The sequence below is a fragment of the Sus scrofa genome, chromosome 6, assembly GCF_054392235.1.
Source record: "Sus scrofa isolate SSC_HxYL_T2T_F1_AM1 chromosome 6, Sscrofa_HxYL_maternal_Yorkshire_Landrace_v2.0, whole genome shotgun sequence".
Classification (NCBI taxonomy): domain Eukaryota; kingdom Metazoa; phylum Chordata; class Mammalia; order Artiodactyla; family Suidae; genus Sus; species Sus scrofa.
In genome coordinates, this window is record NC_139388.1 from 43,354,684 (window position 1) to 43,426,772 (window position 72,089).

Below are 72,089 nucleotides of genomic sequence, written 5' to 3' on the forward strand. Positions count from 1 at the left end.
ACCAGTATCTTCATCTTGATGTAATGAAACAGTTTCTGTGGCCAAGAGATATAATAACACTCATTTCTAGGTTTGACTTGCCTGGTAATCCTTAAATCAATCACCCATGACTAGTGAGATTTAGTGGTACTCTAGCTTAATCAGAGTCACATGTTCCTCTGAACGAGTGGAACCCCACTTGAATCTTACAGACTAAAAAGGTGGGGAGGAGACAGTTTCCCATATGAAATTCTAGGTACTTATCAGAAGTGGTAAAAATGAACTCCGGGTGAAAAAAACAAAACAAAATTTTAAAAAATAGCACCTATTATACCAACCTCTCCGTGTACTTTAGTGTTACATAATGGAGACACTTTCACAGCAATTAAGAGTGGAGTCCATACTTAATTCATAAAATTGTAGATTCTGAGAGTTGGGAAGAACATCAGATGGCATGAAGCCAATTCCCAATTCGGACAAATCGTAGCCAAATCTTCACTTGTAAGAGAGTGTGTAGCATCCTTCATAGATTTTTCAACAGTCTAGGGTTCAAAAAATATTCATTGGGTAATGGGAGTTCCTAACATGGCTCAGCAGGTTATGAACCCAACAAGTATCCATGAGGATGCTGACCTCGCTCAGTGAGTTTAGGATCCCGTGTTGCTGTGGCTGTGGTGCGGGCTGACGGCTGCAGCTCCGACTTGACCCCTAGACTGGGAACTTCCATATGCCATAGGTGCGACCCCAAAAAGACATTTAAAAAAAAAAAAAGAATAAAGACTGTATTTTAGGACTAAAGACTATGCCCTAAGAATAAAGAAAAATGGGAGTTCCCATCATGGCTCAGTGGTTAGCAAATCCAACTAGGAACCACGTGGTTGCGGGTTCGATCCCTGGCCTTGCTCAAGTGGGTTAAGGATCCAGTGTTGCCGTGAGCTCTGGCGTCGGCCGGCAGCTACAGCTCTGATTAGACCCCTAGCCTGGGAAACCCCATATGCCATGGGAGTGGCCCTAGAAAAGGCAAAAAGACAAAAACAAAAATAAAAAATAAAGAATAAAGAAAAATGAAAGAGACACGCAGCTTAAAACCAAGGCTCCACAAGATCAAGCTTATTCCCCAGGAACTTAACTCTGTAACAATAAATAGAACTTAACAGTATTCAAAAGATAACAGAATCTAGAATTTATCATCTACAATGTGAAGTATAAAATAAAAAATTATGAGCCATGCAAAGAAGCAGGGCTATGTGATCTATAATCACAAGAAAAGAGTAATGAATAAAAGAAGATCCATAGATAAATCAGATGTTAAAATTAGCAAAGATTTTTAAATTGCTATAAATATATTAACATTTATATTGTGGGTTCGATCCCTGGTTTTGCTCAGTGGGTTAAGGATCTGGTGTTGTCATGAGCTGTGGTGTGGGCCATAGACATGGCTCGGATCCTGCGTTGCTGTGGCTGTGGCGTAGGCTAGCGGCTATGTCTCTGATTAGACCCCTAGCCTGGGAATCTCCATATGCTGTGGGTACAGCCCTAGAAAAGACAAAAAGAAAAAGAAAAAAAAAAGATTAAAAAATATATGTATTTACTTGTATAAAATATAGATATTAAGTGAAATATTTTAGGAGAGATGTGAAAACACTAAATTGGAAATATCAGAACTGAAGAAACACAATACCTGAAAAATGAATTATTTGAACTTAATAACCACTTGAACAATTCAAAAGAAAAAAGTTAGCAAACAAATATAAATTATTCAAACTGAAGCCAAAGAGAAAAGAAGAGTTCTTTTAAAAAAATAGTCTCAGGGAGCTGTGAAACAATGCAAGTGGTCTAACACCTTTAGGCACACTATAACCAAACTACTGAAAATGAAAGATGAAGAGAAAATCTTTAAATCAGCCAGAGTGAGGGCCATACATTATGCGCAAGGAAACATAAAAATAACAGCTAATTTCTCACTGGAAATAATGGAGACCAGAGGACATCTGGAACAATATGTTTAAAGTAAGGAAAGGGAAAAAAGCGTCAACATTAAATTCTGTATCTAGTGAAATTATCTTTCAAAAATGAAGGTGAGGAGTTCCTGTCGTGGCGCAGTGGTTAATGAATCTGACTAGGAACCATGAGGTTGCGGGTTTGATCCCTGCCCTTGCTCAGTGGGTGAAGGATCCGGCGTTGCCGTGAGCTGTGGTGTAGGTTGCAGACGTGGCTCGGATCCTGCATTGCTGTGGCTCTGGCGTGGGCTGGCAGCTACAGCTCCGATTAGACCCCTAGCCTGGGAACCTCCATATGCCGCAGAAGTGGCCCAAGAAATGGCAAAAAGACAAAAAAAAAAAAAAAATGAAGGTGAAATGAAGACATTTGCAGCTAACTGGAAGAGGGAAAATTTGTCACCAACAGATAAGAAGTGCTGAAGAGAAATGATAAAAGGTAGAAATTCAGATCTACAGACGGAATTAAAAGCCCTGAAAATGATACCCGTGCAGCTAAATAAAAAATTATATTTTCTTGGAGCTCCCTGGTGGCCTGGTAGTTAAGGAGCCAGCTATTGTCACTGCTGTGTTGCAGGTTCGATCCTAGGCACAGGAATTTCTACATGCTATGGGTATAGCCTCCCCCAGAAAAGAACAATTATATTTTATTTATTAATTTATTGAAAAAATGGACAGATATAATTGGACTCTGTCTCTCAGTGCATTCACACTCTAAGTCTTGTAAATTGTTGTGTCTGCCTGGTGTTGCTGAGGTTCATATATTGAATTGATAGGGATGCAGACACCAGAAGTCTGCTTGTAAATCTCTCTTCCTGAGGGAATAAAAGTAAAAGCCCATTTGAAGAGGCTTCAGATGCCATGGGGTACCACAGTCCTCAAGGACATCATGACGTGGGCAGGTACCAAGAGATGACACACAGAATGAGGATCTCACTCAAGACAACTGTCTGAGGACACCCATGTCTCAGCGGTGACTCCATGAGCTAAGGGCCTTGAAGTAGGACAAATCACAGAGAGGGAGCCAAGCTGGTTTTCTGTACAGGGTTATTCATTCAAGTTTCGTAATGCATTTACTGAATATCTGCTATGTGGCCCCCATTGTGTTAGCACTCTATGGGGTGGAGGCCTGAAGCAGTCATAATCCCGTCCTAGGAGATGTGACTACAGGTGAATCTCATATGAGGCAATAATAATAACATTAATAAAAATGAGAATTATAATAGTGGTGGCTAACGTGAAGAGAGCATTTATTACAAGCCAGGCAGTTTGCTAAGTGCTACATATATTAACCTATCTAACATACACAACAACCTCCTGAGAGAGGAACCACAACTATTCTAACATTCGCAAATGGGGCCCTCGAAGTCTTCTAGACAGTGCGAACCCTAGCGCTTGACTCTAAGGCCTGGTTGCTACTCACTGCAATGAGTGCCTCCAGGGAGGTGCAGATAGAGTATGGTGAGATCTAAGGATGGACAGAGCATCCTCCCAGGAGAAGCCATGGAAGCCTCCGTGGAGAAGGACTGTGAATGGTCCTTTGGGGGTAAAATGTGAACTGGTGCAGACTGAAAGTGATGAAGAAGGAATAAGATTTCATGAGGCCCAGGGCAAGGAGTAGCTCTCAGTAAGTGCTGCTTGGCCCTGAGGGTGTGCTGTGTGGCCTGGAACCTCAGGATGGCAACAGAAGGGATCCCAAGGAATATGCCAGCCTATAGTTCATACAGGCGCAGGTAGGCCCTAACTAAACCCGCAATAAATGGGAATGTAAGCCTAATTAGTCTTTGGCTTTAGCTGTAGCCATTTGTAAATGAAAACATGAAGGCATTTTCTTCCCTGCTATGAAAATAAGATTTATGGAATTTGAATAAACATGTGGAATGCAAGCAGAGTTTCGCAGGGCCTTTCTTCACCAAAAGAGATGTCTTAAACAAACATGAAGGAAGAGAGGAATACAAAGCAAAAGATGGGAATCTGGCCATCACTCTGACCTTCATAAATACCAACCAACTGGCCCAATAGTCCTAACAAAAACATAATGCTAACATCTAGCTGTCGTATTTTCATGTAAACAAATCTGTAGCCCAGGGCAGGAACGAGGAGCCATCTGAGACTCTCTTGCCATTTCCCACACCACATCAATCGCCAAATCCTATCAAAACTGGTAAATTGAAAATAAACCAATATATTCCTATTTCTTTCTGAGGATCCATAGATGCCTCCTCTCTTCCCATCCCCTCTGCCACCCTTCATCTCCTATATCTCTGGATGCTGCAGCCTCCAAAGTGATTTTCTTGCTTATCATTCATTTCCTGTTTACTCCATCCTCTGCTTCTGCCAAGTCAGCCTTCCACAAATTTAAAGCAATCTCAACTTGTCTAAAAGCCTTTCAAGCATTTTCTTACTGTGCTTCTCCACGTCAAGAACGACAAGGCCCTCCTTCTCTTTGGCCTTATTCCTAACTGCTCTCTAGGCCACTCTCCACCCACTACCCCAAGAACTATTCACCTCCCTCTTTAAGCCCATTCATTTCATACCATCCCAATGTACACATGTCATAACTTTTCCCAAGAAAGCCCACCCCCTCCATGTCTACCTGAATAACTCAGCTTTAGCATCACCCCCTCTGTGAAGGCTGCCACTGGCATCTCCAGTTCTAGAGAGACTTCACTGTCCTTCTCTTTTGAGTGTCCACTAGACCATCACAGCACATACCTTGCTCAAGTACAGCTACAATATAGCAGGTACTGATGCTTCCTAAGCAAAAGAATGCATTTGTCCTTTGCTTCTTCCATCTGTCCCTACTCTAATCCCCCCAAATCTAAATAAACCTGTAATTTGAATAAATTTGAAAAATTCCATAGTAGCCCCAATATCCTTTCCTAATCATGCATTACCTCCCATCAAAGCCTCTGAGAAAGACTTCAATCCCCTCTCTGCAGCCAAGCATGAATTCCCTGCAAGGCACACATTCCCTCCCTTTCACCTTCATTCATTCATTCAGTGTCACACATTTATTCAGTGTCACTGCCCACAGGCTAATGCTAAGGGAAACATTAGCAGGAACTACAAGTGAGAATTATTGGTGAATATCAGAAGAGAACACAGCCTTGCAAAGTAAGCCTGCTGACAACCAGGAGAACCAGAGAAAGAGCTTCTCACCGATTCTTGGAAGTGCATTGCACACCTTGTCAGTTCAAACCAATTCAACACAACAGATTATTTCTGTGCACCTGTGAGTTGCCAGGCATGAAAAAACAAGTCCCTGCTCTTCCTGAACTTCCACCCTGAGGAGAAGATGGGATGGAAATAAAGTAGTATTGCTTGGAGACTTTAGTAGAAAATGAATAGGTGAGGTATTAATAACAACTAATAAAATTTAAAAGTATAAAATAATCAAGTTAAAATTGAGTAAATTTCTTTACTCTGGAGCTTTTCAAATGTTACTGGTAGAGTCAAACATTAGAAAATGTTTGAATAGAAGTTTTCATCACTCATTCCCCCACAGAGACACTGGCTCTGACTCAGCTCATGGACTAGAGCACCTTTGTGGGAGGCACTCCAAAGTCTAGTAGAGAGGTCCCTGTACACCTTTGAAGTAAAAAAAAAAAAAAAAAAAAAAAAAAAAACCTCCACGATAGAGCCATTGAAGAGAGTAAGAAGAACTTTTTCACTTTACCCATGCCACCCTTCCTTCAGGCATCATAGCTCAGTGCCAAGAAAAACCCCCTCCCCCCAAGCCCACAATATCTCCCAAGGGGGAAAGTGAGAGCATAGAGAATGCCTTGCTTCCCCAGCTGTGCAGGATGCTACCCAAGAGGCCCACTACATTCTTACCTGACCCAGAACCCTGAGAGGATCAGCAGGACTGAATGATTCAGGGAAGATAGGAAGAGGAGAAAAGGGTTGGTTTCACCTGAACTGGGACATCAAACTCAACAAACGACTATGGTTTGTACTAACTACCTCACAGAATCCATCAAAAAGCTCACCCACAAGTCTCCTAGGGTGCATCATCTGCATATTCACCCAGATAGCCAGCATTCTGCATGCCTCTCCCCCACCCACCATGCATGTCCAACCAAGGGCATGTGTGCTAGCTCTACTCTGCTAAATTGGAAGAAGGTGCATAAATTTCAGGACTCAGCTCTAAGGAGACTCTCAGAGCCTGGCCTGGCTTTGTGGGATCTAGAGAAGGTATAAAACTCTAGGCTTTCCCCTTTACTGACTAAAAAAATACACAACCTGGAAAGTTGAGAGCCATGTTTTATTTAGGGCAAAATTAGGACTTAAGCCTGGAAGACAGCATCTCAGGTAGCCCTGAGAAACCACTCTGAGGCAGTGAGGAAGGAGCTGGGATATGTAGGAGTTTTTGCAACAAAGGGCAGGGAGCAGGAACAAAAGAGGCCTGGGCTCACTGAAATCATTCCTTTGATATGCCCCTCCACTAGCAGGGCCAATATCCTGAGTTTTCACAGCCTGCAGGATTCCAAGGCTCTCACCCTTGGAGGTAACTGCATTTAGAGATGACCACAACTTTCTTTATCCTTAACTACAGAAGGGCTGAAATACCACCCAAGGAAGAAAAGGGGGAATATCAGGATATGATAAGGTGAAGGGGAGGTGCAGGCAGCTTACACACATTTTGCAAAAGTTTGTTGCTCATCTTCTGAAGGTTACAACCAGACACAAAGAGCAGACGTCACCATGAAGGATTTTAGTGTTTTTCTAGATAAGATGAGATGCAAGAATTGGGTACATAAAATCTTCTCCTAAAAATATCTGACTATCTGAGGCTCTGCTCTTCCAGTTTTCCCAGAGAACAGAGTACCTCACTCTTGGTCTCCACCCTGAGCTCCACTCAGATCAGGGGGTGCTGCAGGTGGGTACCTGCAGGGGCTCATGTTTACTCCATGTAGAGGCCAATGGTTAGTGTCAAATTTCGGTTCACACCTTCAAGAAGAATAAAGAGGAGTGGAGCTGGTGCAGCCATAAAAAGAGTTTGAGGGACCCCCAGAATCCCTAACCAGTCAGACCAGTGGAGTTTTCTCTCTCTCTAAGCCAGTCAGAAAAGACTGAAGGAGATGATTCTTTCAAATGCAAAGACAGCAATGTAAGTCTTCAAACACACACACACAAGAAAAAAAAAAAAAAAAAGGAAAAATGATAGAATCCAAAGAACACAATAATTTTCCAATAATCTTCCCCCTCAAAATGGAAAAATGATACAAAATAATTTTTAAGAAATCTCAATGAATTACAAGAGAAAATAAATAGGCAGATCAACCAAAACCAGGCTGTTACTAAATATACAATAGGAAAAAATGTAAATTGTGACATCAATAAATAAACCTGTTTATGTTTAAACCAAAGGAGGAAGGAATAAAAGAGTAGAGTTTTTGTCTGTGGCTGAAGTTAAGTTGTTATTTGCTTAAGATAGACTTCAGAGTTCCCATCGTGGCTCAGTGGCTAAGGAATCCGACTAAAAACTATGAGGTTGCGGGTTTGATCTCTGGCCTCGCTCAGTGGGTTAAGGATCCGGCATTGCCATGAGCTGTGGTGTAGGTCACAAATGCAGCTCAGATCCCATGTTGCTGGGGCTCTGGTGTAGGCCAGTGGCCACAGCTCTGATTTGATTCCTAGCCTGGGAACCTCCACATGCTGTGGGAGTGGCCCTAGAAAAGGCAAAAAGACAAAAAAAAAAAAAAAAGACTATGTCATAGTAACCACAAGGAAAAAAACCTAGTAGATACATAAAATAGAAAGAGAAAGGAAAGAAAGAATACCACCGTAAAATTTTATTAGAAAACAAGAGAAGACAGCAAGAGAAGAAAAAAGGAACAACAAAACAGTCAGAAAAAATTAACTAAATGGAAATAGCATGTCTTTACTTATCAATAATTATTTTAAGTATAAGTGGATTAAATTCTCCAATCAAAAGACAAAAGCGGCTGAATGGATTTTTTAAAGGTGTCCAAAAATTATGCTGCCTATGAAAGGTTCGCTTTAATGACACACATAGATGAAAATGAATAGTACCTAAAAGAGACCAGTGGCTATGCTTATATCAGACAAAATAGACTTTAAGTCAAAAACTGTCACATGAGACAAAAGGGTATGATAAAAGGGTCAATTCATTGAGAAGATATAACAATTGTAAATATACATGCACCCAATATCAGAGTACCTAACTATATAAAGCTATTATTAACAGAACTGAAGGGAGAAATGACAGCAATACAATAATGATAGGGAAATCCAAATCCCACCTATATCAGTGAATAGATCATTCAGACAGAAAATCAGTAAGGAAAGAGAGGACTTGAATAATGCTATAAACATATACACCTAAGAGACATATACAATAGCATTCTATTCAACAGCAAAATACACATTCTTCCCAAGTGCTCATGGAGAATTTTCCAGCATAAATTATATATTAGGACCAATATAAATTATATATTAGGTATATATATACATATTACCACATTTAAGAAAACTAAGATGATATCAGGTATCTTCCTACCACATGGTATGAAACTAGAAATAATAACAGGAGGATTACCAAAACATTCACAACATAGGGAAGTTAAACAACAGTATTCTGAACAACCGATAAATCAAAGAATAAGTCAAAAGATACATGGTAAGATATCTTAAAAAAATAAAAATAAAAACAAAACATACCAAAATGCAGCAAAAGTAAATCTAAGAGAGAAGTTTAAAGTGATAAGTACCAACTTTAAGAAAAAGAAAAATATCAAATAAACTACCTAACTTTCCATCTCAAGGAACAAGAAAAAGAACAAACTAAGCCCAGAGTTAGCAAAAGGCAGAAAATAACAAAAGATGACAGCAGAAATAAATCAAATATATATAGACCATAAAAAGGAAAAGATCAGTTAAACTGAGAGTTGATTTTCTTTGAGAAGATAAAGAAAGTTGACAAATGTTTAGCCAGACTAACCGAGAAAAAAGAAGACTCAAATAAATAAATACGTAAAAGAGGAGATAGTCCAAACTATACCACAGAAATACAAAGGATCCTAAGAGAGTAACATAAATAATTATATGCCACAAATTGGCTAACCCAGAAAAAATGAATAAATTCCCCAAAATATAGAAAATACCAAGCCCAAGTCAGGAAGAAATAGAACATCTAAGCAGACCCATAATGAGTAAGGATATTGAAAAAGTAATAAAAACCTCTACCAATAAAGAAAAGCCCAGGGCCAGATGTCTTTTCTGATAAATTTTACCAAAATTTATCAGAATTAATATCAATCCTTTCCAGGAGTACCCTATAGCCATGAGGATACAGGTTCAATCCTTGGCCTTGCTCAGTGGGTTAAGGATCTGGAGTTGCTGTGGCTGTGGTGTAGGCCGGCAGCTGTAGCTCCAATTTGATCCCTCTTCTGGGAACCTCCATATGCCATGGGTACAGCTTTAAAAACAAACAAACAAAAAAATCCCTTTCAAATTCTTCCCAAAATTTCAAGAGAAGGGAATGAACCGAAACTCATTTTACAAGAGTAGTATTACTTTCATAGCAAAGCCAGACAGAGACACTACAAGCATAGAATTTTCAGAGTTCCCTCGTGGTAAGGATTAACCAGATCCATCAGGTTAAGGATCTAGCATTGACACTGCAGTGGCTTGGACCACTGCTATGGCACAGGTTCAGTCCCTGGCCTGGGAAATTTCATTTGCTGTGAGCATGGCCAAAAAAAGAAAAAGAAAGAAAAAAAAAAGAAAAGTACAGGACTTTCTAATATTTGTGATGAATAGTGATTTAAAAAAAAAAAATCTCCCCTCCCCAAATGTTAGCAAATCAAATTCAGTAATACATAAAATACACTATAAAATACAACATATACCATGATCAAGTGGGATCTATCCCTGGGATTCGAGGATGGTTCACCATATGCAATCATATCTCAGTCACACTGATACACCACATTAACGGAGTGAAGGATGAAAATCACATAATCATCTCAATAGATGCAGGAAAAAATTTGATGTAATTCAACATCTTTAAATGACAAAAACGCTCAACAAATTAGGTATAGATGGGCTGGGCAAATGGATTATATAAATATGAAGAAAGTAAAGCTGTGAAAGTCATATAGGTGATAAGCAAAGACACTGGGATTCTAACAGGTTTGTACAACCTACTTTGGCAACTTTTAAAACAGTTTGTAGGCATTTACTTGAGGTGATTTCCTTTGAATTTGTCTTTGCTACTATATGGGAAAAAAAGGCTGTATAAAGTGGAATACTTTTTGTAACAACAAGATGCTTCAGGAAATAGAAAGTCATTCCAAAAAAATAATAGATATAGAGGGAATGTATCTTAACATAATAAAGGTCGCATATGACAAGCCCACAACTAACATCATACTCAATAGTGAAAAAGTCATAAGTTTTTTTTTCCTCTAAGATCAGGAACAAGACAAGACGTCCATTCTTACCACTTCTACTCAACACAGTATTGGAAGTTTTAGCCAGAACAATAAGGCAAGAAAAAGAAACAAAAGGTATCTAAATCAGAAAAAAAAAAAAGAAAAGAAAGAAAAGAAAAATTGCCTCTGTGGCAGATGGCATGATCTTACCTACAGAAAACCCTAAAGATACAACAAAAAATTTCTAGAACTAATAACAAATTTAGTAAAGTTGCAGGATAGACAATCAACATATAAAAATCAATTGTATTTGTATACACTGAGAAATATTCATCTAAAAAAGAAAGAAAATCATATTTACCACAATATCATCAAAAACAATAAACTACTTAGGAATAAATTTAACCAAAGAGGTGAAAGTCTGTACACTGAAAACTATAAGATAATGATGAAAAAAATCAAAGAAAAAGCAAATCAATGGAAAGAGGTCCAGTATTTATGGATTAGAAGAACTAAAATTGTTAAGTGTTCTACTGTCCAAAGCCATCTATAGATTCAATTCCAACGGCATTTTTGCAGATATAGAAAAAACAATCCTAAATTTCAGATGGAAACACAAAAAACTTCACAAAGCAAAAACAATTTGAGGAAAAAGAATAAAGATAGAAGCATCACACTTTCAAAATATATTACTCTATAGTAATCAAAAGATTATGTCCTGGCATAAAAAAAAGACAAAGACATCAATGACATAGAACAGTAGGCTCAGGAATAAACTCATGCATATATGGTCCATTACTTTTCAGGGAAGGAGCCAGAATATACAAAGGGGGAAGGATAATGTCTTCAATACATGGTTTTGGGAAGAGCATATATTCACTTGCAGAAGAATGAAATTGGGCCCCTCACTTGTGTCATATATGAAAATCAACTTAAAATGGATTAAAGGCTTAAAATAAGACCTGAAACCGTAAATCTACTAGAAGAAAACATAGCAAAAAAGTTCTGGACATAAGTGTATGGGATGGTTTCTGGATATGACCACCAAAGCACAGGTGGAATGAAAGCAAAAATAAACAAATGGGACAACAAATTCAAAATATTCCTCATAGCAAAGTAAATAATCAACAGAATGAAGAGACAATCTAGCGAATGGGATAAAACATTTGCAAACCATATGTCTAATAAGGGGTTAATATCCAAAACAAATAATGAACAAAGCCCTGAACAGGCACTTCTCAAATGAAGACATACAAATGGCCAACAGGTATATGAAAAGATGCTCAAATCACTAGTCATCCTGGAAATGCAAACAAAACCGCAATGAGATAATATCTCACATGTGTTTGAATATCAATTATTAAAATCTTTTTGGTCAAGGATGTGGATAAAAAGGAACACTTGTGCACTGGTGGTGGGAATGTAAGTTGGTTCAACTATTACAGAAAACATTACAAGTTTCCTCAAAAATTTAAAAACAGAACTACCATATGATGCAGCGATCCTGCTTCCCGATACATATGCAAAGGAAGTAAAATCACTATCCCAGAGATATGTGCACGCTACTGTTCAGAATTGCAGCATTATTCTCAATAGGCAAGATGTGAAAACAACTAAGTATCCAGTGATGGTTGAATGGATAAATAAATGTGTTATATGTATATAACACACACATATAACACATTACATATATATATGTATATACATATATATATATATACACAATAGTGGAATATTCAGCCTTTATAAAGAAGGCTATCCTAGCATTTGTGACACAATGGGTGGACCTGGAGCACATAATGCCAAATAAAGGCAAGTATTACATGAGCTTATTAAATATAGAACCTAAAAATGTTGAACTCATATAAGCAGAGAATGGAATGGTGGTTATCAGGAATTGGGGGTGGGGAAATAGGACAATGTTGGTCAAAAAGATACAAAGTTTCAGTTATGCAGGACGAATATGTCCTGGAGAATCTAATGTACAGCATGGTAACTAGAGTTAATAGTACCTTACTGTATACTTGACATTTGCTGAACATTCTCACCGCACACATACACACACATACACACACACACACACAGAGAGAGAAAGATAACTATGCAAAGTGATGGGATGGATATGTTCATTAGCTTGACTGTGGTAATCATTTCACAGTATATACATACATCAAAATATCACATTTTATGTCCATCGACAGATGATTGGATTAGGAAGATGTGGTATATATACACAATGGACTACTACTCAGCCATAAAAAAGAACGACATAATACCATTTATAGCAACATGGATGGAACTAGAGACTCTCATACTGAGTGAAATAAGTCAGAAAGACAAATACCATATGATATCACTTATAACTGGAATCTAATATACAGCACAAATGGATTTACAAATGGATTTACAATTGGAATGGATTTACAATGAGATCCTGCTGAATAGCATTGAGAACCATGTCTAGATCCTTATATGCTGTACAGCAGAAAAATAAATAAATAAATATTTTAGAAAATATATCACATTTTAAACTTAAATATGTATGATTTTTCATTGTCAGTTATACCTCTATAAACCTGGGGAGATGAGCATGCCAGTGTTCACTATGACTCTGTATGAAAGAGGTCTAGTTCGCAGCATTTTCCTGACTCGCTGACGCAGAATGCCTTTGGGGACCAGTTCTGTGGATGGCATTTCTCCAAACACACTGTAGGAAACAGTTACAGAAATTTACAAGACAGGATCCCAGTGTACCAACTACAGAGGAGACTCAGAGAGGTAAAAGCTGACTCCAGGGTGATTTGGGTACTGGTTCTACCAAGTGGATGTGCAAACTGGGATTATCTGAGCTGAGTCAAGGAGAGAAAAGTATCCAGACACACTTAACTGCCACAAAAGCCTGGAGGTATGAACTACAGCCATGGAGATAGAGAGCAGCAAAGCATTCTATATTATTGGAGTGAAAAGTGCTAAGGGCAGAGGGAGGGAGACAAAACTAAACAGGCCAGAAGAGGACAGACCCAAAGGACCTTATAGCTGATAAGAGGTTTGAGCTTGTTGCTTTGTTGCATGGGTTTCCTTAATAGTTACTGACATCCATTCATTCATCTATTCTTTTATCCATTTACTCAACCAATATTTAGTGAGCCTCTTCAAGGTTCCTGCTCCAGAGAAGGGAGGAATCAGGGAGAATTCAGAGAAGGCTAGAGATGGGTCGTTGGCTGAAAGTCTCTGGTCTAACAAGAACACAGAACTGTGTGTGAGCTCCACGGAGCCACACAGCTCCCTTGAAGCCCAGCCTCATCTACCAATAGTAACACTAGATCTTCGCTCCTCAGTCCTTGGGTAGGAAGGAAGTGGCCAGGCATCTTCCATCATCCCTGGCCCTCGAGTGGCCAGAGGAGTCCACCATAGTCTGTCGCATCAACTAGAGCAAGATTAATAAAATGGATCATTGTCTCTGAGGGGGTGGCCTCTTGAAATCATTAATAGGAGACTTGCCTAAAAAAAAAAAAATAGGTCTCAGAAGGCAGTGAGAAAACAAAGCTTGAAGATAAATAGTACTGGCAGCAACAACCTTAAAGACCTCAGCCTAGTAATGTGGAGATGACAAGGAATTCACGGCAAAAAAGACTAGTGATTTATGAAGCACATGCCAGGAGGGTGCAGGATGACAGCGGAGATGCGAATCATAAGCCAAAGCAGATTATCTGTCAAGGCAGGTTGCTATCTTTTAAAAACAAATGTCAGCAGAGTGATTGGTAGCAGGCAAAAGAGCTTCTACAGTCTCCCCAGGTGAGTCCAGACAGACTCCAGGCATCTCCACCAGCTCCCTAATGAGCCCAGAGGTCCGACAATCTTAGGATGACAGGACCAGGCAAAGTTAAAAGCCAGTAAGAACACAGAACGCATAATGGCAGGCAGCTCCCAGCTTTGTTTCTGTCAATGCTGTAATCTCAAGAGGGAGGGAGCTTTTGCTCAGCCACCACCAAAAGCATGGAAACTCTGGTTTGCCTGTCCTGGTTCCAAGTGAGAAGCAAAGAACCTTGGGAGTGTGAGGACTACCTAAAGGCCAGAAAGGAAGGAAAGACTCAGTAAGTAAGAGTGAGGGGATTGATGATTCCCAGAGTGTGTCCTGACCTTGAGATGCCCCCCACCAGGCCGGCTTCCATGTTTGTGTGTACTTTGAGAAGCAGCACATAGCGGGCAGGAGGAGCGGCAGATCCCAAGACCCTAAGGGAGAGAGGTGGTAGGGCACATTGGAGGGTGTTCAGACCCAGTGTGGTTTCAGGAAGAGTGGCTGAAAGCACTGAAATGCTCCCCCCACTCTCCACTTGTCTAACTTCCTCCCATTCTTTCTTCACCTGCAGAGCACATTTTTGCTATGGAAGGAAAAGACTTTCAGACAATGTGGCTCACTGAGCCTTACAGGGGTTTGCCCTCCTAGAGTGCTGATCAGAACTAAACCTTGCAGTCCAAAGAGAGTTATGTTCCTACACTACCAGTTCTGCCCAGGTGACATCTCAGACTCAAGTCAACTATCTTAGTGAATTATTTTAAATGCTCTGCCAGCCGCCTCCATTTGACCTATGATCCTGCACAGACATGAAAGAACGAAGATCTGGCCCTGAACAAGAGCACCTTCCCTCTGACTGTCACCAAAAGATGGCCTTGGAAGTCACTTCGGAAGGAATCTCTTTGGACTTGGGAGCAATGACCTCTGAAAGCATTTTGGAATTTCACCCATCTGTATCAGAGGAACATTAGTATTTTCTTTTCACCATGAGCAAAGTATTTGTGACTTTGGGATTGGGTAGTGGGATTGAAATTGCAGTTTGAGGGAGTCCTCTTGTGGCACAGTGGGTTAAGGATCCAGCATTGTCACTGCAGAGACCCTGAAGAAAAGAAAAGAAAAGAAAGAAAGAAAGAAAGAAATTGGAAATTGTGGTTTGGGTACAACAACACAGCTGTATGACCTAGGTCAAGTTCATCTTTGAGCCCCAGTTTTCTGATCCACACAATGGGGCCATAGCTGGGATTACAAATCCCTGTTCTAATACTTTGCGATCAACAGAGCTCATATATCTCCTCCTCTGTCCTGCTTCTCTCTGTTGAACATTTTTGTTCCAGTGACCAATTTACAACTGGTCATCACACACAGATTCCAAAGAGAGAACATTTTGGAAAACATACTGTTGACCTTATCTGGCAAAGATTTACAACAATCTCGGCTGAAGCCAAAGGTCTTGCCCCTCTCCCTCCCTTCCCTAGAAGAGAATGTGGTCACCCACACCTAAGACATTGGGCTGTGGTTTTGGTGGGCATGATGGACCATGCCCCAGGCATTCTGTGTGGTGGTTGGCCAAAGTACTTTGGATTTGGGTAGTTTTCCTTTGCAGGACACCTGGGGAAGGCCATAGATTCCAAACCTCCCCAAATAGATCTCATCCTAAAACATTTGCTTTCCAAACAAGGCTTAACATTCGAGATAACTGCCCTCAGCTCAGAGCTGGCTCTCAGCCTGGATTTTGTGTTCTCTCACTGTAGGTTGTCTGAAATCCATCGTAATTATTCTCAAAAAACCTGCAGTTACTCATTCTTCTCTACACTCAAGTCCTGCGGTTATAAAAAAAGGGTTGAGAATTGGCGTCACAGTGATACACCAACTCCTGATAGCCAAACTAAGTTACCTGCTAGGTCTGACCACAGGAATACTGTGACCCCATCCCCAGGCCCCTGGGACCCAGCATCCATGCATCCTTTTTATGTTATGCCCCATTTTCCCTCTTGGAAATCTCCCCTCTATGAACCAGACCCAAGCCGATCGGTATGTCTTATTTCTGGCCACAAAAATTGGTTCAGCAGTGGGCGCACCACCCAATGTGCTGTGATAGCCCTGTGTGAGTAAGTACAGTGACATTCGGTTAAGAAAGAGGCAGCAGCTTCTCCTCCTCGCTCTTATAGTATCTCCTTAAAACCATATTATGTACACCAGACCTTGTAGGCAGCAGTTAGATAAACCCAGCCTCCAGAGTGAAAAGTACAAGGCCTTCTAACTCTAGGAACTGTAGGTACATAAACTCCAAAATTGACTCAAGTCTCCCATGAGGTGTACAGGATGCTATAACTAAGTACATCCAGGAGTTTCTACTGTGGCTCAGTGGAAAGGAACCCTGTTAATATCCAAGAGCATGCGGGTTCAATCCTTGGCCTCACTAGTGGGTTAAGGATCTAGTATTGCCACAAGCTGCAGTATAGGTCAAAGATGTGCCTCCGATCTACATTGCAATGGCTGTGGTATAGGCTGGCAGCTGTAGCTCCGATTCAGTCTCTAGCCTGGGAACTTCCATATGCCACAGCTGCAACACTAAAAAAATTAAAATTAAAATTAAAATTAAAAAAGGTACATCCATTTGTCTCTCAGAGAGATAGAAGATTTCATTTTTATTTCTCCTACTTTACTATATAACATGTGAAATTCTGCCCAGATTTTGTAGTCTGGCACAGGCTTCCCGAATGCAAAGAAGCAAACTCATGCATACTCAGGAATAATCATATTTGCTCCCTCCTCTGTATTAGCATTTGCAGGGTGGGGGTGCCTGTTTTTTGGGGGGGCTTTTGTTTGTTTTTTGGGGGTTTTTTAGGGCTGAACCTGCAGCATATGGAAGTTCCCAGGCTAGGGGTTGAATCTGAGCTGCAACTACTGGCCCACACCACAGCCACAGCAACTCCAGATCTGAGCCGCATCTTTGACCCACACCATAGCTCTTGGCAGTGCTGGATCCTTAACCCACTAAGTGAGGCCAGGGATTGAACCCACATCCTCATGGATACAAGTTGGGTTCATTTCCATTGACCTGCAACAGGAACTCCTGGAGGGGGTGTCTTTTGTTAGAAGGATTTTTTATTTTTGCAATGGCCCTATTGCTGGAAGTGCTGACACAAAGACTCCCTTCTCCAGACTTGAAGCTGGAAAGATGAGCTGCAGCCAGTTTTACACCCTGAGGAGGAGAAACTGCCTGAGAATAGGACTGTGCCAAAAACGGGAAGGAAAAAACAGGGTTATGATGGCTTCACCTGAGTCCTTGGGTCCAGCCATGCTTGCCATGCCTGGACCTTTGCCATTTTGTAAGCCAAAATATTCCCTTTTTGCTCAAGTAAAATTGGGTACAGTTTTCTATCTTTTGCAAGACAAAGCATCCTAGCTGATTTAATGACCAATTACTATAAGCATTTTAAGTGTTTTTCAAAATCTTGAAATATAGCTGTGGTGTAATAAAATTCAGAGTCCCTGAATCGGAAGGCTGTGAAGGTCAAGCCTTAACCTCTTGCTAGTGTAATTCCCCAGCCAGCGCATGCTCATACCGCATACGGGCTCTTGCTGCATATGGATCTTGCAGTCCATTCTACCTCCATGCAGCCCTACCTGCCCACGAGCCCTTCCTCATGTCTCCCACTCCTCTCCCCAGCAAGCCAACCACTGGACCACAGGGAACATATGTAAACCTCTTCTCCTCCAGGGCCCTCTAAATCAAAGTCAGGTCTCAGGTCTAAGTCAATATACTCTTCTCCAGGCTAAACTTCTGTTATTTATGCACCTGGTCCACAATCATTCCTTATTTAAAACCAAGTCAATAAATGAGTAGTGCCTCCTTTAATGAGAGCTGATGAACAGAAATCCATTTTTGCTTTATTGTAGTGCCAGAGGTCTCAGCGTCTTACAAGTAGCATCCCACAAGTGCATCAGACCCATGGCCTGGGCTCTTGGTAGGCAAAAACCTGGAAGATCGGGTTTAAGGATGGAGCAGAATACTGTGGAAAAGTGTGCTTTGGTTAAAAGGCTGGAAGTCACTGGTCTCCCTTACAACCCAAGGCATTGCGAGGTCCCTGTGGGCCTATAAGTGAACTAAAAATGCACCAAGGACTGTGCAGAAGGTGGGGAAGCTTGCACCCAGCTGCTCTGTGCCTCTTCCCAATAAGGAAGAAGAGAGACCAAACAGGCTTTCATTGATGAGAAATACAAATTTTGGAATCAGGTTGTCTCTGTTTGAATTTCAGTTCTGCCTCTTACCATTTGAATCTGAGTGCAATACTTAACCTCTCTGCATTCCCTTCCTTATCAGGGGAAATTACCACCTGCCGTAGGTGTGTGGTTACTTAAGCCCTTAGGCCATTATCAGGTACACTGTGTGGAAAAAACACTAGTAGCAGTTGTTAGCAATAATACCATCATTAAATATTTAATTGTAACTTCTTGTGGCTTCCGGCCCAGTGAGTGCCCTTTTCAGGGCATGATTTTAATGGCTCACCTGTGGAAGAAGTAGAACCAACAATTCCAGTAACACATCTGACTGTGCTCATGAGGTTGTCCCTTATATGTTATTCTTCCAAAGTTGCACCACAATCAGACTCTACAAGAACAGAGTTATTTCTACCAAGGAAGGCGGAAGTGTAACCATTCACAAAACAAAGCCCCCGACTTTTCATTTACTGGCTTGAAGATTCTTATACCAGGCTTCCTCACATTGGGGTGTACCCATGTGGGTGCCCAGTAAATGTTTCTACTGGGAATGGTGGCAAGTGTTGAGTACCTGGATGCTGAGGCTTTTTAACATTGGAGACGCTCTGATTCTTCCTGCCTAGTTGTCCCTCATTCTCAGGTTAAGTCTAGGTTAACCTCGACTTAGGTTAAGTAGACTGAGATCAAGGACATTAACACCAAGCCTTTCTTAACATGGGCAGTCAATCCAAAGGAGGTCAGGAATAACTAGAATTGAGCTCAGAACTCAGGGCATCAACTAGGTCAGAGAAGGGAGAGGCTCTATGGAAAGTGTTGAATGGTGTAAGCCTGTGTCCCACGCAGTGTGTTATGTGACGGTAGTCCTGTAAGTCCTTATACAAGCCCAGTGTCCTCTCTGAGATTGCCTATAGGAGGGAGGGGCTGTGGAAGGAGGATAGCGTCCCAGTCCACCTGCGAATTAACTTTGAGTCCTTGACATAGCTTTCAGGCCTCAGGACCCCACCTGTTAAATGGGAAAGCTGGGCTAGTCCAATTATCTGCATTTTGTGGTGCCCAGGTTGGTGATCATCAGCCAAGAAAGAGTTCATGAACCTGCAGCACCTCTCTCTGTACTCAAGGAGGCTCTCAGCAGCAGAAGACTCCAAAGTCAACTCTGCAGTCAACCCAGCTTCAATGTCTCTGCTCAGTCCTCAGAGCCTTCCTGCCCAGCACCTTGGACAGGTCTATGGAACGGGAAAATGACCATCTGAGGAAGACATCACCTGGTGGGCGCCTTTGCTTTGAGATTGCCAGAAATACTATAGAAATCTTTAGTAGGATTATTGCTAATATAGTGATAGTTCTGTTTGAGAAGTGTAACCAAAATTGGGACTTTTTCAGGACTGAAAAAGAGCTTTCCAACACCAATTAATAGACTGTTGGGTAATGTCATAATTAATGTTGCTAGAGTGGTCATTAAAACAGCATAATTATGCTAAGTGGTTTGTAAAAAAAGAGAGAGAGAGAGGGAGAGAGAGCACAATGGAACACACTTCTGACATGAACTGGTAGGTAATTGTGCTGATAATTTATGCCCATAACTCCTCACAAGCCTCCATCACATCGAATTACTGTCAGCTGAGGGTCTTGCCCATAACCTAATTTGACAGCTGATTTTTAAAAAGTGATAGGACAGGATAGCGCCTGGACTAAATACAAGAGGCTGGGGAATGAAGTGCAAAATGGCAGTCAGCCACATTAAATTCTCATTTCCCATTAGGAGGCCTGGCTGAAGAAAATTCTAGAACTTTCAGAAACAGACTCTATGCCTGTGGTTTTCTAGGACCAAGCTTGAGTATTTTCTGCTGGTCACTTCAAAGTCACACGACTTAGAGGCACCACAAGAACTGATCAATGGAGTTGTGCCTGCGATAGGTTGAGCAGACTGTTTTGTAGGCAGCTCTATCTCCCTTAGGATACCAAGAATATCCTTATACTAAATTACTCTGCAGTGGGGATATCATTTGTATTAGGAAAAGCACATGGATTCATTTGCAGGGAAAAAATGCTGGAATAACACAAATGCAAATATTAAGAGTGTTTGTCTTTGGGTAAGATTTTGGAGATTTTGCATGTCTTCTCTGTGCTTACGAGATTTTTTTTATTTTGTATTAGGAAAGAAAGTATTCAAATAAAATGCTGTCTTTAAACTTTTCAGGTAATATATATTTTTACACTTTATATTATAACTCTGTTTTTTCCCCACAGAGTTTAATTATCAATAGAAGAAAAATATTAGATCCTCAATGATCTCCCCTGTTCCACTCTCAAGTCAATCAAAGATCAAATCCCCAGCTCTTTCTCTTTTGAGTTCGATAAATAAAAGGGAAGCGCCCAAAGGCGTAGAATCCACAGTCTACATCTACAGTATTTACAGTTGGGATTTTTCATTTTCTTATTAATTTACCTCTTATTGCTTCCCTTTCTCCCCCAGAAACCGTTAACTCCTGGGCATAGCTCTGCATTTTTTTTCCTGACTGTTCTGCTCAGCTTCCTCATTTCACTCAGCTGCAAAAGCCAAACTGCATCTCTTACTGCTGTTGTACTTACTCAACTCAGTAGTGAACTATCTTTTCTAAGAACAATCATTTCAGCCAAGTAATGTAAGTGGTGAGGGCAAGTGACAAATACACCCTTTTCCTTAAATAATATGATTCAGCCTGACTGAGTATCACCCCTTCCTAGAATGCAGAAGCCATGTGGGAGCAGGAGAAACAGCATTTCCCCTCCGCCCCCTCATTCTCCTCCACTTGTAATCTTTCCTGTGTCCCTCAGAGGACCTATCATCTTTCTCTTTCTTTTAACTTCAGAGTGACTTCTGTGTCTCAGAAGGCCAGATCTCAAAGTCCTTCTGTTTTGCAGACTGTTGGAGAGTTCCCACTGGCCACTAGATGAAATTGTGTATTTCCAAGTGTTTTGGATCTGATATACTGTAAGTGTTTGATTTGAGGCCAAAAGGAGTTCTGGAGATTGCTCTATTTTATTTCCTTGCCCCCAATTTGCCAATTATATGGCAACTCGAGACTGAACCTAGCACATAGAAGCCAGAAATAGAGCTCTAAATTCATTTCAGGTTCTTTGATCTAATCCTTTCCTATAAACATAGGCCGCCCTTAGGCCAAAGATTCACAAATTTAGCCTCACATCAGAATTTGTTGGGGGCTTTAAATAATTCCAGTGCCTAAGTCACTTCCATATTATTATTATTTTTTTTTTAATGAATCCAAAACAGTTTTGTTTTGTTTTGTTTTAGCACATATATGTTTGTAATGTAAGCCCTGACAGTTGGGTTTTTGTTTGTTTTGTTTATTTGTTTTCCATGATACAAGTGCCTCACTTGAGCTTTGATTGCCAAGGTATCCATTTCAAAGAGGCATCCACTCCAAAGCAGGCTATCTCAACACATAACTGGATAAAGAGCCAGGCCAGCAGACTCCCCCCAAATGAGGCTCCTTAATTTCAGAGATCTTGGTTGATCTCAGTAACTAACCATTTGGGCTACTTGTTTTTTTCTCTTCCTGACCCTTAAATTCCCATTCTTAGGAGTTCCCTTTGTGGCTCAGTGAATAAACCCGAGTAGGATCCATGAGGATGTGGGTTTGATCCTTGGCCTCGCTCAGCAGGTTAAAGATCCAGCATTGCCGTGAGCTGTTGTGTAGGTTGCAGATGTGGCTCAGATCCTGCAATGCTGTGGTGTGGTGTATGCCTACAGCTATAGCTCCAATTCAACCCCTAGCCTGGGAACTTCCATATGCTACAGGTGCAGCCCTAAGAAAATAAAGCAAAAATAAATAAATAAAATCCTGTTCTTATGTGCTGAATTCACCAACAAAAAGTGAATCCATACCATCCTAGGCCCTCAGAATTGCTGGATCATATCGTAATTCTATGTGAAATTTTTTTGAGGACAGTCCATACTGTTTTCCACAGTGGCTGCACCAATTTACATTCCCACCAATTGTTCACATTCCCACCAATAGTGTACAGGCATTCCTTCTTCTCCACATTCTTGCCAACACTTGCTGTTTCTAGTCTTTTTGATACTAACCATTCTAACTCGTGTGAAATGACATCTCATTATGATTTTGATTTACATTTCTTTGATGACTGATGATGTTGAGCATCTTTTCATAGACCTGTTGGCCATCTGTATGTCTGTCTTTATTCAGATCTTCCGCCCATTTTTTGATCAGAGTGTTTCATTTCTGCTACTGAGTTGTATGAGTTCTTTATATATTTTGGATATCAGCACCTTATCAGATATATGACTTGCAAATATTTTCTCGTATTTAAGAGATTGCCTTTCCATTTTGTTGATGGTTTCCTTTGTTGTGAAGAAGCTTTTTAGTACAATGTCATCCCACTTATTTTATTTTTGCTTTTGTTGCCTTTGCTTTTGATGTCATGGTTAAAATATCATTGCCAAGACCTGTGTCAAGGAGTTTGCTCAACAGGAATCCCTGCAACCAAAGAAGTCACAATCTCTGGAAGTGAATCAGACATCAGGGGTTTTTCAAGCTCCCTGATGATTCTAACAGCAAACGAGTTTGAGAACCACTTCCCCTGGCTAATCCCTTCATGAAAAATATAGGGAAACTTCCTGGGGGTTCCCCTCACGTAGAAAAATTGACTCCTTCCCCATGGGCCACCTTCTCTGTCTCTGGGCAAATGTCCATTCGTCCCATAAAACCCATTGAACTCAATTCATCCCTAGTAATTATTTTTCTTTTTTAAAACTCTATTGAGGAGTAATTGACAAATATAGTTGTATATATTTAAAGTGTACAATGTAATGATTTGATATGCACATACACTGTCAAATGGTTATCAAGGTTGAGATAATTACCACACAGATAAGTGTGTGTGTGTGTGTGTGTGTGTGTGGTGAGAATGCTTCTTCTACTCTAAGCAACTTTCACGTTTACAATATCGCATCACTAACTGTAATCACCATACATTACATTAATCCTCAGAACTTATCTTTACAAATGAAAAGTTGTGCCCTTTGACCCACATCACCCCATTTCCCCTCCCCCAGCGCATTCTATTGTTTCTTAATGAAACTGACTTTTTAAAAAGATTACAACTAAGTCTTATTTTGACTACACGTAAAGTCAAATAAAATTTAAAATTCAATTCCAGATATCCTAGTCACATTTCAAGAGCTCTAACTATGGCTGGCTGGTGGCTACATTAGACAGCACCAATTTTAGAATTTCCTTCATTGAAGAGCGCTCTGTCAGATAGCTCTGGTCTAGATAATAATACATGATTATGTGACAAGATGCAAATGGAATTTTCTGCAATGACTCTCCAACCTTCCTGCCTTCATATCTGAATGAAGCAAAACAACCTGTGATTTAGGATTCTTGAGTGACGTAAGTAATTAAGTAGTAAGTATATTGTTTTTAATCATTCTAGAAAACAATGACTAAATGCAAAAATTGCTCTACCCAGATATCCAGAACTGTACCTTTATAGGACTTTCATACTGAATGACTGACAAAAAAATTGACCATTATCAAATAGCAGTCAGTGTTTAATATTAATTCATAGGAAGGACCAATTGGATCCCTAAAGTGAGATAATTGGATCAGGAAAAATGTCTACTCTGATAGTCAAGCAACGTAATTTCAAATTACAAAGTAAAACAGGCCTACTGTGTCAGGTAAAATAACACTAAAAATTGTGTAAGTTAAAAAACCCAACCATCTCCCTGCCATGGCCCTGCAATGTGACCAGTGGACCAGCACAGCATGTGCTTCCACGCACTCCTCTCTACTCATGCAAACCTGTCAAAGCAACAATATACATATAGATGGTGGGTTTTGTTTGTTTGTTTACCAAGAAAACCACATATGCTTTTTTTTTCCAACGTTCTTTTTCACTTAGCAGAATGTCATAGACATCCCTATATGTCTATAGATATGGACATATCTTGGGGTTAATAGATGCAAACTATTGCCTTTGGAGTGGATAAGCAATGAGCACTCAGAACTATATCTAGTCACTTATGATGCAGCAAGATAATGTGAGAAAAAAGAATGTGTATATGTATGTGTGTATAGTAGCAATTTCACAAAACACTGTAAACCAGCTATACTGGAAAAAAATAAAAATCATTTTAAAAAAAGATATGGCTACATCTCACTTTTCCCTAGTCTCTTTCTGTAGACAGATAGATTTATGCATATATATTTATGCTGGGCAGGGGCAGGAAGCAGGCATTTAGTGGCATTTTCTTGCTTTTTCCTTGTTATCTTGTTTCTACACACCCCTGCCGCCACCTCTGCCCTCCCCACATCCAAATTGCCAATTAAGGGATGTTGCTGGCCCCCTGGTTTTTCAAAAATCAAGTCAAGAGCCATTGCAGTTGCTGACCTACAATACACCTTGAAAGGCATTCAGACAAAGGTCGGGATGAGGCACTGGCAAAACTGGTAGAACAAGCACTCAGATAGTTAATTTTCAGAAATTTTTATAAACCTAGATTCTTGCATCTCTCTTCCCATACTTAGAAAAGCATTGAAATCATTAATAGAGATATCTGTTCCCTGTGACTAGAAGCAGCGTTCTACCAAAATGTACACTTGACTGCACGGAGCCCTTTCGGCACATTTGAGATAGACCAAAATCACTTATCCTGACCTCCCCCATCACCTCTTCCGAGCAGTTCCTCAGGGCTCTCTGAGAGGCTGGCTCCTGGGCTATGGTTCCTAGGAAGTTCCCAAATAAAACTGAAACTCCCAGCTCTCCTTTTGTGCATTTTTTGCAGTCTACAACCTCCATCCCAGATAATCCATGTTAACAACACCTGGTGTTCATCCACACTCGTCCCACTCAGAAAATCATATCCAGATGCCTTTATACATTTTCTTATTGCTTTTGTCATTGTCACCTTGCTTCTAGTTTGAGCCCACCATAAATTCACCGCAACAAATGTTCTGAACACACCTTCATTTTTCCATATTTGTGTTTTTATTTCTACGGGGAGTTTCTCAAAAGAGTAACTGCTACACCATGTGTATTTTTGCTTTTGGAAAGCAATCTGGAGAAATGATCTATTTCTGCCAGTAACGTGTGAGTACCCTTTTCATTCCATGAGAGTACTTATTCAACAGCAGAAGACATAATGTTTTAAAGCTTCGCCCCATCCGATGGATGTAAAATGATCTCATTACCATTGTGCTTAATCTGACAACCAGGAGATTTCACACATTCTCATCTATTAGCTACTGGTATTTACTTACACATTTCTTATTCCCTCCCTTTTTTCTGGAGTTTTGTCCTTTTTCTTGTCAATTTATAAGACATCTCTCTATAGTACAGATATTGACTAATTCTTTCATTTTCATTAGAATTTTTTGCGAATCATTTATTATTTGATTTGGCTGATATTTATTTTCAAGATTTTTCATTTGTACTCAAACAGGTCTGTTTTTTCTACTATAGGTTTTAAGTGTTCTCTCATGATAAAGTAGCTCTTTCCATCCTCAGATTATAGTTTCTGATATTCTCTTAAAATTTTTTGTCTTGCATGCATTTTAATCTCCCTAGAATTTATTTTTATGCATAGTTAAGAGCCAGGCTCCAACTGTTTGAGAGGGATAGTAGGTTTTATCAACGCCATTAAATAAAACATCCTTTCTCCCCTGAACTGAATCCTGTTTTTCCTATATTAAATTCTCATTTACCCTGAGATCTAGTTCTTGATAGTCTCTTTTCGTCTGCTGACCTGTCTGTTCCCATGTCAATGTCATAATTTAACTATAATGACTTCATAGTAGGTTCTCATAGCTGAAGCAAATCTTCATTCTTCTTTTTTATACTTTTCTTGGCTATTCCTGGATATTTCTTCTTCTATGTAAATTCTATGGCGATTTTATCCTAAATAAAACAAAGTAAACAAACAAAAAGAAAAAAAGCTGTAGTGATCCTAATTGGAAGCTCATTAACTGTTATGTTAATCTGGGGAGAATTTACTTTTTAATGAAACTAAGTTATTCCACTCAAGAACCTGTTCTTCCTTTTATTTAGATCTTGATTTAGACTTTTTGCTATAGTCCCATATGTTTCTTATGAAATTTGATCTATGCTAATTGGTACATTCAAGGTTTCTACTTGGATAAATTTTGGCATTTTATATTGTTATTAAATCACCTCATCCCCAGAGCTTTATAACGTTGTTGCCATAGAGCTGCATTTTTAAAATTATTAATCTCTTCCACCAAGTGATAATGGCCAGCTCTTTCCTCAACTTATGTGTTTTTGCTCTGTCTTATTTCTTCATCAAGTTTATGAAAGCTTTATTTCCCTCGTCTTTTCAAAGAACTAGTTTTTGGATTCAGTTTAGTAATAATCCTTCAATGTTTAACAGGGGACAATACCTATAACGTGAACCATTACTGTGGATGAGCTTAGCTTTGCCTTCTATCAGCATCATGCAAATCTGAACTTTCAGGGAAGAATGCAGGATTAATACCAATCTTCAACTGATAAAAGTCTGAAGAGGGGCACACTTCCACCTAAATTTCCTTTCTGCCTACCTAATCATATTCTAAATCTCATCTATAGCCTCACTGAATAATGCTTCCAGCATTTGTATATGCTTTATTCTTAATATGCCTTTTATTTCATTTGAAATTTATATGACAAAGAGTCTAATACATAATCCTTGACCAAGAAGAAAATAGCCCCTAACCTGTTTTCATATACTGATTTTCTTTTCTGTGGAAACGTTCATTTGTGCTGAATCAGCTGGGGCCCCTCAGAATGCTATGTCCCTCCAAAAGGGTCACAGGAGGGACTATCTTGTGGGGAGATGAGGACACATACAAGAGGCTGAGTTGGAATTTTACAAGGCACAAAGAAAAGGGTAGATTTCAGACACTCATCCTAGACTGAACAATTACATGAAATGCATTAGTAGCCTTTTTTCTCCTTTAGTCAAGGTTTTGTTTGCCCTTTATAAAAATATATGAAAAACGCACTACTTATACCTACTTCCTACCTTTGCCAGTATTTAATTCATATAAGGATTTCAAAACCCAAATGACTGCAAGCTTTTGCACTCAAATTGTCCCAAGTTAAGGGCAAGGCTGCAAAAATATCAAGTGCAGTTTACGGACTGGGATTTTCAGTTCACTGATAGACCAGTCTTGGGTTGATTGCTAAGGAGGAATTGCTACAAAGATGTTGCTGAAGCCCCTCACAAAATTAACTTTAATTCTGTGCTCCAGACTTCCCATCTATAATAATCTTTTAATAAGCATTCACACAAGGAAGCACTTGAATGGTCTTTCTTTTGTGGTATATTTAGGTCTCCTTTAAGTATCTAAAGTAGAAACCACCTTAACCTCACATTCCTGGCAGTACTATGCTTAGGAAATATTTAACCCCAATAAGCAGTGCTGGCTATTAAAAAAGAGAAAATAATCTCCAATCCTTCCTACCTCAAAGAATTGACCAATTCACCTGCTTGATAATATTTTTGCCCTCTAAGCAAAAATAAATCCCGGGATGGAAAGTGAATAAAAGGGAGATGAAATGGTAGAAGTAATGAAATGATGCCAATTGCATTTAAAATTGTTGAAAATAAAATACTAAGGGACAGTCCTTTTGACATTGAAATCTTACATGGGCTGAAGAATGTTCATTATGAAGTAAATGGAAATAAAGTAAAATTATGCCAGGTTTTCTTTAAGATCTTGAATTCACTTTTTATTCTTTTCAATGTTTTTTCTTCTGGGAATAAAATCTAAATTTAAATCCAAAATATCCTGTACTATATAGTTCATTCCTCCTCTGACCTAAAGTCCTAGAAAAATGATACACAGATGTTACATGATTTTTCTATTTTTTTAAATGTCAGAGCCCTATCAGGTACAAAGTACTCCTACTCCCTGGAAACTTTCCTTTCAAATAATGCCACTCACAAATTCACTTATTTTTTTCCCCACTTAGAATTCAAGTTCATGGCTGAACACTTGCTTGCCATGGCCCCATTCCCCTCCATTTGGTGGTGAGGAGACAAATCAGGAGAGTGAACTTTATAATAGAGGAAAATGTATCTAAATATGCCCTGGTTATTTTGGGGAAAACTTGCTGGAAAAGTCAATGTGATTTAGGTGCAGGGGACCACACTAGATTTTCAAGAGCAGCCTGCTAATAGAAGGGAAAAGAAGGGAACACGGCAAGGGGGACACTGCAGGAAAAGAGTAAGAGAAAAGGAAAATACAGGTAACAAAAAGCAAGTTGTGTTTACAGCAAAGGGTGAAGTTTCCTGGTGGGATGCAGGGAAGCAGGACCTTGTAGAGGTTCCAGGTTAAGGAGTCTGAAAGTCATCTCTTGACCTACATTAATGTATTCATTCATAAACAAACTCTGAGGGAGTATTATTTTTCAGATAAGGAAGAGAAGTATGAAATGTTTAAATGATTTATGTCAGATCACATGCCTAGGAAATAGCACAGCCAAGACTGGAACCAGGAACCAAGCCCATACTCTTAGAGCAACTATATGGAGGAATGGTTTTGAGATAGGATTGGATGGAGGAAAGACCTGTTTGAAATCTTGGTGCAGAAGGCCAGGCAAGCATTGACAAGGCACTGGTCAATTTAGATTTAACTGAGCCCTTTTTTCAATCACACACGTATCAGGAATATGGGCTCTGGACTCAAGGCTCTCTGGGCTAAGATAAAATTTTGGCTCTACTAACCTACCAGCTATAAGATTGTAGACAAGGGACTTCTTTGCCTCAGTTTCTCTATCAACTAGGAATAATAACAGATATCCTACATGACAGAATTTTTTGAGTTTTAAATGAGATCATTATATACATAAAGCACACTTACGCTAGTGGCTAGGAGTCAGTGCTCAAAAAGTCTGCCATTATTAGAATGCTACAGATTGCAGAGAGAGTAATGGCTCTATTTTATTAAGAAGATACAATTAGCAGGGTTTGGGGCCTGATTTGGGCCCAGAGGGGTTACCTAAAAAAGAAACTAGAGATTTTTAGCTTGCCAACTGCAATGAAGATGGCTCTGGAGAGAGGACTTCTTTTCCCTTTGGACATTTTGAGTTTAAGGTGTTAATGCAACATCCATGCACAGATGCCAACTAAGCAGGTGAACATGAGTATGAAATTCAAGGAAGTCATCTAGGGGAGTCATTAGCAAACAGTGATGAGAGGTGTTAGAACAGTGGGCCAAGGATATCATTCTGAAAAACATGGACATTTATTTTGGGTTAATACAGTGATAGTCAAATGACATGAAAATACAGAAAATAAAAGCATCAGCCCTGTAGGAACAATGACCTCTGACATTCAGATAAACAGTATGTTCCCATTGTCTAGAAAAATTAGGGTACTAATAGCACATTTTGGTCCCAAGCCATAGATATCAAATAAGGACAAATGCTCTCAACACATTGACTGAGTCAAAGAGATTTTCCAAAGGTATACTCAGAAAGACCACAGTAAATTTTGTGTTATCTCTAACAAATGATACAAAAATTTAAAAAAATACTATTTTCTGTAGCCACTCTTTTAAAAGTATATCAGGTACGGATCTCAAGATTATCCCTATCTTTATTCCCAGCATAAAGTACATGCTTAAGGTCTGAGGTCAGGGTACCAACTGCTCAGGTTTCTTTTTCTTAAGTCATTTATTTATTGTTTTTTTTTACGACTGCACTCATGGCATATAGAGGTCCCCACACAAGGGGTAGAGTCAGAGCTGTAGCTGCCGGCCTACTCCACAGCCACAACATAGGATCCAAATTACATCTGTGACCTACACCACATCTCATGGCAACACGGGATCCTCAAGTCACTGAGCAAGGCCAGGGATTGAACCCACGTTCTCATGGATACTAGTCAGGTTCGTTAACCACTGAGCCACGATGGGAACTCCTTTCTTTTCTTAAGTCATTTAATATCTAGGATTGTGTTTTAGCAAAATAACAAAAAAAACATAGATCTGCTCTTTCCATCCATTTAGCAAAGCAGTTAGCAAGTAATTTTACTTGTCCAGTCACTTGTGGAACAAAGCTTTCTTTTAAAAACTAAGTGGGATACTGGGATTTAAGTTTATCATCAATCAAAATATCATGAAAAACAAGCAGTCCACCAAACACAGCAAAGAATGCCTGTGATACATCTAGGGACCAGCAAACTTCCTATTTTTGCCTCCCACTGCCATGTAGCCTCCAATGCAGTAGTGTTTTGGCATTTCAAATATGAAAATGCAAACTATTTTGAGGTATCACTTCAGGATGGGAAGAAATATGGCATCTCGCTACAGGGAAGGGGTACTGTTGACATTTCTGGCACCAAATTTTTAGCGTGTGGACCTGTGTCTCCCTCAACTGAACATGCTACGTTTCTGCTCCCCACGCCCTAATATCAACAGCACCTTCCAATCACTTCTGACAACCAAATAATGGCCACAAACACCCCTAGAGTAGCAGTGTAGCCCTTGATTGAGCATTACTGTTATAAAAGGTTGGCTGTGTTGATTAAAATAATGCTACCTCAGACTGTGGATCTCTTTATCATAAATCCAAATACTGCAAAGACAACAAATGCTTATCTAAGAAAACCAATTCCCATCTTTATTGGAGTGGGACTGAGGGACTCATCAAATCTCACAGGGAAGGACTCTTAGAGAACAATTGTCCTAAGGAGATTACGTGACAGGCTCATGGAGCCATGGTTAGGAAATGGCAAAACCAGAAAACCCCAAACTCACCCAACTAGCAACTAGCAACTAACTGGTGGACAGACTGGAAACTCAGCAGCTTCAATTACGTACAAATAAACAAAATTATTTTTTGACATCAGATGACACAATAACTGTCACCCAGAGATTTGCTGGGTCCTAAGGATTCGTGTGATAAAGTTTAAAGATCTCTACCCAGGTTTAATTCACCTTCAAATTAAAAGCTGAATTTTTACTCATCCCACTAATTTCCTCCAAGTAATAATTTTATGCATAAATATACACCAGCAAAACTTTTGTATTAGTATATCCTGAAGTTATGAATAGCTTCTGGTACCACTTTAAAAAAGAAAATAGCCTCAAAATTTGTCAGCTTTTTAAAACAGATGTATTGGTATAGTTTTAAACAGTAAGCTGTGGGCAACTGGCACCATTAAAAAGTAGCATGAGTAGACAAAAAAGCGTAAGATGATTTTCCCCATAAATACTAGAAACACAGAATCTTCACCACATGATAAACAAGCAAAATAGGCAAGAAATATATACCAACTTCTCTTGGCCTCATGATATAGTCAGGGTAAAAAAAATATGGGAGATGCTCCAAAAAATAACAACAAATACCACATACATAAATTGCTCATACATGATACAATTTCACTACTTTTAAATCAAACAATACCAACTTTTCCTTGGTAATCTACATATGCTGAAATGATCAGGTCTTCCATTTAAAAGAGAGAACATATCAAAGAGTAGTAAAATAGCAATGTTTGGCATTTTTTGTCACATACCTAAATACCTGAACCTAAAATGTCATTATGTGAACTAAAACAAAATACTAGTTTTTAGTGCCCCATTTATCATACCAGCTAATTTTCTTTCTAAAATGCTAAAAATGAACCAAAGATTAATACCTCCTCATAAGCCTGGAAACTTTGACATTTTCTTCTTTGATACACTTGGCTACTGATTTTAAGGACTGGAAACCTGGAGGGCCAGTTCCCTCTGGAAGACCCAATCACTTCATCTCACTTGCTGTTTTACAAATGCACGTGTGATCACAAAGTGAATCCAGGGAACCTTACTAACCCACCTCCAAATGGCAAAGACAGACCTATCTCTCAAGACAGCTGTAATTCTTTTTGGGTTTTTTTTTTGTCTTTTTGCCTTTTCTAGGGCCACACCCACAGCATATGGAGGTTCCCAGGCTAGGGGTCTAATCAGAGCTGTAGCCACCGGCCTTCGCCATAGCCACAGCCACGCAGGATCTGAGCCGCATCCGAGACCTACACCACAGCTCACGGCAATACCAGATCCTTAACCCACTGAGCAAGGCCAGGGATTGAACTGCAACCTCATGGTTCCTAGTCGGATTCGTTAACCATTCAGCCACGACGGGAACTCCAAGACAGCTGTAATTCTCAACAAAGCGTAGAGCTCACACCCAGTTCCCAGGGAGAATATCAGACCTTGGTCTTGTTTCACCTGTGTAACTGGAGGCATGAGGCAGAAAGAGGATGTTAAAAGATTCTACCACGTCTCCCTGTGCCACTCTCACTTCACAGAGAAAAGCGGTGACTGAAAAAAAGAAACACCTCAAAATATAATCATCAAAAAAACAAAACCAGGAGTTCCCATCCCACCATGGCTCAGCAGAAATGAATCTAACTATGATCCATGAGGACACAGGTTCAATTCCTGGTCTTGCTCAGTGGGTTAAGGATCTGGTGTTGCCCCATGAGCTGTGGTGCAGGTCGTAGGCACGGCTTGGATCTCACATTGCTGTGGCTGTGCTATCGCCCCACAGCTACAGGTCCAATTCGATCCCTAGCCTGGGAACCTCCGTATGCCGCCAAGTATGGCCCTAAAAAGACAAACAAAAATAAAAACACAGCAGGATCATTTTCAATGAAGACAGTACCAAGAGTCTGGGGCACTATCCCCTTTCTGCCTTCTGACAGGGTGGATGCGGGAACTGTGGGGACATGAATATTCATACCACATGAAGTATCAACAGCAATCCCATTTTGGAAAGCTTCTCTCAGACAATAATAGCCTCTTAAAACTGAAGAATTCCAATTGCTAACTTACTTCCATTAAGTAAATTAAAAACATTTCTTGGCCTGTCACATAGGCAGGAAATCAGAGCTAGAGCTAAACAAACCCTCAGAGCAGCTAAACTTCATTCACCACTCTTCCCTCCCCACACATCATTCAACGTCTTCATACGGATTTCCCCGGGGCAGAGGGGCAAGGAAGGGGAGGATGTGTCTCCCACACACAGCCAGGTGTGAAAAGAATAGAACGTAAACTTGTATGCTATTGTCTCTGTCAGCGTCAATAAAACACCTCCCAGGTCTTGGAGATAATCAGCTAATTCTACCTCATCCTAACCATGAGCTCTGCAGAATCTCTAGCCCTAACACAAAGGTAAATAAATAAGAAAGCCAATTACAGATTTCACACATATCTTACATATTGGTCTAAAGTTTTTAATTAGAACTAGCTATCAAAGACACTGCACCTCTGACATCTCTGAGCATAACAATGTTTAAGAGTGGTTTTATTAGGTGAATGCTTGAAAGTTTGCAACATATTCAATTTACTTCACATGTTTGCAAATACATTATCAGCAATTCTTAAATATTTCAAGTCGACTAACTCTAAGAACAGAAGGTTTGTTCTCAAATAACTCTTCTGCGGTGAGACAAAGACTGAAAGAAGCCTATGACTTGAGTCCAGGTCTCTAACCAACAATTACTAAATCATCACTGGTGAACTCATATGTGGGTACTTCAAGGTTGAGAGGTGCAGGCCCCTTCCTGATCCTGCCAGATGCATCATAGTGTGACCCATGGCAGGGGCAGTAATAACCACCAAAATCTCCTGCATTTGCAATGGGCACACAACCAAGATGAGTACAAACACCTATCAAGATAACCCATTCAGGTTTCTTAACTCGTTCTAAATCATGCTGTGGGTCCCTCAACTGGGACACTTCAACTGCAGCCTCCTGGTCAATTTCCTTCTTGGTTCTGTGACGCACAAACAGAGGTTTGCCTCTCCATTTGAAAGCCATGTTCTTGCCCTCTGGAATATCAGATAACTTGATTTCAATTTTCGACATGGCCAACACATCAGCAGAAGCACTCATGCTGGAAACAAACTGGGAGACGGCATTCTTGGCAGCATATGCAACACCCACAGTAGTCGTTGCAGTTATCAAATAGGAGAAACCTTTTCTAGCATCACTGCTCTCTTTTGAGGACTTTGTACTATCTAACACTTCAGCGCGACGATAGTCAGAGAAGTCAGGCACTCTGATATCCGTGTGCGAATAACGAACAGAAGCAGGAACTGCAAGATAAACAGAAGGTTAAAAAACACCATTAGATGAGTACCCTGAAAGGGGCATACATCAGGAAATGGACCTTTATGGATTCACAAGCAAAAATCAAATTCTAAAAACGTGAAAGAAATACGGTACTCAGACTTCTTGTTGTGGCTCAGCAGGTTAAGAACTCGACTAGTATCCATGAGGATACAGGTTCAATCCCTGGCCTCGCTCAGTGCATTAAGGATCTGGTGTTGCCATGAGCTGCAGTGTAGGTCACAGATGTAGTTTGGATCCCATGTTGCTATGGCTGTGGCATAGGCTGGCACTGCAGCTCGGATTTGACTCCTAGCCTGGGAACCTGGAAACATCCATATGCCGTGGGCGTGAAAAAAAGAAAAGAAAAAAAAAGCACAAAGAAACAAATAAATATGGTACTCACTGGTCTCAGAAATAGTCAAGATGGCAGTACCAGCATATAAAATACTGAGAACAAAATGAGGTCAACCACTACCATATTGATATGAAATCATAATATGTATAAATTGAGTTCCTCCTGACTGAACAATGCTGATTCATAATTCATAACAATTCAGTGAATCACATTTAAAAAGTTAAAAAACACTGTAAACAGCAATATTTTAAGTACCTCAAAATTCAATCTGCTAAGACCCACTGTGCAATTATGCCAAATATCTTTCACATTTCCTGGATTAGAAGAGACTCTAAAACTCATCTAGTTTACCCATTAAACTGATGTGCAATGATCTTACTAAGCCAAATGTTTAACTTTATATTCCTATCTATCAGAAAGAACTGCTAAAAATTCACAAAACACTGATTATAATAAGCATTCTATAAATAGGATAGTTTTAGTAATAGAAACTCAGAGATATCTTTTTTTTTTTTTTTGGTCTTTTTAGGGCCACACCTGTGGCCTATGTGGTTCCCAGGCTAGGGGTCCAATTAAAGCTGTAGCTGCTGGCCTACGCCACAGCCACAGCAACTTGGGATCCAAGCCTCATCTGCAACCTACACCACAGCTTAGGCCAACGCTGGATCCTTAACCTACTGAGCAAAGCCAGGGATCAAACCCACGTCCTCATGGATGCTAATCCAGTTTGCTAACTGCTGAGCCACAATGGGAATTCTGAGATTTCCATTTTAGACTCAGGTTATAAATTCGAGTAAAACCACAAACGGCAGAAAGGTCATCCTTATCAGAATACACACCTATCAAAATCAAATGAAATCTCCAAAAGAACCAGTTTCAATTTAGTATAAGAAAAAAGAGCTTTTTTTTTTTCTTTCTTTGAAGGGCAAAAGCATCTCTAAGAGCAGAGGCATTATCTTTTTTTTTTTTAAACTGCTATGGATCTCTCAACTGGGACACTAGTACCGCAGGCCATAAAAACAGGCCAATATTTACGTCAAATGAATATTAAATAGTTACTGTTTATGTAGTATTCTGGAGGCAAGCAATTAAAAAAAAGTTCATCCTTCTGCCCCATACCATTTTTAAATATCTGACCAAAAAAATTAACTTACTGGCATCACTTTTAAGTGTTTCAGGAAGCAAATCTCATTGCAAACAGCATACTCATTTTAAGAAATTTGCCTTAAAGTTTCTTTTTTAGAAAAGGGGACACTAAAAATTCCTCACTTTCCAGAAAAAACACATAAAATGCATTTTCATATAAGCTGAAATTCTACTTGACTTTCTCGGCTGTCTCATCCTAACATACTTCCTTGAGAAGTAAAATATTATAATATGGAATATATTTCACATGGTTCTCTAGGTCAGTAACATTTTTTTTTTTTTTTTTTTTTACAGCTGCAAATGTGGTACATGGAAGTTCCTGGCTAGGGGTCGAATTGGAGCTGCAGGCCTAGCCCACAGCCACAACAAGGCCAGATCTGAGCCATTACCTTTGACCTAAGCCCCAGCCTGAAGCCATGCTGGATCCTTAACCCACTGAGTGATGCCAGAGATCAAACCTACATCCTCATGGACAGTGTCTGTTTCTTAACTGGCTGAGCCACAAAGTGAAGTCCAACGTCACTAACTTTATGGAGGCCATAAGTATTCATAAACAATGGTGAAACCTATCAAAATAACTCTTTGTACTTTCTAACTAACTCAGCATTTTTTGGAGGTGACAGGACATAGGTAGTGCCTACATGATATTCACAACTCTAGCAAAGTGCATTATGTCACACACTACCCTACTCCTACCTAATGCTTATCTATCGGTGTCACCCAGGGTTTGGGATCAAGTATAAATTACTTTCCCTTAAGTACTACTGTCTTGGAATACCCTGGAAAGTCTCTTACCATACCTAAAAGATGAAGGAACCAAAGTTTATACTTCTCCATTAAAAACCCTATCTACAACCCTAACCATATTACAGTACACAAGGAAAGGTACAGGAACACTAAATAGAAAGGCTTTGATATTATCATTCAGAGATATGGTGGCAAAGGAAATCCAGTTTTCTACTCCCATTCTATCTAGCAGGTTACATTTATATTGAGCTACCCCATCAAGAACACTTGGGGAAAGAATAGGGCAAACACCATTCCCTAAGTATTTTACACAGGCTCTATTAGGTGTGACTTTCAGATGCTAACCAGATCTAGTTCTACATTTAAACAAAATCAGATACTTATAGAAACATCACCCAGAAATGTCGAAAACTTAAGGCACTATAACAAAACAGGGGGTTTTGTAACCAGCTATAACGGAAAAAAATAAAAATCATTAAAATAAAAAATATATATAAAAAAACAGATGATTAATGAGAACATACTATATAGCATGGAAAATCTACTCAGAAATTCGGGGAAAAAGGAATTGATATATTTATATGCATGTCTGATTCATTTTGCTGTAATCCTGAGATTAATGCAACACTATAAGTCAACCATACTCCAATAAATTTAAATTAACAAATAAAATTTAAAATATAGAGGATCTGAGGGGAAAAAAAAACAGATGGTTTGGTTTTAAGTTGAGCTCTAACATGTCCCAACTCAGGGATCTTCTCTGACCCAACTGCCCCTTTCCACAAACCACCTGTACAGGAGATTTTAATATGAATTTAAGCTTCAAAGCTGAAGGCAAGGCTACAGGAAAGAGCTCGGCCTTAAGTTTCTACAGTATTTACCAGTTCCTGGAAAAGTCAGGTAAGCCCCTGATTTTTAGAAGAAATTCTTTGCCATTTGACTAATTCCAAGATACTTTTCTCCTCTGTTACTGATATTTTTCCCTTCCCATGCTGTTTCTCAGCTCCAGTCCAAAAAATAACTGGCTTGGGCAATTGCTCTAAAACCCACTGGCGCCCCCTAAAAAAATTTGCCGCTTTATTCACTCACAAATATCTTGCACCAACTATATGGAAAATGTGGGAGATATAAATAATAAGTAAAGGAGATATTCTCTACACCTTGAAGCTCAAGGTCAGATGAATCACCAAAAGAGTAGAAAGTGTTATGTGCTATTAAACATAAAGAAATCAGCAAATAAAAATCTTATTTACCTAATCTTAAATTAAGATAGAAAGGATGGGTAAGACTTGGAAATATAGGAAACTGGGTGGGAAGAGCATTTAAAGTAAAGGGAATTGGGTGAATGAAGGCAGAAGAGGAAGGCCCAAGGTCGATCCATTCCGGCAAGGAACCTGATCCCGCAAACAAGGCTCCCCATCTTCCCGCAGACCCCCGCCCTCCTCGGCTGCTCCCTGGGTCCAAGGCTGGAGAGAGCGAGATAATAGGGACCCCTCAGCCCCTGGTCGCTCCCCTCTGCCTGGCTCACCATTGAGGCCTACGGAGGCAACCAAAGGCCGGCCCGCGGCCTGGCCACTCAGCGACTCTCGGCACAGGAAGGACCGCTTCGCGTCTAGCACTGGTGACTCCGAGGTGGCGGGCAGCGCGGCCTGCACCAGAGGCCGCAGCGCGCCCGCCACCCCGCGAGACGTGGCCGACAACACCGGCGCAAAAGGGCCCGAGCGGGAAGCGACAGACAACATGGCGACAGCAGCTCTGAAACCCAGGCGGGTCACCGGGACGACCTTCCGCCAGCGGCGCAGGCGCGTAGAGGGGCGAGAGGCGCGGGATCCGTGACGTCAGTGCGCCAGCAGAAGAGGAGCCCCGCCCCTCTACAGGGCGGGGCGATCCTGTAGAGACGCACGTTAGAGGCGGGCGAAGATGAGCTGGTAGAGGGGGTGTGGCCTCGCGTTAGTTTCAGGTGTCCAGCGGGCTAAGGCCGTGGATCTGCCCTAAGAAAAGGGACAAAGGAGGTCTCCAGGAGCGTCCCGTGGGCCGATTTTGCGTCTGTCAGGGTTTTTTATCTTTGGGGAACTAGGGAAAAGAATAAATTATCATAATAGTTTAAATAGGGATGATAATAGTAGTGAATATAAGTACTAATGTTTATGTATACATAAAATATGATTGAGTGTATGCATAAAACTCAGAGCAGAATCTAACATGTAGTAATTGCTATAATGATTATTAGCGTTATCTTACAACAAGCATAAAACTCAAAGCAGAATCTGACAGGTAGTAATTACTGTAATGATTATTATCGTTATCTAAAAAATAAATAAATACTTTTAAAAGTCTGGAGACCTACTGCAAAGCTTAGTAATATTGAGGATGGTGGTGGCTTATGTTTAGTAAATATTTACTATGTATTAGATATTGTGCTTTACCTTCATTCTTTCATTTATAATCAAGATCCCTATCTATATTTTACCAATGAGAAAACAGAGGTTTAGAAGGATGATGTGCCCAGGTGAAGCGAGCCAGCAAGCTGTGAAGTGAGAGAGTCTGTCTTCTGAGTCTGTGTTCTTAGCTACTGTCAGTTTCCCTAAGTGAGATTTTAGGGGATGCAGAAACAAGTCCCTAAATCATTTTCTATCCCATGGTAAGAATGTTACTCCCTTACTTCTCTTTACATCCTTCTGGTTACACCAAAGAGAAAGTCCCAGTTTGGTGTTAATATACCTTTAATTCTTCTCCAGACTTTCTAATCTCCCTTTTACAGAATAGCCCTTGGATTCAAAGCGATTAGGTAGTTGAATCTAGAGATTTTATAATAGTGTGTTTTCATGGTATTTATTTTCTAACCATACTGATATTCCAGTGACTGTAGTGAGATAAAGTTCGTTGTACATTTACTTAGGTCAAAGTGGGTTATTTAAATATTAAGTAAATATTGGAGTTCCCGTCATGGTGCAGTGATTAACAAATCGGACTAGGAACCACGAGGTTGAGGGTTCCATCCCTGCCCCTGCTCAGTGGGTTAACGATCCATCGTTGCCGTGAGCTGTGGTGTAGGTTGCAGACGCGGCTCGGATCCCGCATCGCTGTGGCTCTTGTGTAGGCCAGCAGCTACAATTCCAATTAGATCCCTAGCCTGGGAACCTTCATATGCCCCCGGAGCAGCCCTAGAAAAGGCAAAAAATAAGTAAATAAATCTATAAATATTAAGTAAATATTAATACAAGGATGCACAGATTTAGCAGAATTGTGTTGGTGGTGGGTATATGAACCAAGGAAGTTTCTCTAGTCTGTGCTGTGCTCATTCTCTGTGACCTAAGGAATTTTTCTAACCCTTCTATGCCTCAGTTGCCTTGCATGTAAAGTGGGGATGGTGAGGAAGCCATCTGAGAGGAGTAAGTGTACTAATATGTTTAAAGCACCCACAGGGGGCCTGACACACACTTAGTGAGGTGAGGGTTTGCTGATTTTTTTTTTCTTTTGTCTGACATGTCGCCTTCCTCTTCTGAGAAGCCTTCCTTTGATTCCTACTGACTCATTTATGTTCCTCTCTAGGTCCACAGCACACTGACCACTTCCTCCAGGACTTTCCTCAGGGCCTAGGTCTTGGGCTTCTTTATGGCCCCAGGGACTGTGTTGTACTCTCAGGACTGGAACCCACCTCTTCAGGGGCTACCCTGACTGGGCTCATCACAGGGCAGGCACCAGGTTTACCCCTGCAACAACCCTGATGATAAAGGCAGACCCTTCCAGAGCAGCAGTCACACACCAGGCATTGTTGGAGTGCTTTATACGCAAGAACACAATGTCACCACAGCCCTCTGAGGTGGCGAAGAGTAAGTGAAGGATGAATGATGAGGGAAGGACGGAAGGAGCTTCACAAGGTGAGCAGAGTAGGAATTGTTATCTCTGGGCTCTCAGGGTTCAGTCCTAGTTCTGCTGTTCCTGGGCTTTGTCCGTAGATGATTTATTTATCCTCAATGTTCTTCTGTAAAGTGACAGTAAAAGCAGGATCTAGCCCCAAAGTGTTTTATTTAAAGGATTCAATGGATTAATTCATATAAAGTGAATAGAACTATGTCTGGCAAGTGCTGTGTAAACTGTCCATAATAATAATAAAAATAACTCTCTAAATTTTCTAGATTAGGTGTTCCCATTGTGGCTCAGTAGGTTAGAACCCAAAACAGTGTCCTTGAGGATGCCGGTTCAATCCCTGGCCTCACTCAGTGGGTTAAGGATCTGGTGTTGCTGCAAGCTGCATCGTAGATTGCAGATGTGGCTCCAATCCCATGTTACTGTGGCATGACGTGGGCCAGCAGCTGCAGCTCTGATTCGACCCCTAGCCTAGGAACTTCCATAGTGCTGTAGGTGTGGGCATAAAAAGAAAAAAGGAAAGAAAAAACTATTTTTCTAGATGAAGAAACTGAGATTCAGAGAAGACAAATAACCTGCCCGAAGACACATTTTTTTGTTCGGTTTTATTGAGATATAGTTGACACATAACGTGTAAGTTTAAGGCGTACAGCTTGTTGCTTGGACACACTCATATATTGCAGCATGATTACCACCAGAGTTAGCTAATATCTAAAGCACCTCATATAATTATTACCATGTCTTTTTTTGTGGTAAGAACACTTAAGATCTACTCCCTTAGCAACTTTCATGTATATATTATTATTATTATTATATATGTATTTTTTGTCTTTTTGCCTTTTCTTGAGCTGCTCCCGCAGCATATGGAGGTTCCCAGGCTAGGGGTCAAATCAGAGCTTTAGCCACCAGCCTACACCACAGCCACAGCAACGCCAAATCCTTAACCCACTGAGGAAGGCCAGGGATTGAACCTGCAACCTCATGGTTCCTAGTTGGATTCGTTTCCAGTGTGCCACGACAGGAACTCCTTGTGTGTCCTCTTTGAAAAAATGTCTATTCAGAATCTTTGCTCATTTTAATTGGATTATTTATTTTATTGCTCTTGAGTTATATGAGCTCTTTATGTTTTGAATATCAATCCTGTCAAATACAATTTGCAAACATCTCCCATTCTGAATGTTGCCTTTTCATTTTGTTGATGGTTTCTTTGCTGTGTAAAACCTTTTCAGTTTTACGTAGTCTCACTTATTAATTTTGCTTTTGTCGTTTGTGCTTTCAGTGTCATAGCTGAAAAATTGTTGCCGGAACCAGTGTCAAGGAGGTTTTTCCTTGTGTTTCCTTCTAGGATTTTTATGGATTTTGTTTCTATGTTTCCGACTTTAACCCATTTTGAGTTAATTTTTGTGAGTGTCTAAGATAGGAGTCCAATTTCATTTTATTCCATGTGGTCATCCCAGTTTTCCTAATACCATATATCGAAAACACTATCCTTTCCCTCACTTAGTAGCCTCAACTCCTTTGTCAAATATTAGTTGACCGTTTATGCAATGGTTTCTCTCTGGGCTCTCAATTCTGTCTTCTTAAATTTGCTAAGACGTATTTTGTGGCATTTTAAATAATCTGATAAACTGAAGAATGTTCTATGTGCACTTGAGAGGAAAGTATATCCTCCTAAGGTTGGGTGGAATGTTCTGTATATGTTTGTTACATTTATTTGGTCTAAAGTTTGGCTCAAGTCCAGCATCTCTTTGTTGGTGTTCTGTCTGGATGATCTCTCCATTGTTGAAAGTGAGGTATTGAATTTCCCTACTGCTATTGTATTATTGTCTGTCTCTCCCTTCAGATCTGTTAGGTTTGCTTAATATATTTCATTGCTCTGATACTGGGTGCATCTATATTTATGATTGTTCTATCTTCTTGATGAATTGACCCCTTTATATAATGACATTTTTGTCTCTTGTTACCATTTTTGGCTTAAAGTCTATTTCGTCACTGTAAGTATAGCTACTCCTTCTCTCTTTTGGTTCCCATTTGCATGGAATACCTTTTTCCATCCCTTCACTTGAGCCTATGTGTGCCTTTTAGCTGAAATAAGCCTCTGATAGGCAGTATATATATTTGGACCTTGTTTTTATTGTTGTTTTTAATCCATTCTGCCACCTTGTACAGGTGTCTGTGCGTTTGTAGAAGCAGCCCCCTCTTCCTGACCTTATAGATTGACTGCAGTAGAGGAAGATTTTTTATCTGTGGATGGGGCATGCTGGATCATGCTGAGACCCTTGGTCTAGCGGTACAGGGCACCAAGTGTAGGGATATATGATAGCACTGGGTCTGGAGGCGCATGATGTCTCCTTGGCTTAGGGGTTCAAAAGCATCAGAAACTGTGTGGTCCTTGATGAACACTGTGGGGGTCACAGTGGCTGCAAGGGCTTTTGAGGTCCTCTTCAGTGGCACCTCCAGGTCTAGCAGCTAGGCACCATGGCAGACAATGGCAATGCCCAGGGCCAGTGGTATACACACACTGGTCTGCAGTGGCCACCTGTAGATGCCTACATAGTGGCAGGAGCCAGTTGCAGACACACACTTAGTGATGGGGACCAAGTCAGGCAGTAAGGCCAGGGCCAACTATGGGCTTATTAGCAGCTACTGGGGCTCTGGCTGTTGGTATGCTCTCCTGCGGTCTGTGGCTGCACAGTCTCCATCTAGGCATGCAGAGTGCTGAGAGCCCAATGATGAGTGTCAGGCCACTACTGTGTTCTATGCAGCTGGAAGGCTTGCCCCAAGCACAGGCCCAGTGGTAGAGGTCAGCCATGGGGGTAGCATCATGCACTTGCCCAGCCTCAGAGGCCAGAGCCAGCTACTAGGGCAGTTCCTGGGTTCCAGTGGAGGAGCAGGTGGATGGGAGGGACTCAGGGAAATCAGACAGCTCGCATCATTAAATGCCAATACCTGTGAGTCAAGAGCTGGTGAAATTGGTGGGCGGGGTGGGGGGGAGCATGGCAGCAGTGAGGGCCCTACATTTTTTCAGTGGTGAAATCTTCTGGGATCAGCTGCAGAGCAGGTCACTTTGAAGCATGATCACTCTTGCTGAGTGGTTGATATTGGTAGCCACTACTTTTCTTCCATGTTCCGAGCTGTCTCTCTGTTTTCCACTTTGCCCATCTGTGTGTGGTGAACCTGAAGCAGGACTTTTTGCAGTGACCCCCAAAGGTGGGGGAAGTTGGCAGTTCACCCTGTTCTTCCTTTCCAGCAAGGAAAACTCTTTCTACCCGGGACGTTTCCCCTTGACACTGAGCAGTGCTATCTTGAGGGTAAAATGAATGAAGCTTGCTTTCTTCTCTTCTTGTGTAGTTCTTCTCAGAGTTTTTTATTTGTTTGTTTGTTTGTCTTTTTAGGGCCGCATCCTCGGTATATGGAGGTTCCCAGGCTAGGGGTCAAATCGGAGATGTGGCTGCTGCCTACACCACAGCCACAGCAACATGGGATCCGAGCCACATCTGTGACCTACACCAGCTCACAGCAATGCCAGATCCTTAACCCATAGCCCCTGAGCAAGGCTAGGGATCGAACCCATGTTCTCAGGGATAACAGTAGGGTTCATGAACCGCTGAGTCATGATGGGAACTCCCTTCTCAGGTTTTTGGTTTGTTTGTTTGTTTCTTGCGAGTTTCTGCCAGAGCTGTATTTGTTTGCAGGTCATGATCTACTTGCTGATCTTTATGAGGGGGCAGAGACTGAGGCTCCTGTGTTGCCATTTTGATGACATCACTTCCCTAAAGACACATGGTTGGTAAGTAAAAGCCATGTATTCCGGATTCCAGTTCAGTGTTGCAGCAGAGAGAAGGGTAATTCTGTGGTTGAAGGATAATTCTGTTGTCCTCTCCTAGAGGATGGAGGCTAGAATCCAAGAGTGGTAGGTATATTGGAAATTGAATCTACATAGACAAATCTGAGTTCTACGTGTGTGTGTGTGTGTGTGTGTGTGTGTGTGTGTGTGTGTGTGTGTTTTATTTTATTTATTTATTTATTTTTAGTTTCCCATTCCATCTTTGTCCTTTTTTCTTTTTTTAATGATTTTTATGTTTTCCATTATAGTTCACTTACAGTGTTTTGCCAATTTCTACTGTACAGCAAAGTGACCCAGTCATATATACATATATATATATATATATATATATTCTTTTTCTCACATTATCCTCCATCATGTTCCATTACCAGTGACTAGATATAGTTCCCTGTGCTATACAGCAGAATCTCATTGCTTATCCGCTCCAAAGGCAATAGTTTGCATCTCGTAATCCCAAACTCCCAGTCCATGTGTGTGTTTGAACAGAAGAGGCTATTATCTTTCCTGCTTCCCCCACCCCTTTCCTTGATGCTGCATCTCCATTGGCTCTGGAGGCAGACAACCTCATTTGCATACTAGCTGTGCCCCCTCTTGCTGTGTGACTTTGGGCAACACTGAGCTTCACATTCCTCATCTATCAAACAGGGATAAAAATGAGCTTGCTGTTAGGATTAAAAGAAATAATGCACATAAAGTACTTAGGTTTTGGTACAGCAGGAGCATAATAAATGTTTGTTGTTATTTTTGTAAACTGAGAGGAACAGCCCATGGGCTTGGGAACATCAGTGTTTGATAAGCTTCTCAACTCCCAGGGACTCTGAAAAGTAAAGTGTATATAAGGATAAGGCGGGAGGAGGCATGACACAAAGCCTTCCTTTTAACAAATGGATGATTTGTTTAAATCAGAGGTCAGAGGGGTTCCCATTGTGGCTCAGTGGAAGTGAACCCAACTAGTATCCATGATGATGTGGGTTTGATCCCTGGCCTCACTCAGTGGGTTAAAGGATCCGGCATTGCCATGAGCTGTGATGCAAGTCACAGATGCGGCTCAGACTCCACGTTGCTGTGGCTGCAGCTGCAGCTCCAGCTGGACCTCTAACCTGGGAACTTCCGTAGGCCACAGGTGTAGCCCTAAAAAAGGCAAAAAAAAAAAAAAAAAAAAAAAACAGAGGTCAGAGGTCAAAGCCTGGAGACTCACGCTTTATGACTCAGAGACCAATCTGTATGGCATACTCCATAATATAAACCTCAAAATTATTTGAGCATTTACAAATTGTGAGTACTTCCACACATACACTGTTGTCGACAGAATAATGGTCCCCCCAAAATGCCCAGGTCCTAATCCCTGGAAGCTGGGAATATACTGCCTTACATGGCAGAGGCACTTTGCAAATGTCCATTAAGGATCTTGAGATGGAAGCTTATCTGGATGAGGCAAGTGTAGTCCCAGGGGTCTTACTTGAGAAAAGCAGGTGATCAGAGAGGGCAGAAGATGTTATGCTGCTGACTTTGAAGATGCAAGAGTGGGGCCTGGAGCCAAAGAATGCAGGTAACCTCTAGATGCTGCAGAAGTCAAGGAAACAGATTCTCCCCTAAAGGCTCCAGTAGTAACACATTAGACTTTTGATCTCCAGAACTGTAAAAGAATACATTTGTGTTGTGTTACATCATTAAATTTGTGGCAGTTTGTTACAGCAGCAAGAGGAAACTAACAAACGCGCGCGTGCGCGCGTGCACACACACACACGTACATTTGTCTTTTCTCTGAAAACTGGACAAACACTGGGTCAGTCCTTGCTGGCAGGTCTGCGTTCTTTCCCACTCTGCCCACTTGGCTCAGTTCTGTGTCCTGAGGCCCCTGATTGTGGGACCTCAGGTTCACACAATTCCATGAACAAACCTGATCTGGTGTCAATAGTAGGTGTTTGCCAACAAGCACGGGATCTCCCAGCCCCAGATCTGTGAGTTTTATTCTGAGATACTTCCTGTTCCCTACACTTTCGATGCTCCCATCTGGGCAATGGGTGTGTGTTTGGAGCCAGGGAGGGGTGCGTGTTCTGAGGAGGCTTTGCTAGGATCCTCCAGAGGTCCTTCCCAAATGTATTTATGCATTCGATCCTGCGTATGATCCTGGATACCTTGCAAAGCCAGTGCAGTGCCTTTGGCCCTGCCTCAGGGGACCTGTCTCCTCAGCCACTTTCATCTCACCTTGTGCCTAATTGTAAGGCAGTCAGCCTCCCTGCTTAAGGGCCCCACGTCTGTCTCCTGTTTCCACACCATTACTCTGGGAAATGCCTGGCTCCCCATTTCCAGCTCCAGTCGCTGTGACAGTTTCAGCCTCTCCTCTCAGCCCACATCCCTCGCTTGAGCAGTGAGACATGAAGACTGACAGCCACTTGAGAGCTGCACAGCCTGTCCCCGATTTAAGCCTTTAAAATGCCTTTCTGTTCCATAAAATCCATTTCTGTAATTCTGTTGCCCCTACCTCTTTGAAAGATGGTAACCCTAGGGAGGAGAAGAAATTAGCCAGGGAGAAGAAGTTCAGACGTGGTAATATTTTAATCGCTTGTTCCTTTAACGCATTAGTCACGTTCATTAAGTAGGATTAATTTTTAGGCTTTGTTGAAAACCATATCAGTTTCCCTTATCAGCCGCACATCCATCTCGTGCCAAGCAAGCTGCTGCGGTGGCACCACATACTCCCCCCTTTTTTAAACACCCTGATTGTATTACGTGCCCCCTGAAAAATTTGTCGAGTTAATTGAACTCATTTGTATAGAGTTCTCGCAAAGAGCCGCGGGCTCCTGAGTCAGACGGCCAAGGATTGGTCCCAGTTCCTCCACCGGCTGCCTGAGTCACATCTGAGAATGGAAGTAAGAATACCTATCTCAGGTGTTTGTTGTCAAGATGAAATAAGACTTGGGCATTGCTCAATAAGTTACTATCATTGCGATGGAAGACCCTTGGAATATCATTCATTCATTCATTCAAAAGACTTAGGCGTTCCCAGTGTGGCTCAGCGGGGACCTAACATTGCCTCTGTGAGGATGTGGGTTCAATCCCTGGCCTCTCTTCAGTGTGTTAAGGATCTGGCATTGCCACAAGCAGTGGTGTAGGTCACAGATGCAGCTCAGATCCAGTGTTGCCGTGGCTATGGTGTAGGCCAGCCGCTGCAGCTCTGATGTGACCCCAGCCGAGAAACTTCCATATGCCGCAGGTGCAGCCATAAAAAAAAAAAAAAAAAAAAAAAAAAAAAAATTTATCCACAGTGACTTCTATATGCCAGATAGTGTTATGTGCCCATCGCTGGCAATACAGCAGTGAACAAAATAACTAAATGTGTCCTTTAGGACACTGCATTCTAGCAGGGAAGACAGACAACAAATAAACATACATAATATGCCAGATGGTGATGCTCTGTGGAGAGAAGAAAGCAGGAAAAGGGAAGGGAATACAGAGATGGTGGGAAGGGGTCACAGGATCACAGAGGTCACCCAGTGCAGCCACACTGAGGGAAATATACACCCCAGGGAAGATATGCTTCATGCCTCCATGGAATGAATGTTGAGGACCTACTAGGTGCCAGGCCCTACTAGGACCTGAAGGGGCACGTGGCTTGCAGGGGGAGACGCCAGGCTGTGTGCCCAGGTGTGTGACACGTGACCACGGCGAGAAGAGGCCAATGGATGCCCATGGAGACCACGTGGTAAAGGGGCAGTGGCTGTGCGGTGGAGCATGATGAAGCGGGAGGGCTCAGAGATGTTGCCCGGAGAAAGGGGGTTATGAGCCTGGCCGCAACGTTGCAGGCGGATGTCAGCCCGTAGAAGAGCAGGCAGATGCTTCTTCAGTCCTGCCTGTATCCCCTCCTTCTCAGACCTCCAAGAGCCAGCCCCTGACTTTCTTGGCCTGAAGGCTCTCCCTTGCCCACCCTGCAAGCCAAGCCCGCAGCCCACCCTAGCCCTCCCACCATGGCTACTGGCCCCTCACTGCCTTCCTTTGCAGGGGTACCTGAGGGTGTGTTCTGCTCTGCCCCCCAGCCCCCCTCCCGCGATAGTACCTGCAGGCTAACAGCCCCTCCCTGGCTGCCTTCCCTCCTGTCTCACTTCCTCCTTCCTCTGCTGGGGTTCTCTTTCATTTCCCAAATAGCACCTTCTGGGCTTATCATCTTGGTCTCTGCTTCTGTGGGGAGGGGGGCAGGCAGAGGGGACCCCACGTGCCTAGAAGTAGGGGTGGGAATAGGCAGAATAGACACAAGGTGGGAGAGGAGAGGCTTTGGGATGTGGAGATTGGGGCCTTTATGTGTTTTCTATTGCGGAGCAGATACCACACACTTAGCTGCTCAAATAATGGCCGTTTATTAACTCAGAGTTTCTGTAGTGCAGGAGGTGGGTGTTGCTCAGTTGGGTTCTCGGCTCAGGTTCCCACCACGTGCAGTCAAGGTGGTGGCCAGGGCTGCGATCTCACCTGAAGGGCAGAAACCTCTTCCAGGCTCCCAGGGTGGCAGAACCTAGTGGTTGTAGGAATGAGGCCATTAGCAGCTAGAGGTCACCGCAGTTCCCTGCCACGTGGCCCTCACCAGAGCCCTGCAGTTGTTCCTTTAGGTGCAGGAGAATCTCCCTCCTTAGAGCTCTCTGATTTCTTTCATCTCTGACCTGACCTCTCGACCCTCTTCAACATGGGCTCAACTGATAAGGTCTGGCCCACCCACACTCAACAGGAGGGCTCTGTACAGGGTATTTACACCAGGCTGGAGATCTTGGGGGCCAGCTTCGAATTCTGCATCCCTAGCACTTCACTGCAAAGAGCCGTGCACACTGCATTAAGAAGCTCAGGCTTGCTTTCTCCAGGAATGGGAACCACAAGAGCCAGGAAACTGGGAAGCAGCAGGGAGGTGGTGCTGTCCCCTTGCCTGTCTGCTTGCTTTGAGTCTCTGCAGTGACTCCAGGAGACGCCAGTGAGGAAGGTGAGCAAACGTGTTCCTACATGGGAGCACTTGACACGTTCCACTTTGTCTTCCAAACAACCACCATTTCTGCATCCTGTTTCGGCTTCCTCCCCACGCCCTGCCAACCGGACAGAAGCTTGGGAAAGATGGATCTGGCACTTTTTTGGACAACTGCCCATTTTATGGAGGGAAGGGAGTTTTCAGGGAGATGGAGGTAAGTGCCTCTGAAAAGCCTTGGGGAGCCTGTGGAGGGCAGAGAGTGTGCACATGGAGAGCGTCTCCCTCCTCCCCGGCCCTCCTCCCTCTGCCCCAGTGTCATCATGGCTCTGTACTTCTGGTCATCTTGCTCCCGGGCATGAAGTTCTGAACCTGCTCAGCTTGAATGCAGCTCAAAACCTTGGTGAGGCTTTGCCCATCACCCAAAAGAAGCTGCTGCTTGGATCCCGTGTTTGCAGAGAGAGACTCAGCAGAGGCCTGGGGAGGACTAGGCTCACTGAGTTTCCAGGGCTTGAATATGAATTACAAAAGCAGGAGGGAGGCTGAGACCCACCCAGGATCCCTGCTAGGTCTGCACACACAGTTGGTCATTATTTCCCTTTCATACTGATGCTCAGAAAACATTAAGGGAAGTTAAGTCCAACTGCCAGTTCGTTCTGCATTGCCACTGGAATAATAAATTCATGGTTAAATAAGAAATTTTATTTGTACTTATTTCCAAATTGATGGACACAGGGAAAGAGATTATAAAGTACTTGGAATTTCATTTGTATTCCAAGGTAATCATGAAGGCAGCACCCATTTGTAATTCCAAAGGTCCTTTTATCCCTGCATCTTAAAAGCACATTTCCAAACAAACTAGGAATAAAAACCTCCCCCCAAAATTAAGGTAAAACACGATTTTGAAGCACCACTTGAGTTTGTTCCTTTACCTGCTTTGCAAATACACTCACCAATTTTTCTTCCGATTCCTTTTCACAGAAGAAAGAATTTTGTGTAGCATGTAGAACCATACAACAGAATGAAACGGCAAAACTGCAGCATCTTAAGGAAAGGCCAAGATGAATTAAACCCAGATTCTGCATTGAGGTGATGATAATTAAACCAGATATCCCATAACAGGGTGTGCTGATTAATAGATTATTTGATTACCAAGTATAAGTATACCTGCATCAATACTATTGCCTCAAAGCTCTAAATAGGAATTGTGCAATAAAATATAATTGAAAGGTGGTAAGAATTGGTAGTTTTAATTGCAAGGGATGATTAATTAGTCATTCAGATAACATTGATCTACAGCTTATTTAATTCTTTGCAATTTGATTTGTCAAATTTGAGTCCAGCTAACTGATCATCTGTCCTATTAATGGCAGAGCTGGCAGGGATGGGAATGATGAAAGATGAACGGCTTGAACCACAGACCTGGTGGCTGTGCACTGAAGGCCTGAGCTCTTCTAATCTGCCTGCCCGGGCCACTGGGGGCGCTCACCTGGCCCGCCTGTTGCCCTCCCTGCACAAGCTCCACTTGCCCCAGGAAGCCCTGGGCAAGTGTCCAGCCTCTGCCTATCCTTCCCTGTCGTTGCCCCCTGGCCTCAGTTTTCCGAGGGCACAGTGGGATTGGAGAGTGAGTCCATCACAAGGAGAGGCAGGCGAGCGCTCCTGGGAATAGCCTCTGAGGGGGCACTGCGTAGCATCTTACCACCATCTGGCTCCCGGGGGAGGTATGGCTGACGCCCTCATCAGGTTCCAAGACGCCAGCCTCCACTAAATAACCCCCTTAGAGGGAGGCTAGAGTCTCCCACTCTTTTGTTTTCCCCACAGAAGCATTGCTCTGTCCCCAGCTGCAGAAGAATAGCTGAATTCCTTCTATTCAATCTATAATGGCGTTTTTATGAACACAGATGAAGCCCAAGAAATTTGTGCCGGTTGAGGGGAAGTCAGTAAATGCTTGTTTTCTGGAGCTCCAGAGACAGAGGAGTGCAGCCAGCGATCACGCTGATAGCTGACAGGCCTGGGGGCAGAGGGAGCCCCGAGGGGTGGGGGTGGGGGGTGTTGGAGAGGGAAAGGAGGGTGAGACCACGTGGGGCCTCCTGTGAGAGGACAGGGCAGGCCCTGAGGACAGCCACGCTGACAGCTGATGAGGCAGAGTAAACATTCCTGGTAGCAGCACTGGGCTGAGGCTTCTGTCCAGGGAGCGCTGGTTCCCCCTTCAGTTCCTAAAACAAGACCTGTCCCTGGTTTGCCCTGGAAGAGACATGCTCTCATGGATCTCTTCCCGGGAGCGGAGTGGGGTGTGAACCCCTGCAGGTTCTGGAAGTCAGGTCTCCTTCTCCCTCCACCAGGCTCCAGCTCGGGCTCTGCACCTGCTTTCCCTGCACGGGGGCAAAGCCAGGTGCTCTGCCAGACACTCACTCACCTCTTGCCAGCACTTTTGTGAAAAGAAAACCCAGATCCTAAGAGAACCTGGTCGGACTGGCTCGTGACACCAGAAGACAGAGGCCACAGAGCTCTGGGCTTTAGGCAAGGCAGACAGTGCTGGAGACGCAGAGCCAGCCCTGCAAGCTCTGCCCACCTGGGGAGTGAGGGCAGCTTCCTTGCCCTCGGTGGGTGGAGCGCTGCCGACGTGCTGCCCTGTTCACTCCCTTTGTAGGAATATGTCCACGCAAGTGCAGGAAGAAGAATGCGTAGAAGTGTTCGTTGCGGGGTTGTTTATAATGGTGAAAAATTATCCCCAGGCTTCATGCAGGATTGGTTAGACTGGGGTACATTTATGAAATGGCTTTGAAGTTACATCGTAGATCTATGTGTAATGACATGGTAAATGATATTCAGTGTGTTAAGTGGAAAAAGCACGTAAATCAGGAGGTATATGATCAGGTTTTTGTTAAGTGTGTGTAGGGCTGTGAATCCATAAATGTCCGTTTTTACAAACGAAAAAGATCTAGCAATGTGCATATCAATTTTTTTTTTTTTTTTTTTTTGCTATTTCTTGGGCCGCTCCCACGGCATATGGAGGTTCCCAGGCTAGGGGTCGAATCGGAACTGCAGCCACCGGCCTACGCCAGAGCCACAGCAACTCGGGACATATCAAATATTAATTATCATCTTTGGAAGATGGAATTAAGTTTATATTTTATATTAATATAACATTATATATAATCATTTATAATTATATTGCATATTTTAATATATATCTTATATACTTTTTTTTCTTTTTAGGGCCACACCTAAGGCATGTGGAAGTTCCAACCTACACTGCAGCTTGCAACAACGCCAGATCCTTAACCCACTAAGCAAGGCCAGGGATCAAACCCGCATCTTCTTGGATACGATGTCAGGTTCTTAACCCATTGAGCCACAGCAGGAACTCCCTATCTTACACCCTTCTAACTTTCTCTTATGTTTTTATATTATAGGAGTTTTATTTTTGTTTTTGTTCTTTGTCCTTTTAGGACTGCACCCACGGCATCCAGAAGTTTCCAGGCTAGGGATTGAATTGAAGCTGCAGCTGCCAGCCTACACTGCAGCCCCAGCAACGTAGGATCAGAGTGGCGTCTGTGACCTATTCCACAGCTCACGGTGATACTGGATCATTAACCCACTGAGTGGGGCCAGGGATCGAACCCGTGTCCTCATGGGTACTATGCGGGTTCACATCGCTGAGCAACATGAGAACTCCTCATGCAAGTATTTTACATTGCGCCTATTATTATTTTTATTAAGACAATATAAATAAATAAATCGGCCTCCCTTTGGAAAGTGATAAAAGGGAAATCTCAACTGCTCCTGAGTGGACCGCATGAGGACAGGACGACAGGAGGGGGAGAAATCCTGTGGATCAGGCCTGGGAGTCAGAGAGGGAGGTGGCTGAGATTTCTGGCTTCTGGCCCCGCCCACTGCTCTGACTCCCCATCCGGGGCTCCCCCTCCCCGCTGCTCTGGGTGCTCCAGCTTTCCGTGGGCCCTTCCAGGTTTTCTCACATGCCAAACTCACCCCAGCCTCAGGGTTTCTGCTCCAGCTGTCCCTCAGCCTGATACACGTCACTCCCCAAATCTTCACACAGCTGGGTCCGTTTTGTCACAGTGTTGTCACGTTAAATGCCACCACCCCTGGAAGTCTTCCATTCACATCCAGTTTAAACTGGTCGTCTCCTCCTCCAGGCCCCTTGTCATTCTCAATCGCTCCATCCTTTTTCTCTCTTTGTTGGGCTCATCACCATCTGAAATGACACCACTAATTTCTTTGCCTTCTCATTTATAGTCTATTTTGTTCACTACTGTGGGCAGCTAATGGTGTCTGGTACGGCCAGAGATCTTTAAAGAAATTAAACATGGACTCCCTCATGAAATCCAAAATAAAAATAATGCCGCATTTTAATATAAGAAACCCCAGTGGTTCCGTAGGAGAAAATGTCCCAATAAAAATGTAGAAAGGAGGTGTTCCTGTCGTGGCACAGTGGTTAACGAATCCAACTAGGAACCATGAGGTTGCGGGTTCGACCCCTGGCCTTGCTCAGTGGGTTAAGGATCCGGCGTTGCTGTGAGCTGTGGTGTAGGTCGCAGACGCGGCTCGGATCCCGAGTTGCTGTGGCTCTGGTGTAGTCCGGCATCTACAGCTCCAGTTTGACCCCTAGCCTGGGAACGTCCATATGCCGCAGGAGCAGCCCAAGAAATGGCAAAAAAAAAAAAAAAAAAAAAAAAAAAAATGTAGAAAGGAGAGACCCCGGCCATGATAACTAAGCAAAGTCCGTCCAACTGCCCCAACCACTCCTCCCCCACACATCTGCTTCTGTAAATTTGTTTCTACATCTACTACCTTGCCTGATGTCACTCCGGTCCAACTCGCCAAGCATGGACCCCGGAGGAGCTAGCCCATAAAAGCCTTGTGAAACCCTTCTTCAGGGCTCAGATTCTGGAGAGCGCTCTCCTCTGAGCCCGCCAGCGTAAAAAACCCGAGTTCTCCAACTCTCCGAGTGCTCGCTTGGTTTCTTGCTGGGTAAAAGAGCTGATCCACTGCAGCCACAGAGCTGCTGGAGCTAGTATGCTACAGCCACAGGGCTGTCGCTAGAGCTGGTATGCTGTGGTGCAGCGCGGCTGGGTAGCTGCTGTAACAGTTCCTCAGTCTTCTCTGTTCACTCTGGTGTCCCCACAACACGACATGGCTTGTCACACTATGTTCAGTGAATACATATGGCATGAATGAAGAGATAAAAATGAGTGCATGGCTCCTGAGCCTTAGAGGAGGAAAGGAAGGCACTACCTCAGAGAAGAAAGGAGCCCAGACTTCTGGGCAAAAGAAAATAATAGTAGGGAAGCTCTGTCCTGGCTCAGTGGTTAACGAACCCAACTAGCATCTATGAACACGCTGGTTCTATTCCTGGCCTTGCTCAGTGGGTTAAGGATCCGGTGTTGCTGTGAGCTGTGAGGTAGGTCACAGACACAGCTCGGATCCCATGTTGCTGTAGCTGTGGTGTAGGCTGGCAGCTGCAGCTCCAATTTGACCCCTAGCCTGGGCTGCAGGTATGGTCCTAAAAAGACAAAAAAAAAAAAAAGCAAAAATAATATCAGGTTTGTGGCAGTGAAAAGAAAGCCCCAACTCCAAAGTGGACCCCTTGAACAGCCATGTCAGAAAGCAACCACTCCTGGCAATTGCCTGGCCCACCCAGGCACTAAAAGCTATTTGCTAAACCTTGGGAAATTTTAACTTGCCGACCTATTAGGTAAAGCTAATTTTAAACATAGAAAAGAAAAAGTAATCCTTTCCCAGTGTTACCATAACACTAACTTACAGCACAGTGTGATTTATTTTTTATGACTGAGTTATAAATTGTTGAAAATAAAAGTTTCAAATGGAAATGTTGACATAATAATCTTATCTATAGCGGCATGAATAACCAACCGTACCCATTATTATTTTGTCTTCTATTAATGTTTGCTTTTTTGAAAGTTCAACTTGCTCCACGTGTTTGTCTTTTCAGGTGAGCTAAAAGGTAATTTGCATGAATACAAATAACGCAATATCAATTCATTGGCATTATGAATTAATTAGCTACAACCCACCATAATGACTTGGGAAAATACAACCTCCCTTTCCATCTCTTTTATTTATAGCTTATTCTTGCTAAGTTACACCTTTTTGGATATTAAGGGCTGAATGTGCTTGCTTCTTAAAAAGGTTAATTATCCAAGACAGGTTTGTGGTACCTTCTCTAAAGGCTGTATATTCTACTTCTTTGGCATCTTGGATTTATGTATTTACAAAATGCAGAAAGTTAATCAGTCCAATCTCTTTCCCTTCCGCACCCCAGCGGGACCCTTCTCCTCCTGCTTCTGTTAGAATTGGATGGGTCTCTGTTTCTGATTCTGGTGAAGAAACATCTACAACTTGGACCATGCAACTCTCATTGCCTGGACTATGAGTGAATGTGGGACTCTAAAGGTGAGCCAGGAAGGTCAAATCCAGCCCCAACCCTGCCACATATGGGCAAAGCATGGGTTCTGGGCTTCTTTGGCCCTGAAAGTACTGAAAAATGGAATTTGGGGCCAGCATTTAAAAATTTGGAGATTTCTCTGTCTCTCTATCTCTCTCTCTGTCTCTCTCTTTCACACACACACATACACACACACATGCACACACACACACACACACACATACACACACTCAGGTATTGGTATATCTTGAGAAACAAGAAAGTTGAGTAGAATTAGCTGCATTCATGGCCCCAAGGGGCTGTGTGGAGTTGCCTCCTTAGACAAGCCTGAACTCAAGGGCTTCCCTACGGTCCCCACCAGTTCCTGTTGGCCTCTAGAAACAAAAGTTGAGTGCTGGTTGTCATTTGAAACCTTACATTGGGCTCATTTCAAACATTTGTATTAATGTGCCTATCTCCTGTGGTTGGAAGGGACGTTTTATGAGAAGACAGGGCTGCACCTCTATGGGACCAGGGAGTAAATCCAAGCGCTGTAAAGTCCTGCCTCCAGCAAGCAATCCCATCACCCACAGACAGTTCACAAAAGGAAGATCATTTCAGAGCATGGTAAGTGCTACGGAAAAATAAATAAGGAAATGGGAGGGAGAGGCCTAGTGGCGGGATTGAGGTTTGCTCACAATAAATGATCAGCAAGGATTTCACCGTAACGGTGGCTCATAAACAGAGATCAGGTAAGGTGGCACAGGAAGAGCTAGGGCAGAGGTTCAAGATACGTTTAAAGCCTTGAGGTGAGAATAATGTCGGCACATTAGAGGCTCTACAGGGAGGCCAGGATGAGGGCTTTAGGGATCTAGCACAAAATGAGAACAGAAAAGTAAGCAGGGCCTGGTCAGCCAGGGCCCTGTCAGCCTACCTTTCCCCAAGAGCAGAACCTAGACAGACATTTGTGTGCAGGTACTTGCTTTGAGAATAGGATCCCAGGGATCTGGAAGGAGGGAGAGGGGGAGTAAAACAAAAAAGGAAGAAAAATCAATACAAAATGCATTATTGAATGGGTCCTTGTTGTGGGGATAAGAAGCCTTATCAAATGAGGCTTGGAGCTGTCAACATAGAGGATAAAAGAGGAAAACATTTACTCACTGGCTTCCATTCCCTGTAGGTCAAGTGTGGTTGCACAGGCATTAACTTCTCAGAACTTGTGGATTAATATGCATAGCTGTCGAGCATATTCCTAGGTGTCTAACATCTTGGGATTAGAGAAATCCTGGTACGAGAACAAGAGACTGGTAAGGCATTGTCCGATTGCATCCATGCACTCCTGGTTAGAGCCAGCACGAAACTCTGGTTTACATCAACCACTGAAACAAGAGGTGGGGCCGAGAGGGTATGAAATGATGTCAAAAGAGACCCACTATAGTACCAGCATGATGGAAACCCCTCATCTTCCCAATGCCAAATCCACAACCTCCTTTTATCTGTACTCATACTATGCTTTCTCTCCTGTTGGTAAAGTTGACGTATCCCTGAGCAGGCAAATCTCCTCTCATCTCCTCTTCCTGCCTCATCATTTCTCCCTCTACCTTTGGCCATACCCCATACATGTATGCCCTAACCTGCCATCTTTTTTTTAAAAAAGTTATCCTTTGAACATAACTTAGAACAACTGGATAAACTCCTAAAAACAACAGCCTGCCAAGTCCAAACCATGGAGAAATAGAAAATCTGAACAGACCAATAAGAGTAAAGAGATTGAATCCATAATCTAAAATCTCCCAACACAGAAACCCCAGAACAAGATGGTTTCACTGGAGAATTCTACTGAAACTTTAAAGAATAATTAATGCTAATTCTGCTCAAATTTTCCCCAAAAATTCAAGAGAAAAGAACACTCCCAAAGTCAGTTCATGAGGCCAATGTTACCCAGATACTAAGGCCAGATAAGCACACTGCAAGAAAAGAAATATACTGACCATTATCTCTGATGGCAACAGATGCAAAAATTCTCAAAAAAATATTAGCAAACCAAATTAAACAGCACATTGAAAGGATCATCGCCATGATCAAGTGGGATTTATCCCTGGGATGCAAAGGTAGTTCAACATACAGAAATCAATAAATGTGATATCCTCACTAATAGAATGAAAGATAAGTCGTATGATCATCTCAATAGACATAGAAAAACCATTTGACAGAATTCAATATCCTTTATGATAAAAACTCACAACTTATATATAGAATGAGCATATTACCACATAATAAAGGCCATATATGATATGCCCAGAGCTAACATCATACTCAACAGTGAAAGGTTGAAAACATTTTTTCTAAGATCCGGAACAAGACGAGGAAGCCCACGCTCACCACTGCTATTTAACGTTGTACTGGAAATCCTAGCCAGAGCAAGAATAAGAAATAAAAGTCACCCAGATTGGAAAGGAGGATGTGAAACTGTCTGTTTGCAGGTGACATAATCTCACATGTAAGAATTCCTAAAGATTCCACCAAAAAAATGTTAGAACAAATCAACAAATTCAGTAAAGATTTAGGATATGAAATCAAAAACAAAAATCTTTTGTTTCTATACACTAGCCATGAACTATCTGGAAAAAAAAAAAAAGAGAGAGAGACCAATCCTATCTGTTCTAGCATCAAAAACAATAAAATACTAGGAACAAATTTAACCAAGGATGTGAAAGATCTTTGCACTAGAAAATGTAAGACTTTGACGAAAGAAATTGAAGAATATGGAATTGAAGAAATGAAATAGAAAGATATCCCATGTTAAATGTTAATGTTGTTAAAATGCCCATACTACCCAACTATAGATCAAATGTAGGAGTTCCTGTAATGGCTCAGTGGAAACAAATCTGACTAGTACCAATGAGAATGTGGGTTTGATCCCTGGTCTTGCTCAGTGAGTTAAGGATCTGGCATTACCATGAGCTGTGGTGAAGGTCACAGATGTGGCTCAGACCCCACATTGCTGTGGCTGTGGTGTAGGCTGGCAGCTACAGCTCCAATTCGACCCCATAGCCTGGGAACTTCCAGATGCCACCACTGTGGCCCTAAAAAAGAAAAAAAAAGACATAGTTTTAATGCAAAGCATATCAAAATTCCAATGGCTTTTCCACAGAAATAGAAAAAATAATCCTAAAATTCATATGGAAGCACACAAGACTCCTAACAGCCAAGGCAGTCCCAGAGGTTGAAAAAAACGCTATAGGCATTAAAAGTCCTAATTTCAAATGATATTACAAAGCTATAATAATCAAAACAGGAATTCCCATGGTGGCGCAGCAGAAACAAATCTGACTAGGAAACATGAGGTTGCGGGTTCAATCCCTGGCCTCACAATGGGTTAAGGATCTGGCGTTGCTGTGAGCTGTGGTATAGGCTCAGATCCTGTGTGGCTGTGGCGTAGGCTGGCAGCTGTAGCTCTGATTTGACCCCTAGCCTAGGAACCTCTATATGCCATGGGTGTGGCCCTAAAAAGACAAAAAATAATAATAACAATAAAAACAATATGATATTGGCATAAAAATAGACACATAGATTTGTGAAACAGAATCAAATGCCCAGAAATAAACCTACACATAAACTAATATTTCACAAGAGAGTCAAGAATGGGGAAAGGGTAGTCTCTTCAAGAAATGGTATTGAGAAAACTGGATATTCACATAGAAAAGAACTAAATTGGTCCCTTATCTCACACCTTTCACTAAAATTAACTCAAAAAGGATTAAAGACTTAAATATAAGACCTGAAATCCATAAAAATCCTAGAAAAAAACATAGGGAAAAAGCTCCTTGACACTGATCTTGGTGATTATTATTATTATTATTTTTTTTTTTTTTTGGAATGACACAAAAAGCAAAGACAACAAAAGCAAAAGCAAAAATAGACAAGTGGGACCATGTCAAACTGAAAAGTTTATCCACACAAAATAAACAATAGATGAAATGAAAAGGTAATTTAAAGGATGGGAAAGGGTATTTGCAAGTCATATATCTGATAAGGGGGTTAATATTCTAAACTATATGGAATTCATACAACTCAATAACAAAGACCCCTGAATAATCCAATTGAAAAATGGGCAGAGCCCTTGTTTGTTCCAAGTCATGAGCTGGACCAGGGGCCCACATTGGTGAACACCCTCTGTGGCTGAGAAGCCCATAGTCTGACAAGAGAGGTTACAGTGACTCTGATTTCCAGGGCGGGCTTCACACACCTCTTGCAGAGGGTGCCTGGCCTCCTGCCTCAGTCTCACTTCTAGGGCCAAGCAGGTGCCCATGCTGCTTCTGAGGGCCTGCTGTTATGCCATGGCCAGTTGTCTTCCTGGCTTCTTGCTGTGTGACCTCATGCCTGGCTCTTACCCCGCAATCTACAAGAGGCCTAGATCCAACCCTGCTGTGTCGGCCCTTATAGTTTCAGCTCTGCACCTTGATGTTATGTGGTTACTGCTGCCTCACACCCACCGAAATCCTCTAGACCCTGTCTTCCACTGAAATTGTGTCACTGGTCAGTCCCTCATGCCTTCACTCTGGAGGCTGGGTAGGGCTGTTGAGGTCAAGACTGGAGAACAGAGATAAAGAGAAAATGGGAAAAGAGGGCAAGGAGTGAGAAAGGGGATAGAGTGGGCTAGGAGGTATACCAACCAGTAGGGCAGTGTTTTTCAAATTGTGAGTGATGACCCATCATTAAGTCATAAGATCAATTCTGTGGATATCAACAACCATTAAACAAACAAACAAACAAACAGGGCCTTCCCTTGTGGTCTAGTATTTAGGATTCAGTGCTTTTACCACTGTAGCCTGGGTTCAGTCCCTGCCCACATCAAGCTTCTTTGCACTGTGGAGTAAATCAAAAATACATAAATAAAAATAAAACAGAAAAGGATAGTAAATAAAATATGAATGCATCACTTGTAGTCATGGAAAGTATTGTTTCTTAAAACTTTGCTTCACGGAGTTCCCGTCGTGGCTCAGTGGTTAATGAATCCGACTGGGAACCATGAGGTTGCGGGTTGGATCCCTGGCCTTGCTCAGTGGGTTAAGGATCCAGTGTTGCTGTGAGCTGTGGTGTAGGTTGCAGACGCAGCTGAGATCCCACGTTACTGTGGCTCTGGTGTAGGCCGGCGGCTACAGCTCTGATTGACCTCTAGCCCGGAAATCTCCATATGCCACAGGAGTGGCCCAAGAAAATGGCAGAAAGACAAAAAAACAAAAACAAACAAACAAAAAAACTTTGCTTCAGTTTTATGTATACATGCACATGTACATACTGGTTCTCAATGTAAAAAGGTTGAAGTCAGTAACTTTGTTTTTCGGGATTGTTTTCTTTTTATGGCCACACCTGTGGTATATGGAAGTTCTCTGGCTAGAGGTCAAGTTGGAGCTGCAGTTGTGGCCTACATCACAGCCACAGTAACACCAGATTGGAGCTGCATCCATGATTTACACCACAGCTTATGGCAATGCTGGATCCTTAAACCACTGATCAGGACCATGAATCAAACCTGCTTCCACACAGAGACAATATCAGCACCTTAACCTGCTGAGCCACAACAGGAACTGTGAGGTCAATAACTTTCGGAAAACTCTGTCCAAGTGGCTTGATTGTGGTCTGTAGTCTCCCTTATCTTACCAAGGCCCCAATGCACACCTGAGGAAAGCAGACTAAATGAAACTGATGTGCTGTGATCCCTTGAAAGTCAGGCAGAGCAGGGGGGAGGCCCCCATGTGAACACTGTCAGCAGCAAATGCCAGAATGGCAAAGGCCACTCATTCTCAGCCAAGAAAGGGCAGCCAGTCAGGTGTCTTGGAGCAGCTGCCAAGTGAGTCTGTCCAATGTGATAGGAAAAAAGCCCATATATGTGGAGCACACTGGGCACCAGGCACAACACATTCCTACTTCTCACTAAGTTGTGACTCATGGGGGTATGTTCATATCTGTTGCTCATCAAGGATGCCTCAGGGCTCAGTTAGTTCAGCTACATGAGTGGTCCTCATGACAACTCTACAAGGCAGATATTGTAATCTTTGTTTCAGGGGGGAAACACCAAGTCACAGAGTAGTTCGGTGTGATCATGTGTAGTCAGCGGCAGAGCAGGATTCAAACATGGGGGAGTCTGACACCAGGCCTGGGCTTTCTCTGCCATGACAGACTTCTCACTTCACCAGAAGTGGGAGAAGGCATAAGCCTTGGTTCTGCTTACAGGAAATAACATTTATAGAAGGAATGAGAGGTGAAGGTCATACTGTGGACACAACTCTGGGTTGTTTCTCTCCTAATCATCAACTTCATGAGGACAGTCACAGAGTCTATCTCATCTACCACTAAATCCCTAGCTTCTAAAATGGTGCTTGGCACATAGTAACTCAATTAGTGTCCCTCAAGTGGATGCATGGATGCATACATGTATGGACAGAAGCCTAAATTGTAGGCTTACTGGGCCTGCCAATGGCCCACCAAGCAGGCCATATCCCAACTACTGGCCTCAATCCACACCTTCAGCCTGAAGACCTGACTCTGAAGGCTAGGGAAACTTGAGCACAAGAGCTCCACAAGACTTGGGGAAACAGAGACTCCACTCTTTGAGAGTGCACACAGGGATTCATGTGCTCCGGGTCCCAGGACAAAGCAGAGAACCTGTAAGCATCTGGACCAGACTTATCTTGGAGGACTACCCAGGAAATCAGGAGTTGGTTGTGACTCACTGTGAGGGCAGGACCCTGGAAGCAGTGTTCCTAGGGAATAACTCCCCAAGAGGCGCTGACAATTTTAAAAAAAATTTGGCTCCCAAACAGCCTTCAGGTCTGAGGGCTCAGAAGCCCAAGAAAAAACAACAAACAGGGTGGGAATACAGTCCCACCCACCAGGAGACAAACTGCCTAAAACGTCTTCCTACACACACAGTGACCTCAAATTCTCATCCCTTGAAACATCCCTGCCCACCAGATGGACCTAGCTCCAACCACCAGTGGGCAGGCACAGTCCCTCCCACCAAGTCGTTTGTGTAAGCCCCTGGATCAACTTCGCCCACTAGGGGATAGGTACCAGAAGCAAGAGGAGCAACAACCCTGCAGCCTGTAGAAAGGAGATCACAAACACAGAAAACTAGACAAAATGAAATGAAAAAGAAATACACTCTAGACAAAAGGCAAAGAAAAAAACTTTAGAAGAAAACTAAGTGAAGAAGAGATAAGCAATTTATATGAATAAGACTTCAGAATAATGATAGTAAGGATGATCCAAGATTTCAGGGGAAAAAATGTAGGCAAATACTGAGAAAGTACAAGAAATATTTAAGAAATGATTAGAAGATTTAAAGAACAATAAGAAATGAATAATAAAATAACTGAAATGAAAAATACGCTAGAAAGAATGATAGCAGAATATATAAGGCAGACTAAATAAGTGAGATGAAAGACAATCTGGTAGAAATCACCGAAGCAGAACAGAATAAAGGAAAAAGAATGAAAAGAAATGGGGACAGTCTAAGAGAACTCTGGGACAACATTAAAGACACCAACATTCACATTATAGGGGTCTCAGAAGGAGAAGAGAGAGAGAAAGGGCCAGAGAAAATATTTGAAGAGATAATAGCCAAAAACTGCCTTCACATAGGAAAGGAAATACTCAAGTACAGGAAGTACAGTGAGTACTATGTGGGATAAACCCAAGAATGAACACATAATTATTAATAAAATTGACCAAAATTAAAGACAAAGAGAAAATATCAAAAGCAACTAGGGAAAAGCAACAAATAACTTACAAGGGAATTTCTATAAGCTTATCAGTAGAAATGCTGCAGGCCAGAAAGGAGAGGCATGGTATATTTAAAGTGATGAAAGGGAGAAACCTATAACCTAGAATACTTTACCCAGCAAGACTCTCATTCAGATTCATTGGAGAAATCAAAAGCTTTTCAAATAAGCAAAATTTAAGAGACCTCAACACCACCAAACTAGATTTACAACAAATGCTAAAGGAACTTCTCTAGGTGAAAAAGGCCACAACTAGAAACAAGAAAGTTACCAGTGGGTTCACTGGTAAAGGCAAATACAATAAAGGTAGGAATTCATTGACACACAAATATGATATCAAAACCAGCAATTATGAGAAGAGGAGAGAATAATTGCAGGGTATTGGAAAGGCATTTGAATTTAAAATGAAGAGACCAGCAACTTAAAACAATCTAGATTTGCCAATTATATACATATATATATGTGTGTGTGTATATATATATGTATGTATATATGTATGTATATATATATGTATGTATGTATGTGTGTGTGTGTGTGTGTGTGTGTGTGTGTATATACTGCTTTATCAAAACCTCATGGTAACCACAAATCAAATATCTACAATAGATATACACACAAAAAAGAAAAAACAATCAGAAGACAAAACTAAATATAGTCATCAAACCACAAGAGAAGACTATATAAAAGAGGAAGGTAAGAAAAAGACTAAAAAAGTCCAAAACAATTAACAGAATGGCAATAAGAACACATTTATCAATAATTACCTTAAATATCAATGGATTAAATGCTCCACAAAAGACATAGACTGGCTGAATGGATACAAAAATATATGCTGTCTACATATATACACTTCAGATCTAAGGACACATACAGACTGAAAGTGAGAGGATGGAAAAAGTTATTCTAGGCACATGGAAAACAAACCAAAGCTAGAGTAGCAATATTCATATCAGACAAAATAGTCTTTAAAATAAAGACAAAAAGAAGAGCACTACATAATGTTCAAAGGATCAATCCAATAAGAAAATAAAACAATTATAAATATATTACACCCAATTTGGGGCACCTCCATATATAAGGCAAATGTTAACATCCATAAAAGGAGAGCCTATAATAACACAAATAATGGGGTACTTTAATACCCCACTTATATAGCAATGCACAGATCATCCAGACAGAAAATCAGTAAAGAAACACAGGCCTTAAATGGTACATTACACCAGATAGACTTAATTGATATTTATAGAACATTCCACCTTCAAGCATCAGAATATAAATTCTTCTCAAGTACACCCAGAACAGACCTATCTCCAGGATAGATCACATGCTGGACCACAAATCAAGCCTTGATAAACTTAAGATTATTGAAATCATATAGCACATCTTAATGGTAAAAGACTAGAAAATCAAATATAGGGGAAAAAATGCTAAAAGCACAAACACGTGGAGACTAAACAATATGCCACTAAGAAACCAATGGATCAATGAAGAAATCAAAGAGGAAATTAAAACAAATACATAGAGACAAATAAAAAAGAAAAACTCAATGATCCAAAAGCTATGGAATGTAGCAAAAGTAGTTCCAAGAGGGATGTTTATAGTAATACAAGCTTACCTCAGGAAACAAGAAAAATCTCAGTTAACAATCTAATCTTGCACCTGAAGCAACTATAGAAAGAACAAACAAAACCCCTAATTAGCTGTTCCAGCCGTGGCTCAGCAGTTAACAAACCCAACTAGTATTCATGAGGATGGAGGTTAAACCCCTGGCCTTGCTTGGTGGGTTAAGGATCCTGCATTGCTGTGAGCTGTGGTGTAGGTTGCAGATGTGGCTCAGTTCCCATGTTCCTGTGGCTGTGGTGCAGGCCAGTGACCACAACTCTGATTTGACCGCTAGCCTGGGAACCTCCATATGCTGCCTAAAAAGACCAAAAAAAAAAAAAGTAGAAGAAATGTTTATGATCAGAGCAGAAATAAATGAAATAAAATAAATAAATGTAATGAAATAAAGATGAAGAAAACAATAGAAAAGATTAATGAAACTAAAGCTGGTTCTTTAAAAAGATCAACAAAATTTATTAAACTTTAGCAAGAAAAAAGGGAGAGGGCACAAATCAATGAAATTAGAAATGAAACAGGAGAAGTTACAACTGACACAATGGAAATACAAAAGATCATATGCGACTAGTACAAGCAACTATATGGCGATGAACTGACAACTTTGAAGAAACAGGCAAATTCTTAGAAATATATAATCTTCCAAGACTGACCAAAGAAGAAATAGAAAATGTGAACAAACCAATCCCAATTGAAACTGAATTAAAAAACTGTTAAAAAATTGAAAATGTGATTTAAAAAATTCCAACAAACAAAAGACCAGGACCATTTGGCTTCACAGGCAAATTCTATTAAACATTCAGAGGAAAGTTAACACCTATCCTCCTGAAACGATTCCAAAAATCACAGAGGAAAGAATACTGCCAAACTTATTTTCTGAGCCTACCATATCACCCTAATACCAAAACCAGACAAAGATACCACAAAAAAATTTACAGGCCATTATCACTGACAAATACACATGCAAAAATCCTAAACAAAATACTAGCAAACCACTTCCAAAAATATATTAAAAGAATCATACACCATGATCAAGTGGGATTTATTCCAGGGATGCAAGGGTTTTTCAATATTTGCAAATCAATCAGTGTGGTACCACATAAACAAATTGAAGAATTAAAATCATGTGATCATCTCAATAGATATGGAAAAAGGTTTTGAAAAAAATCCAATACCAATTTCTGATTAAAAAAAAAAAAAACCTTCAGAAAGTGGGCATAGAGGGAAACTACCTCAACATAATAAAGGCCATATCTGACAAACCCATAGCTAACATTATTCTGAAAAACTGAAAGAATTTCCACTAACATTAGGAACAAACAAGCATATCCATTCTTGCAACTTTTATTCAACATGGTTTTGGAAGTTCTAGCCATAGCAATCAGAGAAGAAAAGAAATAAAAGGAATAAAAATTGGAAAAGAAGTAAAACTGTGACTGTTTGCAGATGACATGATACTATACAAAGAAAATCTTGAAGAGTCAGAGGTCAAAACCCCAAGCTAGAAAACCTTGAAAACTGCAGGGAGGGGGAATTCCTCCAAGGAAGAAACCAGAATGTTATCCCTATCTCTGTTACAAACATTAGCTGACCACCAAATTACACGGGCACCAAGGAGACCAAAGGTACCAGGCTAAAATGCAGCATTAAGAAACAAAATAGAGGGCAGAGATAAGAGCTGCTGTGTACCTACAGGAAAGTCAGAGTTTGCAACTTGAGTCCAAGCAAATCAATACCTACCATACATAAAAACAAAAATCCTCAAACAAAATACATATTCACTAAAATTTATCTGCAATGTCTAGTTTTCATCTAAAACTTCATAGACACAGAAAAAAAGGAAAAAGCAGATAATAGAAACTGATTCAGTGAGATGAGATGTTAATCAGCTTGACTGTAGTAATCGTTTCACTACTTTTATGGATATTTAAACCATGTTATACACCTTAGAAATAAACAAGTTTTAAAACAAAGAAAAAAGAAAATGACTTCATATGAACTTAGATGTTTGACTCAACAGATAGACTTCAAAAGAGCTATTATACATATATAAAAATAGTCTAAAATACATTCAAAAATTAAAGAGAAATATGGAATAAATGAATGAACAAAAATTAATTTTAAAATAGAAGTGGAGACAATAAAAAAGAAAATTCTAGGGAGTTTCCTTCATGGCTCAGTGGTAATGAACCCAACTAGTATCCATGAGGATGCAGGTTCAATACCTGACCCCACTCAGCAGGTTAAGGATCTGGTATTGCTGTGAGCTGTGGTGTAGGTCACAGACGTGGCTCAGATCTGGTGTTGGTATAGCTGTGGCATAGGCTGGCAGCTGCAGCTCCAATTTGACCCCTAGCCTGGGAATTTTCATAGGCCACAGTTGCAGCCCTAAAAAGACAAAAAGAAAAAGAAAAAAAAAAGAAATTCTAGACCTAAAATCTATAACTAAATTAAATATCCACCAAATAGGCCGAATAGTAAACTTCAAAGGAGAGGAAGAAATCAGTAAACTTCAAGTTAGATAATTAGAAATTACTCAATCTGAGGTACATAAAGAAAAAAGATTGAAGAAAATGAAAATAACCTCAGAAATGTAAGAGATAATAGCAGTTTGGGGTCCAAAAAACATGTTATTTGACTCCTAGGAAGTGGACTCAAATAAAGGAAAAAAGAAAACATTCCAAAAAATAAAGCCTCCCCCACCCCCGTCTCAATTTTGGTTGAAAACAGTAACTTACAAATCCAAGAATTCAATGAGCTCCAAATATAGAACTAAAGAAAACCTCCTTAGACATAGCATATTCAAAGTTATAAAAGTCGAAGAAAGAAAATCTTGAAGGCACTCAGCAAAAATGATAGGTAACATCCAGGGGAAAAACAGTAAGAATAATGACTGATTTCTTGTCATAAACAATGGAAGCCACGGGAAATAGGAACAACATAACTCAAGTAGCAAAAGAACTGCCAACCAAGGATATTACATCCAGAGGAAAAAATTCTTCAAAAGTGAAGGTAAAATAAAGACATTTCGGGAAAACAGAAACTGTGATAATTTGTCACCCAAAGACCTGCGTTACAAGAAATACTAAATGAAGTTCCTTAAGCTGAGGAAATAAATATCTCTGGAAATAGTAGATATGTAAGTAAATACAGAACCATATTTAAGATATTTTCCTCTTAAAATATATATGATTTCCTAAAAAATATTCACTTTAATAATAAAGTATTTTAAATGTTTTACTACTACAGGAATGGATTTATAGTATATAGCAAATATATGCAACAAAAATAGCACTAAGAATAGGTTGGCAAAATGAAATACACTGTCTCAAGACCCCTCTACTTAACCTAAAGTAATTCAACATTATCTATAAGTAGAATGGGTTATATTAAAGGTATATATTTTAACCCTAAAACTTCTAGAAACAGAAGGCAAAGATACAGAGAGAGCCAATCAGGGAATTTAGATGGAATACTAAAATATTTCATTAATGCAAAAGAAGGCAAGAAAGTAGGAACACAGGAAAAACAAGGGAAGGTGAATAGAAAACAAACAGGAAAATTGTAGCCCTCAATACTACTCAATAATTACATTAAATATAAAAAGAATACGCATTTCAATCAAAAGGCAGAGATTTTAAGATGGGATAAAAAGCAAGATCAAAGTATATGCTGTTTACAATAGACTCAATTTCAATTCAAATACAAAAATGGGTTGAAAGTAAAAAGATGAAAAAAGATGGCAAAAAAAGATGCAAACCATACGCATAAAAACGCTGAAGTGCTTCTAATAACATTTGTCAGAATCGGAGTTCCTGTCATGGCACAGGGGAAACAAATACAACTAGGAACCATGAGGTTGCAGGTTTGATCCCTGGCCTCGCTCAGTGGGCTAAGGATCCAGCGTTGCCATGAGCTTTGGTGTAGATCACAGACATGGCTTGGATAGTGGGTTGCTGTGGCTGTGGTGTAGTCCAGCAGCTGTAGCTCCAATCAACCCCTGGCCTGGAAACCTCCATATGCTGAAGGTGTGGTCCTAAAAAGCAATAAATAAATAAATAAATGAATTAAGTCAGAATAGACCTCAAAACAAGGGGTATCACTAGAGGTGGAAAGGGACTATCCATTACTCTAAAGGATCAGTACGACCAGGAAGAAATGACACTTTTTAAAGTCTTCAACAGATCTTCAAAATATGTTCCTAAAAACTGACAAAATTAAAAGCAAAATTAGACAAGGCCACATTCCTAGTAGGAGATTCTAACACACCTTTCCCAGGAACTAGGAGGACACTTAGATAAGAAACCAGTAAAGATACAGAATATCTGGAGAACATTATAAGCCACTTTAACCTAGTTGCGCTTTACAGAACCCTACACTGAACACTCCAGAATATGCACTCTTTTCAAATGCAGATGGAAGTTCATCATGTAAACCATCTATTGTATCATAAAAATGAATTTTAATAAATTTCAATAGAAAAAAAATCTTACAAAGCAGGTTCCTCTGACCACAAAGGAAATAAATTTGAAATCCTACCTGAATTCAGGCAGTAGCAGACAACTTACACTGTCTAGAATCCTTGGAAACTTTGGGAGGAATATTCTCCCTCAATTTTCTAATAAGCACTGAACTGGGGCACTTAAAAATAACTTTATTTTCAAAGTAACTGTCCTATTTCTATTCTGATAGCACATGGTCGTTCATTCCCCCACTTTGAACTGATGGCCGGAAAATGCAACTCCAAAAAAGGGTTAGTGAAAAGCAAAATGCACCTGCTCACGTTAAAGAAAACCACACTGCGAGTATGTGGTCTCTTGCCCTCAGCCTCCCAGGCTCTGCGTTCCTCTAAGTGGGCTCCCTCTCAGCAAGGTTTCTCGGTGGCAAGGTGGTCATCTTCAGCATCACAGGCAGAAACAGAGCTTGTTTCCCAAGGGCCACCTCCCTCCAGAGTCCTTTTAACAGCATTGCTTCTGACTGACTAACTGTAGGTCATGTGACTACCCTTGAATCTGGAATTACATCAACCATCCCAATCACTTCAGGGTTTGCGAGTGAGTTTGTGGTTTCTCAAAGGAAAACTGAGGTTAAGAAGAAGGAATGAATGCTGGGCGGGCAATGACAATAGATCGTTCTCCCGGCAACCCCTGGGCTTAAAGATGGCAGGGTAGGGGATGGGGAGAAAAATGGAATGTCCTGAGGAAGAGGACGCTCTGGATGGCAGGACCTACCCCAAATCCAGCCCAGGCCCTCCTGGATTTCCAGACTGTGGTCCTCCAAATGGAGAATGATGAGCAAAAGTGTACACACACACACACACCCCAACATCTGCGTCTTCCTTTTTTCACAATGGATATACAAATTACTTCAGTATAATTACCTTCTTTAAAAAGCATAAATATTTTGAGTTTTCCTGTGGCGCAAGTTAGGGATCTGGCTTTGTCACTGCCGTGGCTTGGGTTGTTGCTGTGGTGCGGGTTTAATCGCCAGCCTGGCATTTTCACATGCCATGGGTGCAATAGCAGCAAAATGAAGAAACAAATAAAACACAAATATTTAAGATAAAAACATTTAGGGGTTACTTAGGCTGTTTTTCCCTCTTTTCTGAGAGAGAGATAAAGTAACATAATAGAAAATACGTATCTTCAAGGTCAGAAATGTAGAGTCCACTGGTGTTCCTGCCAGCTATGAAATATTTAGCGAGTCTTTTAGCCTTAAAAATGGAAATAACACCTGATTTAGTGACCTCGTAAGTTGTGGAGGGAGGGAAACCTTACCAAAATGTGGAGCACTGGAGGTAGTACATTCTATGCTGTAGAATGTTTTACAAATGGGACAGAATGTTATTTGTATTTCAATTCTGGAAGCCACAGGAAAGTAATCTGTGCCTTGTCCCTCCTACTGAAGATATTGAAGATGGTGTGTCCTCATCCTTTGGAGTCACAGCCTGGAGTCACCAAAGGGGAAAACCTTTACCTGTGATATCTCCAGGCTTTAACTACTAAAGAAATAGAAATAATAAGTGCAGCTTGGAACCAAACTGAGGGACAGAGGCAATTAAAAATAAATCAGCCATCTTGGAAAAAGTCATTTGCAGAAACAGTTGTGTCCACAGCATGAAATATCGAGGAAATACATTAAAGCAAAAATTAATTTAATAAACATTCAACCTCATTCTTTTTAAAAGAGAGAATTCTATAAAATACTTCATTAAGCAAAATCTCAGTGGGGAAACCTGGATTGTTTTTTAAAGAAGACCCTTGTAAATTAAAGAGATAAAAGAAAAAAAGAAATGGGTGGGAGGGAGAGAACATGGCCTTGTCTGAGTGTGCAGCCTTAAGAACAGGGCAGGGCAGCTCAAGCGTGCAAGAGGCAGGGAAGTGTTCGTTCCACCCACTCTGGCCCCTGTTCATTTATATCCCAGCCAGTACATCAAGCTAGACTCACACAAGTCCAGTCAGACAATGCCTGTCTCTCTCTTCCCAGGGAATCCAGACCCACAGACCTAAATGTTATTCAAGACCCAGAAATGGCCTAAACTCTGCCTTTTTCCTACCTTGTGCCTCAACATTTGCTTTGGGTTGCTAAGCGGAAGTGCCGCTGAAAGGAAGTGGTTATCTAGTCTCTCCCCAAATGATCCCAGAGCCTCACATGATGCTGGGAGATCCACTGATCCTTCAAGATGTCTGCCCAATTGATGCAGTGGTCATGTGATGGGCATCATGCTAGAATCCTTCTTCTGGCCACTTGCTAACACTTCAGTTCGTGGCCCCACTCGCAATTCCAGATGGCTTAAAGAAATCCAGACATCTCGGTCTCCAGTCCAGGTCATTCCTT

General features: G+C 41.4%; 1 protein-coding gene across 2 annotated transcripts; it reads right to left on the minus strand.

Annotated features, from left to right (window-relative positions):
• Positions 1-29,652: 29,652 nt before the first annotated feature.
• On the minus strand, positions 29,653-38,566 carry UQCRFS1 (ubiquinol-cytochrome c reductase, Rieske iron-sulfur polypeptide 1). 2 transcript variants are annotated; one of them, XR_014805067.1, is made up of 3 exons: positions 38,309-38,566; positions 33,023-34,516; positions 29,653-32,367 (listed from the first exon to the last, which is right to left on the minus strand). XR_014805067.1 is itself a non-coding variant. In XM_003127002.5 (2 exons), exons 1-2 carry the CDS (start codon positions 38,520-38,522, stop codon positions 33,906-33,908), a joined length of 825 nt encoding a protein of 274 aa, XP_003127050.1. In that variant the 5' UTR covers positions 38,523-38,566; the 3' UTR covers positions 29,653-33,905. The 2 variants fall into 2 exon arrangements, 1 of the variants encoding a protein (XP_003127050.1); XM_003127002.5 differs by having other exon boundaries at positions 29,653-34,516.
• Positions 38,567-72,089: the final 33,523 nt, after the last annotated feature.

What these genes read in the sequence shown, in the direction of transcription:
- UQCRFS1 (XM_003127002.5), bottom strand. Translation starts at nt 38,522, where the DNA reads ATGTTGTCTGTCGCTTCCCGCTCGGGCCCTTTTGCGCCGGTGTTGTCG. An exon ending in TGCCTCCGTAGGCCTCAATG is followed by an intron (nt 34,517 to 38,308) that starts GTGAGCCAGGCA and finishes TTTATCTTGCAG; the next exon opens with TTCCTGCTTCTGTTCGTTAT.